We start from the raw sequence: 60,948 nt of genomic DNA, 5'->3' as shown, positions 1-60,948 counted from the left end.
CCATAAACATTTCCTCCTTTGTGTTAGATGATAAGTTAGCCCAACGGGCTTAGGCCCACTAGGGTTTGTAGGTTTATTAGGGTTTCCATTGTAATATAAATATCGCATTAGTATTGAATAATAATTACGGGTTTCATTCTCTAACATGGTATCAGAGCCAAAATCTTAAAACCCATTTGTTGAAGTCATCCTCCGGTTGTTTGCTATACGCTGACAACCCGGAGGGAATTTGCTAGCTGTTATCTTTCAATCTACAATTTTTGTTTTTATTAGTTTGTGTTTTATTTCTCACCATTACACCTTCTAGAAGGATCACACAAATATCGATTTATTCATCTCCCTTAATATCTCCCTTAATCTCCATGGCAGCCTACTCTAATGATTATGCATCAATTGTTTATTTTATTTTATTTTTGTTTAGAACAATTATATCTCCGTTGTTTATTTTGTTTTTTCGGCTTCATGAACTCAACTTATAATTTCCCTTGCTAATTCAGCCGGCACCAGTCTTGCTAATTCTAAGCCAATATTCAAAGTATTTCACATTCCCTTATGTGTTTATCTTTTCTTTTTCTGTTTTTCTCATTTAAAATAATCATGTCATATTAGCCCACCAAAAGTTTCTTTTGATTTTACCTAGTTACTTCCTTCACGTGATCTTTCTTTTCTTATATCTCTTTCTTTCAATTTATTTTTTTTCCCTTTTTAACTTTGCATCTTTTTTATTTTGATGTTATTTATCTTCTACTGAAAACCAAAAAAAAAAAAAAGGTTAGCAGACTCAGCACCTTCGGTGAGCACAAGTTACAATATTCATCTTCTAATTTCTTTGTATTTGTAACATTCGAAAATCAGATCCACACCCTATCTACCTAATATCTTTATTTTTAATGTTATCCTTAAAATCTTTTAATTCTAAAATTTATTTTATCATCAAATATGAATTTATTTGCAATAATCTATTTTCTTACTAATTCTTTTCTTTTTATATCCAATATTCTCCGCATCACTCAAATCTCCTATATCTCATCATATTGTTTTAATTAACTGATGCAATAGTCGGCGTGGGGCTGAGCCGCCTAGTCTGACTAGGTTCCAAACTAAGGAAAAAAAAAGGAATACAAAAAAAAAAAAAAAAAACTCTCTTGTTTTGCGGCGTTGAAGAAGATTGTATCGGCGGTAAAGTTCAAAGCCCAAGTTCTGCTCAATCCTTAGGCAAGCAAGCCACGACGTAAAAAAAAAACGTTACGAAAAAGGAAACGCAGTCAAGCAACGCAACCAATCGGCGATATCAATCAATTCGATATGACAAATTAGAGAGAAAATTGTGTTTTATTTATTTATTCTTATTATGTTTATTGTTTTCTTCCAGTCCTAGCTTTAGCGATTTCGCCGCTCGGACTGCGGGGGAGTGTTAGATGATAAGTTAGCCCAACGGGCTTAGGTCCACTAGGGTTTGTAGGTTTATTAGGGTTTTCATTGTAATATAAATATCGCATTAGTATTGAATAATAATTACGGGTTTCATTCTCTAACACTTTGTGATACATTAAATTTCATTATCGTCATCATCTGTTTATTATATTACGTATTATTTTTTCCCTCACGGATAACCAACTTTTATCAAACTTGAATTAAAAATCTTATCTAATAGTCAACGTATGACTTTTTGAAATAGATAATAGAAAAAAAATAATCAGAAAAAGATAAAAACAAATCATTTCCTAAAATCTCCCATCCATCAAGTTATATATTCAAGGCAATTTTCACACTCCCCAACAATATTTCAAGCAATAAAAAAAATGGCAAAAGAAGAAGCTTTCATTGGATCAATTGATCAAGGAACAACAAGCACAAGATTCATCATCTATGATCAAAATGCTAAATCCATTGGATCTCATCAAGTGGAGTTCACTCAGTTCTGCCCACAAGCAGGGTATCTAAATCAGCAATTTCAATTAAATTAATTGTTTAATTCACCATTTTCATTAGAAAAATTTATACCGATGAGGAAAATATCTCACCATTTTTCATATTTTTGTGATAATTCTTCAAAATTATTAATACCCATGACCAAAAATCTCATTTTTAGTGGTAAATCTTCATGAAGAATCATGAAAATGCGAAAAAGATCTGATCTTTTTCATTTTCCTTGAAGTAATTCCTCATAAAGATTCAAACCCATGTAAAAAAATATCATCTTTTTTTGACCTTTCATGTTTATTGTGGTAATCACAGATGGGTTGAACATGATCCAATTGAAATACTTGAAAGTGTGAAGATGTGCATATCAAAGGCAATTGATAAAGCTACTGCTGATGGGTATAATGTTGATAATGGCCTTAAAGCTATTGGGATTACTAATCAAAGAGAAACAACTGTTGTTTGGAGCAAGTCTACTGGGGTTGCTCTTTATAATGCCATTGTTTGGATGGATAGTAGAACCACTTCAATTTGCAGGTATCTTTATATTATTTAATTTATTTGTTTCCATCTTTTTTATTTTATAGATTCATGTTTATACTGACAAGCTGTGCCTTTGTTTGTTAAGTGATTGTTTTCTTGTTGATTGTGAGATATGGATTGATCGCCCCATCTATAGGATTTAAGGTTGCAATATGGGTTGTTAGATTAACTTAATCAAGTATTTTATTCATATGGATTAGAATACTTTTATTATTTAGAACCACTTTGTTTTTATTGTCAAAAACTTCCAAATGAGTGTTCAAATAATTATTTTCTTGTTGCCGATTGGATCTTGATCTAGATCAATATTCTATTCTGGTAAGATTGTGATGATCGCCGTTTTACTAGGAAATTGGATGAAGAATGGATGGGTCGATTTGCTCTAATAGTGTGTTTGGTCATTTTTATAATAGGTGTTACAATTTATTACAACTCTCTGCTTTTTTTTTTCTTTTAAATGTGATAAATATAAATATGATTATAGAAACTTTGAAATTTTAATCTAATTAAAAAAAAAAGTTGAATTAGTAGGTTGTAGATAACCAAATCAATTTAGATTAGGTAAATTTGTTTTATATGCATTCAGGACATGTATTCATTTAGGGGTTGTTTACTTATATTCCGTATTAAATCTTGTTTCTATTTGCCTCTTAACCTGAAGGGGTGTCTGATTCTATGTCTCCTAGAAACGGACCAATTTTCAGATTAAGTGACAAAGAAACAATAATTTTATTTACCGAATTAAGAGCTGTACAGAAACAAATCATTAAGTGGAAAGTAAACAGGCTCTCAGTCTATCTTTAAATTTCGTAATTTCCAGGAGACTAGAGAAAGAATTATCAGGGGGAAGAACTCATTTTTTACATTCATGTGGATTACCTATTAGCACATATTTTAGTGCACTCAAGCTCTTATGGCTACTCGAAAACGTTGAACCTGTGAAAGAAGCTGTTAAGAAAGGCGATGCCCTTTTTGGAACCATAGATTCGTGGTTAATTTGGAACTTAACAGGAGGTGTTAATAACGGTTTACACGTCACTGATGTCTCAAATGCATCAAGAACCATGCTTATGAACTTAAAAACACTTGCTTGGGATGAATCAACATTAGAAACATTAAAGATTCCTAAAAACATTCTCCCGAAAATTGTAAGTAATGCTGAAGTTATCGGGCATGTAGCTAAAGGTTGGGTGATTCCCGGGGTCCCGATTTCGGGTTGTTTAGGTGATCAACATGCAGCCATGTTGGGCCAATCTTGTAAAAAAGGCGAGGCGAAAAGTACTTACGGAACGGGTGCTTTCATACTTTTAAATACAGGTGAGGATGTGATTGAGTCAAAGCACGGTTTGTTGACTACTTTGTCTTTTAAGCTTGGAAAAAATGCACCTACAAATTACGCGCTCGAGGGGTCGATCGCAATTGCTGGTGCGGCGGTTCAATGGCTAAGGGATAGTTTAGGGATTATTAAATCGGCTAGTGAAATTGAAGAGTTGGCCTCAAAGGTTGACTCGAGTGGTGGTGTGTACTTTGTGCCTGCTTTTAATGGATTGTTTGCACCGTGGTGGCGTGATGATGCCCGTGGGGTGTTAATTGGGATTACTCGGTTTACAAATAAGTCGCACATTGCTCGAGCTGTTCTTGAAAGTATGTGTTTTCAGGTGAAAGATGTGTTGGACTCGATGCATAAAGATGCTGGTGACAAGGGGGAAAACAAAAACGAAAAGGGAAAGTTTTTGCTTAGGGTGGATGGAGGTGCCACAGTTAATAATACGCTGATGCAGATTCAGGTATGCTTTCGGTTAGAAGTTGAAAATGGTTGGGTCAGGTGTGTTGGGTACTGGGTTAAACGGGTTTGGGTAAAAATTACTTCGTAGTTTTTTGTTCGTCTAGATTCAGACGTTTAAATTCAGATTGAGTTGACCCGAAATATAAATTTTTAGCTCTGAAGAGTTGGTGTGTTTTTAGTTAGGAAGTGCTATGCATAACGAAAAATACATACTTTTGACCCATTTGACTTTGGCCTTTTCTGACCCATTTGACAGCGCAAATACTGACCCATTTAACTCGTTTGACCTGTTTAATTTTTAATTTTCTTTAATATACTCTTTAATAAAAGAATGTAAATTAGCATCAACCCATTTATAAGTAAATTGGTCTGACCCAAAATATAAATTTTTAGTTATGAAAGTTGGTGTCTTCTATTTATTTAGGAGGTCCCATGCATAAAAAATACATACTTTTGACCCATTTGACTTTGGGAGAATTCTGACCCATTTGACTTTGGGCCAATACTGACCCATTTATGTTGTTTGACCTGTTTTTTTCAATATGCTCATTAGAAATAGAATGTTGACAAGCATCAACATATATATAAGCAAATCGGTCTAAATTGAATTTGCAGGCTGACTTGTTGGGTAACCCGGTGGTGAGACCAGCAGACATAGAGACAACAGCACTCGGTGCAGCCTATGCAGCTGGTTTAGCTGTTGGAGTTTGGACTGAAGAAGAAATATTTTCAAATGGAGAAAGAATGAAGAAAGATACTACTTTCGATCCTGTTTTGAACGATGAGTTGAGGACAAAGAAGGTGGAATCTTGGTTTAAAGCAGTGGAAAGAACGTTTGATCTGGCTGATTTGTCTCTCTAAACAAACAGTCATTTGATCATTTCATTGTTTAATCTTCAATTCCGTTTCTTAGTTTTATCTTTCTTATTAAGAAACTTGTCGTTCAATTTGTCTTTGTTCGTGTTACATATATACCATAGTCTTGGTTTTTATTTGTTTAATAATGATCGCGTTTCTTACTTACTGTTTAATCTTTTAATCTAAACAAGTGAAATTAATTCACCAATCGTCAATTCTTTGGCATTATTAACGATTGTATTAATCTGGGATAGAAATGTTGGTCCGTGTCCGACCCTTATTGCAAATAGTCGAAGATGCTCCTACGCAAACAATCACAGACGAAATAATAACATGTATCATGCATACACAAAATCATATTGGGAGAGAAATGTATACCTACTGTCGAAAACTGCAACATCTCAATAGGCGCCATTATTGGACCAAGCTGTCGGTTTTTATACATTTTAATTTTAAAATATGCTAAATGTCATGAGGATTCACTATTCACCATGACATGGATGTAAATACTCCCAATTTTGGGGTATTTTGATAATTCCGTTTTTAAACCTTTTTTAAAACTTTTTTTCACTTCCTTTTTCTCATTCCTTTTCATTCCTTCAGCTTCTAAACGTTTAACCGGCCGTTAACTTTTTTTAAATGCTTAATTTAACGACCGTTAACCGTTTCTTAAAATGTTAAATATATGACCAAAACCACCTCAGCGAAGTCATTTTTACACCTTTTTTAACTTCCTTTTTCCCTAAGTTTTTCATTCATTTATTTTTTAAACCTTTAATTAACCAACCGTTAACCTTTTTTAACGTTCAACCAACCCACCGTTAACTGACAAAAACTACCCCGCAACGAAGCGCAGACTTTTTATCCTTGTTGGTTTTATTTTGAACCAAACAATACTCCATATCCTATAGGCAAGGTTGCACAATTCGCTACGCAAGGATTAATTTGTCAGAAATTTGAAAAGAGTAATCGGCTTGTACTTTATACAGTTAAATACATAGTATTAAATTTCAAAAATTATACGGAGTATGTGTAAATATAAAAGAAAATCATAATATAAACATAAACCTTAACAAATTTTCTAAAATCGTTCATTTTTTTTAAAAACTCTAAAGTTTTAATTTAAATTCATGTTAAAATGTTTATCAATTTGACTTTGACATACTTTGATTACCAAATTCGATTTTGAGCAATCAATCGACGTTGACTGATTAATTAAACGGATTCTGAAAAATCGGAGCGAACTACACTTAAAAATGAGTAATCGCAGATTAATCGAGGAATAAACGCGCTTTTTACAACAGTGTTTCTAAAATTATATAGTTGTTTATGATTCTTCACTATTTTAGTTTGAATTGTTTCAAATTAATTTCACAAAGATATGGAAGTAAAATTCATTTATACCCGAATGATACGAATTTTTTCCTAAATTGCTTGTTTCTTCAAGGGACAATTAAATTAAATTGTGAGGCCACTTGCAGTGGCATGTTACCCGAATTGTGAAAGGGGTATATTGTCCCGCCACCCACTAACAATGATAGTTAGCATTATGTTATTTGGCCCGTTTGTTACAATAGTAACGGAAGTCTCACGGAAAATGTGGGACCATATGTTTTATTTCTTGTACCTTATGTTTAATTAATTGTACATAGTATATTTTAGGGGTATAAATGCGGGTAATATTTTAATGTATGATTGTGATGATTTAATGAAAGAAATGTTAAAGTGTTTATTCTGATGTGGCGCTGATGTGGTAGTAAAAATAGTTGTGAAAGAATTAAACCAGGCAACTTCCTGAGACTGTATAAAAAAACAATAATTAAAAATACCTTTATGTACCTTGTTGTCTCAAATTGTACTCGCACGTGATTATTTTTCACGCTTCCTTTCCGTTTCTACTAAAATACAGTAACAACCAAGGCCAAAACCCTAGAAAAAGCACGGGAAACGTCAGAAGAAATGCCGGAGCTACCAGAAGTAGAAGCTGCTAGAAGAGCGATTCATGAAAATTGTATCGGAAAGAAAATTATACGATCGATTATCGCCGATGACACTAAAGTCATCGACGGCGTTTCACGTTCCGAATTTGAAGAATCAATCACCGGAAAAACAATCGTCGGAGCTCACCGGAAAGGAAAGAATATGTGGATCGAACTTGACTCACCTCCGTTTCCATCTTTTCAGTTCGGTAAGAAGTACATTTTCTTTCATTTCCCCAAATTTACAAACCCTAGAAATGTACTACTCCATAATTAATTGCTGTCTTTTGATTAACATCTATGTTTGTTTTTTTTTTTTTTTTTTGGGTAAGTTAATTTCGATCTGTCGCTGCATGTCTGCATTAGCCGTTTAAACTGAGGTTATCAGCCTTATGGGAGTTAGTTTCGATATGAACATAAGCCGGAAAAATTATCTAGCCAAATTTCTTCTTTAACTTATAATTTCATCATCAACACATTGATACTATTAGACAATACAATCGTATTGGTAATATGCAGTTTGTACTTATATGTTGATTGTGTTTCAGGAATGGCTGGTGCTATATATATAAAGGGTGTTGCTGTTACAAAATATAAAAGGTTATTTTCTTAAACCTCTTGTTAACAAGTAAGGTACTTTTGTTAGAAATTTGAATGCACTCTTCAGCGTTACTTGAATGATTGTTTGTATGAATTGGAGAAGTTTGGCTATTTTAACCTCTTCTTTGAAATGGTTGATATATGATAGTCCTTGGGTCTGAGCCGAAGTGTGTCGGATTTATGATGTAAAATGAGCGTACAAAACAATATTCTTTAACAGTTTGAATTTGCATTCAATGCATCTTAACAAATTCATTTTTTGCTATAGAAATTACCCAGTTTGATTTTTTCTGACAGGTCTGCAGTAAACGACACCGATGAGTGGCCTTCTAAATATTCCAAGTTATTTATAGAAGTAAGATTACGCCTCTGCATATATGCAAATACGTAGCATGCCTCTTGTGGTGCAAACTGATCACATACATATGTGTTATGCCTGTCCTTGTAATATATTAAATGTTATTAATGATAAATTTGTTTGATATAATATATCAGCTTGATGATGGGTTGGAGCTATCTTTTACTGACAAGAGGAGATTTGCCAAAGTACGCTTACTAACAGATGTATGTTAAAACTTGTTACACATGTACATCTTTTTATTATTAAAGGTGAAATATTTATTTATTTATTTACATGTACATGATATGATATGATGATATTATATGACAGCCGGCTTCTGTGCCACCCATTTCTGAGCTTGGCCCAGATGCTTTATTGGAACCAATGACTGAAGATGAATTGTTCAAATCGCTTAGCAAGAAGAAGACTCCCATTAAGAAACTTATACTAGATCAGGTTGGAACTAAGTTCGAGTCACTGATCATGTGGTTACCTACATGGTTGTAGTCTCATATTTTGATAACTTGCATTTTTATAGGATGGGCGGGCCAGATGGGTATTTAGAATAACATGTGGGGTCAGGCCCTCACGGACATTATTTTAATACTTACAGTAATAATGATATGATTTTGGAAACCGTATATAATAGTGATAATATGGATTTTGAAAAGAAAAAAACACGAATAAGTCGTCTGTGCATATCGGATATTTGGGTGACTTCGACCTGTTGGACCATTCTAACCGTGTTTTAATATGTACTTAAATATATTTTTTTTCAATTGCTCATTGAAGAAATGTATCTTGGCAGAGTTTTATCTCAGGTGTTGGCAATTGGATTGCAGATGAAGTGCTATATCAGGTCATTTTATAATTTCCCGTACTCTATAGTTTGAGCAAGATATGCATTTTTCTGTCTTTCATGCTATTTGAATGCCAGTCCAACACTTTTTAGATTAGTCTGTGTGTGTGTGTGTGTGTTTGTGTGTAACTGTGTGTTGTTATATTTGTATCAGTTAATTGCCTGAAGCCTAAATTTAAATTGTTTTGAACTGTGTTTCTTTTGTTCACACATGCTCTTAGATCTTGCATATGCATCTTTCACATTTAGGTGTTCCTTTAGGCCCTTTAACTGAGTTGAAACATATTATTGCATTATTTTGTTATCCTGGAACAAATTATGTATAGAAAGTAGACAAATGAATTTTGCAGGTCATCTGAACTTTAAACTTTCCTATTTATCTCATTGTGTTCATCTGTATCTTGCTTAACCTTTTAATATTGGTATATCTGTGAAACTTTCAGTATCTCCTTGAAACGATCTCATTTTGACTCCGATTGTTAGCTCTCATGACTATTGAATTATGATTTATTTTTCAGGCTCGAATTCATCCACTTCAAATATCTGCCAACATTTCGAAAGAAGGGTGTACGGCACTGCATAATTCTCTCAAAGAGGTGCCTCAACAACACATTTCATCTATTTTAATATGTGCTACTTACGGTTTAGACTCATTTACTTATGATGAGACGACTTGGGTTAGTAAAATGGATCGAAATATGCCCAAGTTTATTTTTTGATGCACACGATATAAAAAATTATTAATTTTTCCCACCAAAGAAGTCTCAGGATAAACCAATCCGTCCTGAATAAAACCATGAAAAACCTGAAACCGTTAACCAACTCGCCGTGTGTGCAACCTTTAGTGTTATCAATCTTGTTTACAGTCAATACGGGGGAATAATAATTTGTAGGTTATTCGGCATTCAGTTGAAGTTGATGCTAACTGTGATCGCTTTCCCGTTGATTGGTTATTTCATTCTAGATGGGGCAAAAAGCCTGGAAAAATAAATGGTAAGATGTTTTTTTTTTTGACAAAAGCTCGTCATACTTGCAGGTCCTTGAGCAAGCTGTTGAAGTTGGGGCTGATAGTAGCCAGTTTCCCAGTAACTGGATTTTCCATTCCAGAGAAAAGAAGCCCGGGAAGGCTTTTGTTGATGGTTTGGCTCTTGAATTGTTCTTTTTTTTTCATCACGTTATGGGAGATCTGTTTGTTGGTTTTTTTTTTTTTTTTTTTTTTTTTTTTTTTTTTTTTTTTTTTTTTGCGTTTCAAAGGCTCTTTAATTACTCAGTCAAATTATGTTTGTTTGAAGTCAAGTTTGTTTGTATTCTATTCTAGCTTCCTGAGCCTTTTAGATGTTTCTGGTTGCTTGTATCTAAAAGTGTATGACTTCGCAGGAAAGAAGATCGACTTTATTGAAGCTGGTGGCAGGGTATGTCTCCGATGTTATAATAAAGATGTGGCAAATTTGACCCATTTACTGATAAATGGGTCGATTTTGACTCTGTTTGATTTCAAATGGGTCATATTATTTCTTTTGGTAAAGGCAATTGATCTAATGGGTAAAAATGGCCTAAAGTGTATACCATATCCTCAAGCGTTTACTCACTGATAAATGGGTCGATTTTTTTAATGCATACAATATATTAAATCGTTTTTTATATATGTAAATTACTGTGTTTTCTAAACATAATTAAGTCACTACTTTTTATATATATATATTTTTTTTTGCTGGTCAACCACATCTTTCCACCTTTAGTTTGAAAGTTTCATTTTAATTTATTGAATTTTAGGTTGTCTCCCTTCTTATTTTCGTTGTTTTTTATGTCATTTAGACAACAGCATACGTACCAGAGTTGCAAAAGCTAATTGGAGATCAAGCAACCAAAACACCCGTCAAACCACAAAAGAGGTCTGCCAAGAAGAACAAAGATGAAGCTGATGAAGCAGAAAGTGAAGATGAAGAAATTGTCAAGACTGAAAAACCAAAAGGAGGGAAGAAAACTCCCAGTAAAGCTAAAAAACCTCCTGCAAAACGCAAGTCCAAAAGAAGCACTGACGATGATGATGATGATGACAATGATGACGATGATGATAATGATATTGATGATGAAGAAGATCGAGTGGTGAAAGCAAAAGGTGATAAAAAACCTTTCACAAAAAAGAAGGCGAAAGGAAGTACAAGAAAGTGAAAGTGATGGTGATGATGACTTCAAAGAGGGCAAAATAGTCTTTTGAACAGTTTCTAGTTTAGCAAAACCGAGATGTGCCAACTCTTAACACTGTTTTGTTAACCATTGTGTTCGGCCACTGGCCACTAAAGGACTCGTAACCTTCTTTTTGCTGTAACATTTTGTATTTGCAATCACATGAAATGGTTGGGTAGAAATGGACCCCTTTTAGCTTTTATTGAAGTTTAAACTGGTTTTATGCATCTTTCTATCTCAACAAGAAAAAAATGTGATTGTGATGGAGCCTCAAATTGCTCAAGCACGTGGGCCGTGTCTCTAAAGTCTCAATTATATATAGTTCTTAGAAAAATCTGTAGCATATACACTTTGTAGAATTTAGTTTTGGCTGTAATTTAAATAATTATTTTTCAGATTACTAAAGCATACAACTATATAGGTACACATTATTATGTCTTGTTGTTTTCCCGAATGAATGAACACGAAGTAAGCCTAATGAGTAGAAAACATAGTGCTCAGAATGTGAACTTCAACAAGATAATACGTATATGAATGCAAGACTATACATATACTAATCCGTGTCTGGGCATAGATGAAGAAAGTTTATAAATAATAAATTATAATTACATAATCAAAAGTAAGAAGGTATTCACAATTTTTAGTAACTATCAGGTGATCGATGGTTACAATAGTATAATGCTCAGAGAAAGTATCTAAGAGCATCAATAACCTTCTCAGGCCTGTAAGAAATTTAATGAGTTGTGTTAGGTGTGCAAGTTGCAATATTAGAGTTGATAGATAAATTAACAATAATGTTCTATCCATAAGTCCGGATTAAATATTCGTATATTATAAAACACGTTACCAGTCTTCTTGAGGCATATGACCAGCTCCTTCGATTAACTTTAGAGTTACAGCAGATGGGTTTCCTTTTTGGAACTCCTCTGCAATTGATTGAGGAAGATACTTGTCTGATATACCCCACGCAACTAGTATTGGTATATCCCATCTGCACCATAAACACCAACTTTTATATTATAATTAGTATAAGTACATAAAAACATTTAATGTATGTAGATCATCGGTTTTCAACATAAAAATAATCCTACAAGAATTGAATATTGTAATGAAGTTATACCTTCCGGATGCAAAGCCTTCAGCTATCTGTCCTGATGTCCCTTTAAAGTTGGCTCTTTTGGCAGCTTCAAGCAAAGCTAAAACAGGAAGTACAAAGTATGAGGAGAAAATTAGCAATCTAGTCAACATTATACACGGTTTAATTTTTATTGACAGTAAGTATAGTTTTAGTCATTGGTGTCGTGTCTGTATTAACCGACAATGGAAGAACAGGAAACGATTTACAAACCAAATCCAGGTCCACTGCTTTTCAGATATGGTAGTCGATAAACGTCAGCCTTTTCCACCTTCAGGGAATAGCTGCCATAAGAACAATGTTAGTAAGAATATAGCGCAATGGAATTTGAATAATTTGTAGGGTAACTTCAGATGTATCAACAAATGGACTACCCAGAAACGGGATAAATGATAAACGTATTTCCGTGTTGTGAAGTAGCACTTGTTAACTTTTTGTACACCTCTTTTTTTTTTTTTTTTTATATAATCAAATGTGATTTCACATTCTTTACTAGAGTTGGGAAATGCACAGGTTGGGATAACTTATCAAAAAGGATTGGGCCGGCCGACAGCACTTTAATGTCAATTTTCCTACTTGTTGTATCTGTTAGTTTAATAAAGTGATACAGAATGTTTCAAGCCTTTGAAAATGACTTTTGACCCCCTTTGACTAGTTCCATTTCAGCTAATTATTACATCTAGTCTTTACTGTAACATTCACTTACTGTAATATGCTTGAAGTTCAATTATCAATCTCCTCTATTACATAGCCACTATGAAAATTCAAGTTAAGCATTGTGTAAATAAAAGCAGTACTGGATACGTACGCGCTACCTGCTTCAATGAAGCGCTCAGCCATTATAGCATTCTGGCAGGTGAATTCACCAAGCAGTGGGATTCTGTATACAAAGAATAAATCATAAGCAGATGAAAGTACATGACAACATAAAGTCCTGATTTTCACCACACATTATAACTATAATTAAATAATTAAATTGCTAGTGGTTTTATTTGAACCTGAGCTGTTGAAACAGTCCTGGGATAGGAGATGAAGCTGTTAAAGGAGTGTTCATTATCACAAGTTTGGATATCCTGCTCGGATTTTTCAAGGCCCAAGTTAATCCATAGGAACCTACAAGAAACCCCTACAATAGAAGTAAAGAAGCTTAGATATGTAATTTTGATATATGCAACCTAATACTCATATCAGATCAAGAGATTAAGGCCTTATTTGATTAAAGAATAAAAAAAAATGTCATATTTTTTTAAATATGGACAAAGGATTCCTTGTCTATTCTTAAAAACATATAGCTTTTTTAGTACGGATACTCGATATGCCACAATAGTAACTCATTAACATCAAGTACATTGTACAGAACAAAAATTTATGAATTGGTTTTAAAAAAATGAAAGAGATTCAAGGAAGTACATTATTTCCCGATTAACTAAATCAAATAAGGTTGACATACAAAATGCAGTAGTTTGATTTTTCATTAAATTTAAATGGTATCTTCTCAAACTTAGGCAAACAGAAAACTTATAGTTGACGTTATATCATGAGGCAAAATTACGCCATTAAGGTCGTATTAACGACATGCCACCACATCAAAATGAAAACAAAAGTTAATATTAGGCATCTTTTTAAAGTTGCTATAGTATTGGTGCTAGTTTAATATTTTTCACGTATCTTTGTGGATTAAGGGGAGTCATACAATCAGCAGGAGCTAATAAGAAACACTCGGATTCATCAAAAACACCAAGAATAAACCATCGAGTCAATAGAGTTCAAACCTGGACCACTAAAGAGAAAGGAGATTTGATGTCTAGTTTATTGAGCAATTTATCCAGTTGTTCATGGTACTCTTTCTCTGTCAATAAAACTTCGTTAGATTGCTCAACGTATCGGTACTTCATATAGCTTGACTAGCAAAGGAGTATAGTAAGTGTTCATAAATTAATTTTCCTCCCAATATATCACACACCAGTGTAATCATAGCCATATCCTGGTTGTGGCTTGTCGCTGAAACCAAATCCTATCCAATCAGGTGCGAAACAGTGGAAACCAGAATCTGCCAGCTAAAGAAAAAAATTATGAAAGATCATTAGATATAAAAAAAAAATACTTATTTGATTTATGTAACTCGTCAATAATGGTGTTTAGAAACTGATATACTTATGACAAATGAAGAACTCAAACATTTACACGATAGGATCAAAAGCACAACCTGAGACATTACAACTCGATAACTGTAAGACTGTGTTGGAGCACCATGGAGAAAAACAACAGTTCCACGTGGGCCAAGACGAGCATCAGATGAACCTATAAGGTTTGAAACATATGTTAATGTTGATTTTGATTTTGTGTCTGTATATTAATTTTAACTTATTTTACGTACCTGTTTCTCTAACAAACCATGTAAATCCTCCGGATTTAATATAAGAGCCATAATCCCTCCCCTTATCTTCTATTCTCTATAAATTTAGAACCACCAATTTTTAACATAATTTGCAGCATCATTGCAGATATAATTCACTTATAAAATATCACGCTGTGAGCGGAAAGAACCAAATGCTAACTAAAAGAAAAGCTTGGAGTCAATAAAGTTAATACTTAATTATCCATTATACATCCTTTTTTTTTTTTTTTTTATGAACGGCGGTATTAAGGTCACTGACGGGGTCACGAGGGCCATCAACCACCCACCCAATCATATCCAGGAAGTCACGGGTCATGCTATTATACATCCTTACTCTTCTGTTAATTCAGATTCTACTTTAAAAATAACTTACAAATTTACTTTATAATTAACGTCAACGTAAACAGATCATTACCAGGAGGTTGACTGTTAGATAGAGAATGTATTATTAAGCAACTCAGCAAACCACAAAATAGTAATAAGTGAGCAATGATTCGCGAATAAAAAAAGATAGTAAACATAGGTAACTGATAACGAAAGTTCATCATCTATATATGCACATTAGTAAAATTAACATAATCTCAAAAATATATTGTATATACATTTACTCATTTACTCAACTAAATAAAACTAAAATAAAATCAACTAAAAAGATACTATAGTAAAATGGAGTTCGAAATTCAGTATAAAGTGTTATACGCATATTAATTATGGACTGAATACTATGCTTAAGCACAACTGACCACATCTAAAAAAAAGTACACGTATAAGTATATGTATATCAATTACGCAATGAAATGAAACACAAATTAGCTCAAAATGGTGACAATTAAGCTCCTATTTTCGAGTAACTGATATACGAACATAAACTATATGGATATCATCTCGATCCTGTTATTTAATTGCGAAAAATTGACTTAATCTATGAATGCATATTTATATAACACTTACTCAACGAATAAAAGCAAATTACCTCAAAGTATCACATAACATTAACAATTATGCTATGAATTTGAAATTATTGATATAAGCGCACAAATATAATACTATTAGTATTTCGAATTCGTGTAATCGATTTTAAGTATAGAAAAAATTGAGAATAATACTTACAGAAAGCATTTGACCGACGTTACCGTCTTCTGCCGGAGCTTCAGGTAGTTGAATAGCGTTTCGGCTTGAAGGATTATCAGTGACGAAACCGAACGGATTGAACGACGGCGTTTTATCTTCGTCGTTTGGTGAAGCTTTAGTAACGAATGTTCGTGTGAGTGATAGTTTATTTCGATTAATGTTGACGGTGGATGAAGAATATATGGCCGGAATATTGAGCGGAGGAGGCGAAGGTAGAGAGAAAGCCATAACCATACAAATGTTATTTCCTTCCGTTTGTATGCCACGTATTTATTTATTTATTTATTTCACATTTTCATAATAAAAAACTAAGTTTTCTTTTGGGTGATCATGTGGAGGTCATGTGCGTTAGGGATGGAAACCACCTCATACTCATAGCTTAAACATTTTTTTCTTTTGAAAAATAATGATAACGTATAACAAAGTCTTCTTATCGATCGTTGAAAAAAAAGAACAAAAATACAATGATCCAAACGCAAAACAAGGCTCGGAAGCAAAAAATGTTCACTAAAACTAAACAAAGAGTCTAAGCTAACTAAGTACGAGCCTTGAACTAGCGAAACACTAAAACGCACACAGAACACAATCAAAAGATCACAACCAATACAAAATCCAAATCTAACCAAAAACTACTGTTGGAAGCTTCGACGAGCCCAACACACCCACTATAGAGGACCTAGGTTTTACTCACTCACTACACCAACACTTTGACGTTGGTTAGCCTTTAATTTTATAAATCTTTAGTACACAATAATACTTAGGCGACAGTGTCGACCATATATCATCCAGGCGGTATAACCGACCATATATCACTTAGGCGGCAGAGCCGACCATATAATAAAAATAACACAAGTGCACTAAGAACTTAAACACGAACTAAGGCTTAACTGGAAAACTTAACAAAGAACATTTTTATTAATACAAAATACAATTACAATATTACTTACTTATAAGTTTTCTCTTCTCTAACTCACACTCTTCTTACTTCCTCACAACTCTCACACCTTACTTCACACAAAACATACACACAAATGAAATCACCACCCATATTTATACTACTCCATGGAAACTTCTACACACTAATTTTTCCATGAATAAATATCTAGATATTTTTACCACATAAAAATATCTAGATTTTTACATTTTAACATCTAGATTTTTCCTCATTAATATCTAGATATTTCTTTTACATTTTAATATCTATATATTTACATACATTACTAATTCCATATTATCTAAATTTGCATTGCATTTTAACAATCCCCTCAATGCAAATTTTCTTCCATTGGTGACTTGCAGACCATTCCAAGTGCTTCTCTGAATTTTTCAAACTTTGGTTTACTTAAACTCTTGGTGAATATATCTGCAACTTGTTCATCTGTCTTTGTTGGCACCATATTGATCTCCCCTTCAAGAACCTTTTCGCGAACATAGTGATAGTGCACTTCTATATGTTTTGTTCTCGCATGAAAGACTGGATTTTCTGCTAGACGTATAGCTGATAGGTTATCGCAGAAAAGCTTTACTTGATAATCTACTGATTGATGTAGATCTTCCATTAGTTGCTTTAACCACATAATTTCTTGTGTTGCTGATGCTGCCGATCGATATTCTGCTTCAGTGCTTGATAAGGATACAGTTGGTTGTCTCTTGCTGCACCATGATATTACTCCCGATCTAAGACTAAACATGTATCCAGTTGTTGACCGTCGTGTATCATAGTATCCAGCGTAATCGGCGTCACAATATTCAGTCACGTGACATTCTTTTGTTTTCTTGTATAAAATACGAAAGTTAATAGTGCCTTTAACATACCTTAAGATGCGTCGTACAACATCAAGGTGAGGCTTCTTCGGATTGCTCATGTATCGACTAACCACTCCAACTGCATAAGATATGTCTGGCCGGCTTAGTGTGAGATAAATAAGGCTTCCGACCATCTTTCGATACATGGTAACATCTTGAAGACTTTTTCCTTCATCTGCTCGTAGTTTTGTATTCGGATCCATCGGAGTTGAGATAGGTTTGCAATTAAGCATTCCGTACTTTTGTAAAAGATCTCGCGCATATTTCTGTTGTCCCAGAAATAATCCTTCTCTTTTCTGCTCTATTTTGAGTCCAAGAAAATGTTTGAGTTCTCCAAGCTCCTTCATATGAAATCTGATAGACAGATTTTCTCTTGTTCTTTGGATCTCCTCATAGTGATCTCCCGTGCTGATTAAGTCATCCACATATACTAGCACTATGGCTAGTTTTCCTTGATCTTGTTTCACAAATAAACTAGAATCTGAAGGGGCAACTGTAAAATCACTTTGTACCAAGAACTCACCAATTTTCTCGTACCAAGCTCTTGGAGCCTGCTTCAAGCCATATAGTGCCTTCTTTAATTTGCATACATGCTCAGGATGAATCTTGTTCTCAAAGCCTCTTGGTTGCTCCATATAAATGTCTTTGTTAAGTTCTCCATGTAAGAAAGCGTTCTTGACATCCATCTGCCACAACTTCCAAGATTTGCTAGCGGCTAAAGCTAGTTAGCTCGAATTGTTGTGATCTTCACCACTGGACTAAACGTTTCTTCATAATCCAGCCCATATTGTTGAGAAAAATCTCGAGCAACAAGTCGAGCTTTATACCTTTATATGGAGCCATCTGATCGAGTCTTCACCTTGTAAACCCACATACAAGATATTGGTTTCACATCTTTTGGCTTTGGAACTAAATTCCATGTCTGATTTTCTGTTAGTGCATTAATTTCTTCTTCCATCGCTTTTTGCCACTCTCTACTTTGTGCTGCTTCTTCATAAGTGGAAGGCTCAATAGGTATTGATTCATCCACATGAGCAGCATTGGCATACCTTGGATTAGGTTGTCTTGATCTTGTTGATCTTCTTAATTCTTGTGCATGCTCCTCGACTTTCTTTTGGCTTGGATGAACCTCCTCGGATATAGATTGATGTACACCAGTTTTCCATAGACCCTTTTCCTTAGAGTACGAGCCTTCTCCTTCTTTTATTGGATCCAATATCGGCTCTTTAGGTTCTTCTTTTTCTTCTGGACCTTCTTCTAATCCATGAGATTCTGGAAGCTCTATCTTTTGAGGTGACCACCATGAAGAAGATTCATCAAATACCACATTTCTTGAAGTATGACATTTTCCAGTATTTGGATCACAACATCTCCATCCTTTTCTTGATTCATCATAACCGACAAAAATGCATCGGATTGCCTTCTTATCAAATTTGCTTCGTAGGTGATCTGGTACGAAGACGTAGCATACACATCCAAAAACTTTGAGATGGTTGACAGTTGGCTTGATCTTCCATAATCTTTCATACGGTGAAATATGCCCCAACTTGGTTTGTGGAAGCCTATTAATCACATATGATTCCATCCTCATACATTCGGCCCAAAATCTTCCTGGTACATTCTTACCATGAAGCATACTTCGACAAGTTTCAGCAAGGTGACGATTCTTGCGTTCTGCCACTCCATTCTGTTGTGGAGTATTGGGGTAAGTTAATTGCCTTATGATCTTGTGCTTCTGAAGATAGATATTGAACTCAGTCGATAAATATTCTCTTCCATTATCTATGCGTAAGCACCGAATCTTATAATTGAGCTCACTTTCTATCTTCTTCTTGAACTCTTTAAACTTCAGAAAAGTCTCTGACTTTTCTTTCATGAAGTAAACCCACACATACCTTGAGAAGTCATCAATGAATGTCACCATATACTTCATACCTCCAAGTGATGTTTGTTTTACTGGGACGAAGACATCTGAGTGTATGAGCTCTAGTTGTGTCTTGGACTGATGCACTGACTCCTTGAATGGCAATTGGTGAGCTTTGCCAAATTGACATCCAACACATATTGTATCTGTTCGGATATCAATTTGAGGAAGCCCATTTACTATGAGTTTCACCATCATCTCCTTTAACTTATTGTATCCCACATGCCCAAGATGTTCATGCCACAGATCAGCCGTCTCATTCTTTCGAGTCTTATCCACATAAGCTGTTTCAGCAGATAATATATAGACCGATTCTATTCTTCTTCCATGCATAACTGGATTGCCAACCACCTTTACTCTCTTGAATACGGACACATCTTCTGGTCCAAAGAGCACATAATTTCCTTCTGCTGTCAATTGTAGTACTGATAGTAAATTTTTCTTTAGGCCAGGGACAAGATACACCTTCTCGAGTTGGAGCTTATGAGAGCCGCCTTCATTTGGAATTATTGTCTTTCCAATGTGAGAAATAGATAACCTTGAATTGTCGGCTGTCAACACGACTCTCTTTCCTTTATAATCATCCATTTCTTGCAGCTTCGTCTCATCATTGTTCATATGATTTGAGCACCCAGAATCAACGATCCAATCATCTTTGTAGTTTATTTTGACTTTAAGGTTGCTGCAAGAGCTTGATCATCCATGTCAACTTCAACGGAGAGTCCTGCTTCTGCATCCCAAGTTTCCTCATTAATGGATGCTTCAAATGTGACCTCTTTCTTCTCATCTCTTGCGGCGGCCACATTTTCTTCGAAAGTTCACCTTCTGGGGAATCTACAATCTCGAGCAAAATGACCCTTCTTGCCACAATTGAAGCATTCACCATTCTTTTTCTTATCATTTTCTCCGTATTGTTGGCGATGATCTCTTCTTCCTTGTTGAGCTCCCCCTGAAGCGTTGCCTTTTGATTTTGGGTGACCCTTCCGCCCATATGTCTTACTTTCTTTCATCGCCTCTTGTCTTCGAGATGTTGCTTTCTTCTTATTGGTGAAGAGTGCATCTTCTCCGTCTTTTATGGTTACTTCATTCATCTGCTTGGCTAATGCCTCTTGATTAGTCAATAAATTCTCCAGCTCTATTAATGATGGTTGAGTAGGCCATCCTCTCACAGCTGCTATAAATCCATTATACTCGGATCTTAAGCCATGGATGATAATTCTCTTCATTCTTGCATCACTCACTTTCTCTTCAGGAGCAAGTTGAGATATCTCACGACAAATAGATTTCATCTTGGTGAAATACTGAGAAATAGATAGACTTCCTTGTGAGATACTTGCGAGCTCATTTTCCAAGAGCTGGAGGCGTTCTTCATTCTTCTTTGAAAACAATTTTTCAAAAGTTTCCCAAGCTGCCTTTGGTGTTTTCTCGTCACGGATGTGCTCCAATAGATTCTCCTCGATTGTAGTCTTCAATATAAATAAAGCCTTCCCGGCCTTGATGTTCCATTTTCTCAAGGCTTCGGCATTTTCTTTCGGTGGAGGCGTTGTATCACTGCCATCAACTATTTCCCATAAATCATGTCCTTGTAGGTAGGATTCTATGCAAGTCCGCCAATAACCATAGTTGTGGTTATTGAGACTTTTGATTCCACTGCTCGAACTTGCAAGTTCTGCCATCATGACGTCCAACGTCCAATAAGCTTGGTCCCTCACCGATGAGCTTTCACAGTTCCTAACTGTGCTCCGACAGAATCTCCCTTAGAGCCTTGATGAAAACAAGTCGATGCAAACGTCCAACGTTTACCGATTTTCTCCACTAGAAATGGTCCCGAACGACCCGTTCTGATACCAATTGTTGGAAGCTTCGACGAGCCCAACACACCCACTATAGAGGACCTAGGTTTTACTCACTCACTACACCAACACTTTGACGTTGGTTAGCCTTTAATTTTATAAATCTTTAGTGCACAATAATTCTTAGGCGACAGTGTCGACCATATATCATCCAGGCGGTATAACTGACCATATATCACTTAGGCGGCAGAGCCGACCATATAATAAAAATAACACAAGTGCACTAAGAACTTAAACACGAACTAAGGCTTAACCGGGAAACTTAACAAAGAACACTTTTATTAATACAAAATACAATTACAATAATACTTACTTATAAGTTTTCTCTTCTCTAACTCACACTCTTCTTACTTCCTCACAACTCTCACACCTTACTTCACACACAATATACACACAAATGAAATCACCACCCATATTTATACTACTCCATGGAAACTTCTACACACTAGATTTTTCCATGGATAAATATCTAGATATTTTTACCACATAAAAATATCTAGATTTTTACATTTTAACATCTAGATTTTTTCTCATTAATATCTAAATATTTCTTTTACATTTTAATATCTAGATATTTACATACATTACTAATTCCATATTATCTAAATTTGCATTGCATTTTAACAACTACAAATATAGAAACAAACAAAACCGCTCAAAAAACTACCCGACAACCGCTTTACCTTTACCTTTCCGAATTTTTATGATCGGCTTAATAACCACACCATCAACTTTCAAACGATTAAATTTCTTGCCACCTCGATTTTTAATCGCATATGATGATACCTTAGTCGAAGCTACCAATCCTAACACCTGGCACGGGAGTAGGGTGCGTGCCTTCCTTCTCAAGACTTTCAAAGAAGCTAAGGTTCCGATCCACATCAAATAACCCGGGGTCGTTGTTGTCGGAATCTCCAAGTTCATCTTCATCCCGAAATGCGAATTCGTTACCATCATCATTCGGCGTGTCCACTTCCTCTTCATCCCTAAGCACATACGAATCCATAACCTTCTTCGCCTTGATTTTGCTTTTCGTAACACGGAGATCCAAAGGTCGAATGAAAGTGGTATGCTCTTCAAGCACGTACGAATCCTTAACCACACTGTTAGTGGCACCTTTAGCAATAATATTAACTCCTTTAAACTTTTGGTATTGCAAAGCACTTGGTTCGTTTGATAAGACTAAAGCACTTAATCTATTTATCTATATGTTTAACTAAGTACTTGGTTCGTTTAATAAGGAGTCGATTAAATTGGTTAATGTAGAAATGTAAAGCGGTTAATTTGGTTGTTTGTAATATGAAAATTCAATTATGTGTTTAATACATTGAAGATTTGTATTTAAATATAAGAGTAGGTACATCATTTTAGTCTTTTACACTCCAAATTTATGTAAATCATTAGTAAACTAGAAAAACTAGGCAATTATATGATAACAGTAACTTAACACCCTCATTTTTCAAATATTTACATCATAGACTTATATACTGAGTAATATATATTTAAAGATGAACAATAATAAAATATATGTAGCATTCATATATAATACTTCATTACAACGTGAATATCAAACGATAAAGAAACCATAGATTTACTATAATGAACATGAAATCGTAATGAACTTGAAGTCATAAACCAACCGTGGATTATATATGAAAGGAATGATATGTTAGGGGTTAATTTTAGAATAATGGTTATGACTAATGTCGGATTACAATTTACACCCATAATACTAGTGATTCACTTTTATTTCATAACAAAATCTATAATTCTAAATACAATAGAAACAAAATACATTATGGTTGGACATATGTCTTCATTTTAACATTTGATCTACTTCAATTATTTTATTTTTATTATTATTATTATTATTAATTATTATTATTATTATTATTATTATTATTATTATCATCATCATCATCATCATCATCATCATCATCATCATTATTATTATTATTATTACTACTACTAGCTTAACACCCGCGAATTCGCGGGACTTGCGTAGTGGGCAACTTAATATCGAATTGTTCCACTAATATGATATTATATAGTATTTGTTAGTTTGTTTAGAAACCAAAACAATATTAGAAATAATGTTGAATTAATGATAATGAAACAACCAAGTTACAACCGAAAAACAAATAACACGAAGTAGAAAACCATAATAAAGCAAAAAAGCATGTGTTTGTATTTAATTTTTTGGTCGAGTTTCTCACAAATTACTCCATGATTGTAATCTCTTATCGTGTTGGAATTGTATAGAAAGCAAAGTTGTTTACTTTATTATCAGTATACTTTGAATCTCCTTCATGGTAAGAGTACATATGTGTGCAACAAACAAATAAAAAAAAAAAATAGCATTAGAACATTCCATGAAATAAGAATTGTCTCTGGGCATTCAAATAGAGACATAAAATAAATGCTAAGAATACACATCACATATTTAATTATGGGCAATCTACCTCCATAATTTAAAAATTGGCACGCCGTGATGAAAAAACGTGATTTAAACTTCTCAACCAAGGTTGGGAATTCCCCACGAGATTCATGTAAGATGCTGGTCATATGCTCTTTGGATAGATGCAATTCAACTGAGTATTTTTTTCATCTCATGCTTCCTAATAGAATTTATTGGTCGGATATGTTTTCTGCATAGATGGCAATTCAACCTGGATACTTTAAAGGACCAAAGTTGAGTTACCGTGCGTAAGTGGTTAGATCCATGCTATTCTACATTTCATATTATGAGATTATCAAGGGATCACTGAGTCCATTATGATTCAACGTGTTACTACACCACAACAAAACTACAAAAATCAACAAAATTGAATTGATTGTATTTGATATCCAAGGCATTAGGTCATTATATGCTTAAAAGAGTAGAATAACTATTAGATGTTTACACTGTAAACATAATAACAATCTAAGTTGTAGAAACCGCAATTCATTACGATAATGTCACCATGAGTGGAGCCCCGCAATACTCACGCGAAGAGGAAGATATGAGTTGCGGCAACCTATATCCAATTTCATTTCCCTCCAACATACCCACCACATGTTCAATAGTTCACATGTATCTTAAATCATGCCAAAACCGAGCTAAGGAATAACTTCAACTTTTCGACACTTGATTCCAAAATATTGAAGCAACCTAATCTATTGTCAAATCTTATTCTTATAACTTTCTACCAAGTATCATAAAGACTTAGCTTCACCAGTCACTACTAATAGCTAAAATCAAATCACTAATTACAAAACGCATAATGATTTTTTTTACGAAAAAATAGAACCCTACAATAAGTTAGACTATGTACCATATGACTACATTTGTACTAATAAAAAGACAGTCAAAGAAATTAATTCCCAGACATAAGATTTTTATTTAATGTTCATCCACCTAATACCTTAAAAAAATGACAGGCATACGATTTCTACATTACTCTTTTTATTGACCTTTCACCGGCTCTAGACGATTAAAATGGTAATATGTTTACACGATTTTCGATTTTCGGATAATTACCCTTTTACGCGTTGTGTAGTCATAATAATCTCATCCTAATCATTCCAAAGCTCGTCTTTCTCCACATGTTTCTCATCATGCATGTTCTTTTAAATATTTGTTAATAGTATCGCCAATTCTTTCGCGTTAAACTTAGTAGGCAGTTAATCTGCACAAAAAAGCAACACTTAAGCTTAAGGTTTGCCATGAAAATGTGTCTTTGAGACCAAATAATGTATTGCAAGGAAGATGACTCACTCGGTTCGGCTTGCTGCTAATTGGGTAGATCAGAATTCTTGGATAGTCATCGGCCTGCAGAACATTTCATTAATATTCTAAAAATAACAAAAAAAAATGATTTGTTAGTCGACCTAATATATTCATGTAAAATCATCTCGATGAGATTAAAACCAGAATTATTGTCAACTTTAAGGTGACTTGGGTCAATCTAACTTGAGTAATTAAAAAAAAGAATCTTGCTTTGACCCATTACACACCCACCCATTTTGCCACCTCTAAGTTTAATAAAATACTTACCTCCAATTTCGGGTGCTCGTTTCAGAAACATCTATCTTCGCAAAAACCAAATTATCCATCCCTTTGAATTGTGTTGCCAACTTCTCTACTTGTTTGCTTGTGGTTTCACAGTTCAAGAACCATGGTGGTTATCTTGAATATCAACATAAAAAGTCAAACAATAACATAGAAAGTCAAACCAAATATATTATGTTGAATGATAAGAAAAGGAGACTGGGAACTGAAGACAAACACTACGTTTTTTGTATTGATCACTGTAGCCAAACTTTAATCAATCAACATAAGCAGCCTCAATTTTTACACAAATTATGCGAACTTTATAAATTCATTTCGTATTATAGTTTTAAAAAGTTTGAAAAACCACCGCAGCATAACTCGGGTTAAAAATACACGTTAAAAAACATGCGAACCTCAAGAATAATGTTCTTGAAGTTGCTTAGAACCAAGTAATCAAATGACCTTTGTATTTCATCATCTTCAACATCGGAGCAACGTGAGGCTCTTCCAGTAGCATGGTCGCAAGAGTTAATGAGAGGGCTCTTTATAAGTCGAGAGATTTGTCTTCGAATACTGAATCGTGTAGTAATTGCGTCACGTCATTTATGTTTTTTAACTTTTCAGAAAACTGGAAACGAGTAGATTGTTGGAGATTATTCGATAGGTAAGGTGCTGTAAGGGATGACTATGTGGCTAGGAAACTATTATCTAGTGGTCAACGTTTCGTGTTCGTGAGGTTCAAAGGTATTAACGATGTCGATAGTTTTTTTGAATTAATAAACTTCATTCGGATAAACGGTCGGTGGATTTGAGCCTACAAAGCGATGAAAATTAAAAAGGTTTTCGTTGATCGTTCTGATACCAACGCAGCTGCTGTCAACACGAATATTGGAATGACGGAAGATATCTCGTGTCCAATTAAGAGTTCGGTTTCATCAAGAGGTAACATGTAGGATGGAAGGAATTTTGTGGAGGTTGTAAGAGGAGGTAAAATGCATTCATCTCATTCACTGTCATGAGGACCATTCTCCGGAAAGTCACCGCGAGGTCCCACGGGTTTTCTAATACTTTCGAGTTAAAAGTTGACGGTAAATTTTTCGTGTTTAACTTTCCTAAATCGGTTAGTAATCACAATCTCCTATTTGGATTTAACAAAGATTGATTTACATGGACTCTAAGTCAGGTCATGTTAGTGACTAACTGTTAACCCGGTCGACGAGTGGGTCTTTCGATAGCGATGGTGATGCAGCAAATTGCGTCTCTGATTGTAGTTTTAACCCAAATGCTCCGGTTTCCGATTATCAGCCCTCCGGACCTATGGACGGCGTGTTTTAGGCCACTCTTTTGTCGGAAATAGAATTTCGACTAGTGAGGATATCGAGAGGCCGACAGTTGAGGCAAATCAATTAATTCCGTGTTTAACTTCCCTAAAAACACTTCTAACTTGATTCTAGGAATATGAATCACCTCACCCAACTACAACCTCCTCAAAATGACTTCTACCTTCGATAATTTGACCACACATTAACAATACCAACTAACAATTAAAACACCAACCAACTCATCAAAATGAAGCTTCTAAAAGCAAACATAATGAACGATAAATATAAAGGGGAAAAGTATATGAAAATGCATTGAACTTTCACCAAATTCTTATTGTATGCATTCAACTTTCAAATCTCCTATTGTATGCATTTAACTTTCTAAATTGTCCTATTGTATGTATTTAACCTGTTATAATAGATAATCTTCTATTATATATTTACATTATTAGTCCCTCATGTTTGTAAATTCTAATTTCATTGGTCCCTTCATCATCATCATCATCCATTCATCTTCATCTTTATCATTAATTCATCTTTTTGAACCATAAACGATCAGATTAGTTGAATCATTTAATTCCTTCATCAGAAAACCATGTCAAGCTCAAATGAATATATAGAGTATTTGGAAGCAAGTTCATGCGCAAACAATAGATTATAGATTTCGTTTATCACCTTTTGTGAAGACTCGGTGTAAAAACACAACAGAAATATCAAAATCGAAGATGAACAGCGACGTCGGCATAGGATGAACACGAAGTTCGATTTAAGAATCCATGACGTTTCTGATGATAACATCAATATGAAAGTTGCTTGTAATCATCCTTAGAGTGCTCGACAATCATTTTTAACACCCGAAACTCACAGATTTGTGTCAATTGATTCGTTGACCGAATGAAAACGAACTTTGACCCTGAGATCTGAAAATCTGTGATGTTTTTCTATTCGATTTGAGGTACTTATAGCTCAAACAAACATCAAGGAGCTCAGATCTACCATCAATTTGATCTGTAACAGAAAGTTCGAAGATTCAAGGTTTTAGTTTAAAAAAATGACGAACAGTTGCAAGAACATATCTCATATCTATGATTTCGATTGTTTGATTTCGTTGAGTTGACGTTTAAAACAGATGCGGAAGATAATTCTGAAATAAATTTAGTACGAGATTTGTAGTAAAACTCACAAGAGGTTTAATGACGAACAGTTGCAAGAACATATCTTATATCTATGATTTCGATTGTTTGATTTCGTTGAGTTGACGTTTAAAACAGATGCGGAAGATAATTCTGAAATAAATTTAGTACGAGATTTGTAGTAAAACTCACAAACTGATGAGTTCAATTGGATTAAAATGATATTCTGCAATATGAAGTTCACGAACAAATTATGATTTTAATAAGTAACCATGCATAGAAGAAAGATATTTCATGATTAAACTGTTTAAGCTGAAACTTTGGTACAAAGGAAAAAATCACACTTTGTTGCTCATCTTAAAGTGAATACTTCTCAAGAGCCGAGTGTTCGTATCAACTGCACAATAAATTAACATTGAACATCAAGGAAGCCTCATTTTAAAAAAAAATAATATTATAACGAGAATGGTAGGAGTTATCTTGATGAAGATGATGGATGATGATGAAGGGACCAATGAAATTAGGATTTACAAACATGAGGGACCAATAATGTAAATTTCTAAAAATGAAATTTAGGTGACATGAAAGGTTACCTATTATAGCAGGTTAAATACATACAATAGGACAATTTAGAAAGTTAAATGCATACAATAGGAGATTTAAAAGTTAGATGCATACAATAGAAATTTAGTGAAAGTTCAATGCATTTTCATATACTTTTCCCAATATAAAGTTGAAAAGTAATTAAATAACTCTTGAACCGCACTAAATTGAATCCTTACTTTCAAATAACCTTCATCTTTATTTCCTTACATCTTATGTTTTTGTTTGTTCTTTTACCTCCCATTTTTGTTCACACATCGTAATTCCCCTCTCCTGTCCTACCAATGGGCTCCTCCATTATAAACACGCCGTTTATTTTTGTCTCTGTCTCACTATTATTTATTTATTTATTTTTTCTTATATTTTCATGTAATATGAAGTTGTAAGGCAAATTACCAAATGCACTAACATTTATATATGTGTGTTGCTAAGTTTACTTAATGTTTCATTTTGCACATTTTTATATTTAAGTGTTAAAACGTGTGGTTAATATTATTTCAAATATGAGAATATAATATTTAAAAAAAATTAATGACACCCTTTAATGTTGTTATTAAAAAATAACTATAAAATGTTTTATTTAAAAAGTAGAAAAATAATTTATCCCTTTTGTTAGAAAACAAGTAAAAGACTTAGCTTATTTGGGATCAGCTCTACATCATTTCCCTTCTGACATACAGCACAATGACAGCCCAGAATACAGCTCATAGTTTCCTTATTTATTCATTAGGCTCCTTGCCTTAGATAGAATACAACCGTTGGTGTCTGTGTATATATACATACACATTGTAATTGTAAAAAACCAATTCAAGTATTATCATTATCAATAACACGATCAGTTTTCATACAAATCTCTTGTTCTTTATTTCAATATGGCATCAGAGCAGTGATTGATCGAATCAAACACTTTATTCTCATCATTTGCCTGTTTTTTTTTTCTGTTTGAGGGGCCATCATGGGTGACAGCAGCCAAACTCAACACAATCAAATTGCTGAATTAACCAGCCAATTGGCTAAGTTATTTCAAACAAACCTGGAATCTCAATCACAAAGGCTTTCTGATTCATTGAAGATCAATGTTAGCCTCAACAATTCAAACTTTGCTCTTTGGTCTAGGATGATCAAGGTTGCAATAGGAGGTAAATCAGATGCCCTCCTCAATCATCTCACTGAAGATCCAACAGACAGCAAGAACCAGAAATGGATCCAAGAAGACCTTGTGGTTTTCTCATGGCTTATTCAAAATATTGAGCCACAGATTGCAAGCAACTTAACTCAATTTCCAACAGCAAAAGCTCTCTGGAATGCCCTTGTTACAACCTATAGTTCAGGAAAAGATAAGCTGCAGACCTTCAACCTCCATGTAAAAGCAAACAACATCAAACAAGAAGGTAAGTCAGTAGAGGAACTATGGCTTAAATTACAGGGTATTTGGGGGGAAATTGAGATGAGGGATCCAAATCCCATGGAACATCCCAATGATATTATCAAATACAATAACATTCGGTCTGAACAAAAACTATTTCAGTTTTTAAATGCATTAGATTTGAAACATGATAATATTAAAAGAGAACTATTGAGAATCGAACCATTACCATCTGTTGAAGCAGCATATGCTGCCATTCGTAAAGAGAATGCCCACCAAACCATCTTTGGTACTCGAACCGATATTCCTACCCACTCCGGCATCGCTTCAGGCCTTGTTGCTCCGGCATCAAGATCAAAAGAGTCTGATGGCCATGGCCTTATATATAAAAATACCGCCGGTCAGACTATTCGTCATCATCCCGGGATCGAGACAATCTGAAATGCGACGAATGTGGCATGAAAAGGCATACGAAGGAGCAATGCTTCAAGGTCATAGGATACCCTGAGTGGTGGAACAACGGCCATAAAAAAGGCAAAGCTGCAATTGTAACACCGGTGGCGGCTACCGGAGGTAACCAACAGGCCAACAACTCCGGCACCACCACCAAAGCAGGTTTCGGATTACTCACCGAGACAAATGCAGGTAAGATGGGTTTGGGGATGACGACGGGTAAATTAGGGTTGGGGATTTTATCCCCAAATTCTTTTTCAATTTTACAGAATACACCCTCCCTAGACCCTACCCCTCCACATAACACCTTTAAATATCAATGTTTACAAAAAAAACCCCTCCAGTCAAAATGTTTTTTCTGGACAGTCCTTAATTCATAATAATAATAATAATAATAATAATAATAATAATAATAATAATAATAATAATAATAATAATAATAATAATATAATAATAATAATAATAATAATAATAATAATAATAATAATAATAATAATAATAATAATAATAGTAATAATAATAATAATAATCATAATACTGATAATCAATATACTATTAGTAATATTAATAATAACAATAATTTGACAATAAAAAATAAATCCGTTTTTAAAAATAATAATAACAACGTTTCTTATACTAATGTCGTTTCAAATACAACAAAAAATGGTGCATGGATTATTGATTCCGGTGCTACGGACACCATGACGTTTGATAAAAATGATATTTTTCATAAATCGAAACCAAACAAAAGTAAGATTAAAACTGAAAATGGAGGGGTTATCCAAGTTAAAGGGGGAGGAACGGTGGAAATATCCCCAACATTAAAACTTAAAAATTGTTTATACGTTCCCGCCCTATCTCACAAATTATTATCTGTCACTCACGTAACTAAAGAACTTAATTGTATTGTGTTATTACACCCAACATTTTGTATCTTACAGGACATCAGAACGGGGGAGATAATTGGTCGTGGTACTGAATGTGATGGGTTATACTATGTTGACGAGGTTACTCAAAACAGTAACGTTCTACTAGCTCACGGGACCCCTGACAGACAAGCTTGGTTATGGCATAGACGTCCTGGTCATCCTTCTTCTAGTTATTTAAGTATTTTATTTCCGAATTTGTTTTCTTCAAATAAAACACTTCAGTGTGAAACATGTATTCTGGCCAAAAGCCACCAAAACTCTTATAAAACGAGTAATACAAAAACTGAACGTCCTTTTGCTTTAGTTCATTATGATGTATGGGGACCTGCGAGGGTAAATGGGGGCCATAACTTTCGATATTTTCTGTTATTTATCGATGATTGTACTCGTATGACGTGGACATTTTTTAAAAAAAAAAATTTGACGTCTTTGACAAATTCACCATGTTTTTTAACATGATTCAAACTCAATTTAAAAGTACAATACAAATTCTTCGATCCGACAATGGTGGTGAATTTGTCAACTCCCAAATGAGTCTTTTTTGTGAAAAACATGGCATTATTCATCAAACTACGTGTCCACATACTCCTCAACAAAATGGGGTGGCAGAAAGGAAAAATCGAATCCTCTTAGAAATTACTCGTGCTTTAATGATTGAATCAAATGTTCCAAAAAGTTTTTGGCCAGAAGCCCTTGCCACCGCAACTTATCTTGTTAATCGACTCCCCACTAGAGCCCTAGATCTTAAAAATCCTCTCGAAGCCTTAACAAAATTTTATAAACCACCTTCAAATCTCACTCTTAAACCACGAATCTTCGGATGCTCTGTGTTTGTTCATATACCTAAAAATGAACGAACTAAACTTGATGCATGTGCTGAGAAATGTGTCTTTGTCGGGTATGGTGTCAATCAAAAGGGATATAGGTGCTACAGTCCTAAGAAAAAGCACATGTTCACTACCATGAACTGTGATTTTTTGGAAACCGAGTACTTCTATGATACCCAACACACAAGTCAGGGGGAGACGACATCCGATGACAATGTGAGTTGGCTAGACATACCATCATCAGAAGAAGTAACTCATAGTACTCCATCTGTCAGTACCACAGCCGAAGATCTCCCCGACCGTACTGAGGTTTGTACTGAATTTACTGAAACTAATGCTACTAACCCTGAGAATGAAAGAAATATGTCAGTACAGGAAAATAGTATAGGTCAAACCGAACACCAAGATGGGCCTGAACCAGGTCAAGATGAACCTGAACCACAAAATGACAGTGAACCACAAAATGAACCTGAACAACAAACAGAACCAGAACAACCGACTGAATCTCAGTACATTCTTCCTCCAAGGACAACTCGAGGAGTTCCACCAAGGAGGTACTCACCTGAAAGGGAACCCCGGAGATCAAGATATCCAATGGCAAACATCGTCAAAAGAAACTTATCAACAAAGGCCAAACAATTCACTTCCGCATTATACTCTGAAAAAATTCCCAACTCAGTAGAAGAAGCTCTAAAATCTCCTAACTGGAGGAAAGCAATGGACATTGAAATGGAAGCTCTCAAAGCAAACAATATGTGGGAAAAATGTATTCTTCCAGAATCAAAGAAACCAGTTGGTTGTCGATGGGTCTTTACAATAAAACACAAAGCTGATGGAACAATTGAAAGATACAAAGCTCGACTTGTGGCCAAAGGCTATACTCAAACCTATGGTATTGATTACTCAGAAACTTTTTCACCGGTAGCAAAAATCGATACCATTAGGGTCCTGTTCTCAGTAGCTGCAAACAGAGACTGGCCACATCATCAATTTGATGTAAAAAACGCCTTTCTACATGGAGAACTCAAGGAAGAAGTCTACATGGAAGGACCTCCCGATTTCACATCAAACTTTAAAGAAAGGGAAGTCTGCCTCCTTAAAAAATCTCTTTATGGGTTAAAACAATCTCCACGGGCTTGGTTTGGGCGCTTTACTATAGCAATGAAAAAATACGGCTTTAAATAGAGCAACTCTGATCACACTTTATTTTTAAAACGGAGAAACAATCTTATTACATGTCTCATTATATATGTAGATGATATGATCATCACCGGGAATGATCAAGAAGAAATTTCAAACTTAAAAACTAATCTTTTCAAAGAATTTGAAATGAAAGATCTAGGAGGACTTAAATATTTTTTGGGAATTGAAGTTTTAAGATCACATCAAGGAATCTTTATATGTCAAAAGAAATATATTCTCGATCTTCTTGCTGAAACAGGAATGATCGACTGCAAGCCAGCAGATACTCCTATGATTCCGAACCAAAGATTATACATAGAAGACAAGGCAAAGTCAGCTGATCGAAGTCAATATCAAAGAATCGTGGGGAAACTCATCTACCTTGCTCATACTCGCCCTGACATAGCCTATGCTGTAGGTGTTGTCAGTCAATTCATGCATCAACCACAACAACACCATATGGATGCAGTATGGAGAATTATCAGATATCTTAAAGGCACAGTTGGAGATGGGGTATTATTCAAGAAGAACGATCACTTAAAAACACGAATTTTTACAGACGCTGGTTACGGAGGAGAGAAAGGAGATACAAAGTCAACATCAGGATACTTTGCTCTCGTTGGTGGAAACCTAGTCACTTGGAGAAGTACGAAACAAAAGGTTGTCGCACTTTCAAGCGCCGAAGCCGAATTTAGAGGAATTGCCAGAGGAGTAACCGAAGCCTTGTGGATAAAGAAACTTCTGACCGAAATTGGTTTTCCTCCTCAAAACTCCATCGAAATCATATGTGATAACGAAGCAACAACTGCAATCTCAGAAAACCCTGTTCAACATGATCGTACCAAACACATTGAAATTGACAGACACTTCATCAAAGAAAAACTTGAGGCCAAAATAATATCCCTTCCATTCATCAGATCTGAAGACCAGCTAGCGGACATCCTAACAAAGTCTGTCAATGGAAGGCTCTTCAAAGATGTTCTCTTCAAGTTAAATATCGGAGATCCCACTATTTAACTTGCGGAGGAGTGTTAGAAAACAAGTAAAAGACTTAGCTTATTTGGGATCAGCTCTACATCATTTCCCTTCTGACATACAGCACAATGACAGCCCAGAATACAGCTCATAGTTTCCTTATTTATTGATTAGGCTCCTTGCCTTAGATAGAATACAACCGTTGGTGTCTGTGTATATATACATACACATTGTAATTGTAAAAAACCAATTCAAGTATTATCATTATCAATAACACGATCAGTTTTCATACAAATCTCTTGTTCTTTATTTTAATACCTTTTACAAATAATTGTAAAAATCACGTTCTTTTTACTACACAAAATTCAATGTTTCATTTTCAAAATTTAGTCGTCTATAACGTACAATCATCGAGTAACTTTATTCCTTTCAATCATGTTCTTCTTCAATAAAATCAAAAAAACCTTTCAAATAATATAACCCTGTTCCTCAACACCGATTATATTTTATGTCCAGTGCCTTTATTGCTTGATAATTCATTGTAAATGTAAATTTTAAGTTTAAAGATGGATCGAGAAAGAAAACACAAGACAAATATACTAACTGAATCTTGGTTAGCAAAAACTATGTTTAAGAAAATATTATGTGCATAAATAATAGTACAAAAATGTTAGGAATGTGGTTATTAGTAAGTTGATGAGGTAGTTTTCAACTAGTTACAACTATTTAATGTCCTAAAGCTTAAGTATAGCACTCATGGTTATGTTTAGAAAATTTATTAAAACGTCATATTTACTTAGCTTCGAGGAGGGAACACAGATATGTAGTTACGGAAAAAATAAATATTTAGATTTAATCTAATAAAAAATGAAGGGCATATATATGGCGTAGTTATTAAAATAAGAAAGGGAAAAACTCAATTAGTTGGAAGAAACTTTTTAATTGGTTGATAGTTACTCTTTAGAGACAACTCTAAGACCAATTGTAGTGGTAAGAGGTTTTTTGGTGTATTGGTGGGTAGGGTGGATAGTTGACGCTGACGTGACAAATGTGTGTTGCAGAGTGTTAAGTGGATTGTTGAGGGTTGGAGTGATGTTATTTTATTTTATTTTTTCTATTTTTTTAGTATAAATTATATTATTTTTTATTTTGTTTAATAAGTTAAATTAAAATTAAGCGATTAAAACAATAAATAAATATATAAAACACGCATAATTAAAATCAAAATGATTGCAATTATTAAAAAATTCTAAAAACTGGAAAAATATATAATTAAAAAAAAGTATTGAAAATTGAACAAATACATTAATTAAAACCTAGTTATTAGCGCGACATAAATTTTAAGGAAGATTTTAGATGTGTACGGTTAGATCTTCACGTAGTTAATCATGCACATATATGTCACCTATTTTTCTATCTCTGGTTGCACGTGAAATGCCCCGTCCTAATCCATCCGGACGTAGTCCATATCGATTATAAACAATTCACAACAGTTGATTACATTGCGAGGTTCTTGACCTCTGTATGATACATTTTTACAAACATTGCATTCGTTTTTGAAAAGACAATCTTTCATTACATCGGAAGTTGACAGGCATGCATACCATTTCATAATATATCCAACTAAAATTGACTTAATAATAATCTTGATGAACTCGACGACTCGAATGCAACGTCTTTTGAAATATGCCATGAATGACTCCAAGTAATATCTATAAAATGAGCAAATGCACAGCGGAAGATTTCTTTCGTACCTGAGAATAAACATGCTTTCAAGTGTCAACCAAAAGGTTGGTGAGTTCATTAGTTTAACATAAATAATCATTTCCATCATTTTAATAGACCACAAGATTTTCATTTCTCATAAACATACGTCCCATGCATAGAGACAAAAATAATCATTCATATGGATTGAACACCTGGTAACCGACATTCACAAAATGTATATAAGAATATCCCCATCATTCCGGGATCCTCCTTCGGACATGATATAAATTTCGAAGTACTAAAGCATTCGGTACTTTGGATGGGGCTTGTTGGGCCCGATAGATCTATCTTTAGAGTTCGCGTCAATTAGGGTGTCTGTTCCCTAATTCTTAGATTACCAGACTAAAAGGGGGCATATTCAGTTTCGATCATTCAACCATATAATGTAGTTTTGATTACTTGTGTCTATTTCGTAAGAACATTTATAAAAATTGCGCATGTATTCTCAGCCCAAAAATATAAAGGGTAAAAAGGCAAATGAAACTCACAATACTGTATTTTGTAGTAAAAATACATATGACGACATTGAACAAGTGCATGGTTGGCCTCGGATTCACGAACCTATATCATTTGTATATTTATTAATATTCATGGTTGTAGTTGAACACACACACACACACACACACACACACATATATATATATATATATATAAATTTATTAGTCATATCCTTTTTATATTAATAATATATATATATGTTTAATATATTCATTTTGTACATAAGGATATTAAATTTTGTTATGTTATATGTATTAAATATATTCATATTTATAAATATTATTTATTTGTAAAAGTAGTATTTTAAGATAATATTTTAAGTGATAATAATAATAATAATGATAGTACTAATATTAATAATTATGATACTAGTATTACTGATTCTATAAATGATAATATAATTGATAGTTTTTATAATAAATCTCATAATAATGGTAATAATAGTAGTTTTTAGTAAACTGAATAATTTAACAGTAATTGTAATGAAAATAATGACTTTGATATTAATACCTAAAACTTAATAATAATAATAATAATTATAATAATAATAATCTTATTATTAGTGGTAATCTTTACTAAGAATGTTTTTGTTAATAATAATACTAATTCAAAAATAATACTAATACTATTATTAATTATAATAGTTTGTATTATTTACATATTAACAATAATAATAATAATTCTACTCATATCAATGTTAATAATAATAATAACACTAACAATACCTAATGATATTACATAATAAGTATGATAATAATGTTACCCATCATATTTATATTAACCTAATAATATCAATAATTTATAATAATAACAATAATAATAATAATAATAATAATAATAATAATAATAATAATAATAATAATAATAATTAGAGTTATTAGGCTACCTTTAAGCTTTTTCATAAAAAGAAATAAGAAACGTCTTAGACAGGGCTTGAACCCAAGACCTCTCACTTAACGAACATATACCCAACCATTTAACCATCTACTATTTTCTGAATAAAGCACTTTCGATTTACTTATAACCCGTCTGGCCCAACAGTAGAACAGGATCGCGACCCAACAGTCACAATCTACATGCTTAGCCTATTTACTAAAGTCTGATTCAATGGCAGTTGGTTATTTAAAAAAAAATATCTTTTGCAGCAAGCTAGGATTGAACTCGCGACCTCCAGTATATCCGACCCTTCTACCAACCATCTGAGCTGTGCGTTTATTTGTTACAACATTCAAACACTGTATATCTATATAACTCGTAATCAAAATTTCTTTTCCTAATCACAACCACCAACAGATTACCCATATCATCCTCATCATCTTCTCTTCTCATCGTCATCATCATCTTGCGATATTTTCATCATCTTTTACGACTCATATAACATCATATCATTATCATTATCATTATCATATAATTATCTTCATCATCATTTCACCAACTCTTCATCATCTATTTATTATACACGATCATTACCAATAATTTTCTTAACCCATTTTCTATCATCAAAGAGTTATAAACTTAAATCTAATTTGAATTTCTAGTCATCTAAATCCAAATCGGTCGAAGTCTTGAGAAATAAAAAAAAATATAGTTTTTGTTTTCAATCATGGAGTTGTTGTAGGGAAAGTGGGTCGACACCTTGGCTCGTTAATTACAAAAAAAAAATATAACATCTCCCCACTAGATTAGACGAAGACAAAGTGTCGGTTGCTTTAGTGTTATGTCATTTTAAAAGGGTTACAGTAAAAGACGATTAGAATATATATATATATATATATATATATATATATATGTCTAATGTGTTGGAAATTAATAATAGTTAATCGAATCCATAGTCCCACCAAAAGTGCTATATTGATAATGATTTGTCGTAATGAAGTCCTAGCAATCATACTTAATACTTTAAATATTATCAACATGCTACAATATGTGACTAGGTTCGGTATACATCACTATCTATTAGTCCTGCAATATACCTCAATTTGACGTCTCTCGGTGGTAGAGGTTGCATGTAGTTTCGTTTGGCTTTGACAGAAAAACAGGCTCGAAACAGCAGCACAGATAAAGCTAGTGAAAACAGTGGTGGTTGTGGTGGATCATAAAAGAATACGGATGATGGTTGGGGTGGCGTACGGGGCTGACCAACAGAAGAGAACATAAGCATTCATAGAAATTAAGTGGTGGTCTTATTATGTTCTTGGGTTAAACCAAAAATAGAGAACAAACAGGAAGGTGGTAATTGTTTTGGTGACCTCATTCGAAATAAAAAGAAGAAGCAGTAACAGTAAGCTGTAGTTTTTCTTGGGTGGTTTTGGCTCGTGATCCACAATGGTGGTTGGGAGGTGGCCGTGAGGTGATGGTAATAGGGGTGTTGCAAGGTGGTGATAATATAGATAATATATTCACGTGTATGTATGTATACCTATAGTGGTGGTGAATGTTTCATGGTGTTCGATTAAATTTATTGATGGTGGTCGTAGGTGGTTTAAGAAAGGGTGCAGGAGTTTTTGAGTGTTCAACTCTCCATCTTTCCATATAAATATAAATATACACATAATAAGAAGTTACATAATTATAATATTAATAATAATAATAATATTAATAATAAAATATTATATTATAACTCATGTGGTGAATGAATTCAACAAAGGAGACTCAACACAGCTCAGCAGTCCGTTTAATTTGGTTTCTTTCTACCGACAGTTTTCACGGACTGTGTTATAACGTGGTTCATTGCTAAATAATTAAAATATAAAATTATTCCTAAAAATCCTAAATTTTTATATTAAATATATTTACAGTCCAACTTTTATTTCAATCCTTCATGGACATGTACAATATCTATATTAAAACTAACAAAACATCAACCGAGTGTTACTGGCTTTTATTAATTAAGCTCGAAATCATTCATTTTCCATTTACTCTCTCTCTAAATATAATCAGTTTTAAATAACAAGTTTTATCACATAAATATATATTATATATTTTTAAACAAATAAATTTAATATCATTTTATATATTTACAAGTTTTATGTATATATATATATATATATATATACATATTTAAATATATATGTATCTTTTTACAAATAATTGTTCGGGAATCATCGAGAACGGTCGAAAGTCAAATGCATATATGAAACATTTCAAAATTTTTGAGACTCAACATTACAGACTTTGCTTATCGTGTCGAATTCATATAAGATTAAGTTTAAATTTGGTCGGAAATTCCCGGGTCATCACAGTACCTACCCGTTAAAGAAATTTCGTCTCGAAATTTGAGTGAGGTCGTCATGGATAACAATAAATATGTTTTTCTGACGAATATGAGCTGGTAAATAGAGTTTTATCATTATTGAATAATACAGATGAAATAATTCGATTATTCGAAGAGCACGAACGAAGCTATCAGGAAAGAGTGAAATGAATAAATGAAGTTTCGTTTTAACTTTTGACGTTGCCTTGGTTGAATTCCGGAATTCAAGGGATTTTAAGAAAATTTTCGAAATTTAAAAGATTTGATTCTTCGGCGAATAAGGAAATTAGGATCCTCTTTGATTAAATGCAATAATTTGTTTCAATTGATCGGTCGGATATTTTACTATAAATCCACCCCTTCGTTTCCTTACAACTCACACCTTCTATTCTTCCTCCCTCAACTCATACTTTAAAGCATTCATTAATATGCACCATCCAGTACTGATTCTTGATATACTCCTAACCTTTATATCTGTCATTCTTCTTTTTCATTTACCACCGGAGGAAGTTATTTTCTGCTACCATTACCTTGGGGTTATAGTGTTGTAATTTTCCCGTGCCTTTACGTGGCAATACGTATTGATATGCACGGTTTGTAATTATGTGTTGTTGTCGATTTTTATATTTTCTTTTATATTCAAGAGTTCCATACTTTTGTCTCCTCTTCCCGACTACAAGTCAAGCGAATAATGGTCCGGAATTCGTAGGTATAGATTTTGAAATGAACATAGTTAATGTTCTAAGAAGGAAATCGTACTGGTATGAACTTGATTTGTCAAATTACCAAAATATCCGAAAAAGATAGAATTATCAAGAAAAATATTTTCTTGATATGTTTATATATCAGATAAGATGTAAGAGTCGTGTCACATGGCACATGATGACGTTATAATCTATGAACCATCATGTCCCATTTAGAAACTCAGCATGACTTACTGCAATATAATCACGTTGATCAAGTGTCATTATATTATACTAACTCATGCATTAGTTCTCAACATTACTTCAATAACTTTCATATTTTAAGCTCGAAAATTTACAGAATATAGAAACTAACAGTTTCTATATGATGTAACACTGATAGCACGAAGAGATTAATGATTTCAGATAAGAATAGTTATGAAAATATCTTCAGAAATATGGAGGATATTTATAATGAAAGATAAGATAATATCTCGGAATATTTAAGATCAGAGGATGATAGAAACTATTGTCTGCAAGGGGTTAGAGTAAGGAGCAACATATTCACTAAAGACCTTAGTAGACATTGAATCATTTGGATTCTTTGAAGTCAAACTTATTCTTTGTGATTTGTCCACGGCTTTCTTCATAGTTTCGCATAATCTGCTTTTCGGTACTAAATTTTCTATTGAATGTTTCCCATATAATGATACACAGGAAGCACGAAGAGGTATATAATTTCGAACGAGAATATTTATGAAAATATCCTCAGAAATATCGAAGATATTGATGATGATATTTTGGAATTTCCAAGTTCGATGGTTGATGGAGAAAGATTGTCCGTAAGATTTTAACATGACTTCAGAGCAAGATATTCTCTAAAGATTTCAACGGATTCAGAATTACCTGGATTCTTTGAATATAGGGTTTGGTCCTTGTATTTGTCCTTGGTCTCCTTCGTGGTTAGCTCAATCCGTTTTCCAGTTCCAACTTTTCTGAACTTTTCCAACATACTATTCTTTATCATCAAACTTTCAATGATTTAGGTCATTTACGGTTGTCTATGGTTTATGCTGCTTCATTCAACTTTTTCAACATTCATAGTATTGATTTGCAGACTGGGTGTTTTTCAGAATTTCAGAATGAAAGATCATAGTTCTAAGAGATAAATGTTATATGGATACATATAACTGTTGATGTGGAAACGTTGCGAGATTTGAAATACTGATTGCTGATTTCTGATAATTGGTATGGTAATTCTTGTTATAAGATGCGGATGAATATATGATAGGGTTTCAATGAATAAATATAATGATTTATCAGAAAGATTTAAGCCAAGAAGCAACGAGGTTGCTGATACGTCTGCTGGTAATATGGTGGAATATAAAAGGTTTCCCGGTAACAATAAAAGAGCACGCATATATATCAAGGTTATGGTAGGGCTAGTCCGACTGAAAAATCGAAGTTGACTTGTTGGAGCTGTGACAAAATTGGCAAATTTGGAAAGGGATTGCAAAGTTATTTTCGGTAATAACAACGCCAAAGGAGCTAGCACTGATATGTATTGAATGTTTAATCAGATTCGGAGTATTTTTCAGGTGCATAACTATATGCATAAATCTTTTCTTCCGTAGATGAAGTGCGGTTGGTTCATCCTCTCGATTGAGGTGTTTTCAGGAATTACGACAGATTTGAACGCATATTGTAATCGTCGAGATACAATGAGGTTTAAGATGAGATCAAGTGGCAACTTGAAGAATTGTTTAGTTTCATATGTTATAATCAATATTTTAATTCATTTTAATTGTCCAATGTTATTAGTCCACAGTCGATAGTCCACAGTTGACAGTCCAATAATTCATATATAGTTTAATATATAATATTCGAATTAATTAATACGTGTCGTGACCCGTATACGTCTCAGACTCGATCACAACTCAAAGTATATATATTATTTGAGAATCAACCTCAACCCTGTATAGAGAACTCGATCATTACTGCATATAGAGTGTCTATGGTGATTTCAAATAATATATATAGATGCGTCGATATGATATGTCAAAACTTTGTATACATGTCCCGATATTTAAAGTGCGTAAAAATAAATAACAGAATTTAAATGACAATAAATTAAATTGCGATAATTAAATTGCGATAAATAAATTGTGATAAATAAAATGTAATCAGTTAGCTAGGAACAATTAGCGTGGAACAGTTAGCGTGAATTCTTAACAAAATTTCTCATAGTTAATTTATTTGTTTCTAACAAATTTTATTTTGTCAAATGTCTTCTTCATTATGCCACTTGTTGGATTCTGATAAATCAAAAACCCAATATGAAATTGGATGAATATGGTTATTCTGTGGTGAACGAATACGGATACCGGTGGATGTAAGTAGGATAGTGAGACTATTGAATCAGATTCGAAGAATATACAGTGTAACTTATTAATGTAAAATTTAAATATTCCTCGGGTATTACCTACCCGTTAAAATATTTTCACCATTATCAGTTTGTACAAAAGAATTTTTAATTAGAATCTTTATGAAAATATATATACATATATATTTTCTTTAGATGTAATCATGGATTTAATGAGTCAATATGATATTAAACTCATTTGATTTACCGTTTAGAACAAGAATATATAATCTCTACAACATCAGAGATTACATAATCGCCATGTCGAACGAAGATAAAAATAGATAGAACGATACGTAGTACGATGATTATATTCGAGGTACAGAATGTGATATTGAGGCATGGATTGTTGATGATACTAGCGCTATTACTGATGGTACTGTTTGTGCCGATGATATTGCTGAAGCTGGTAAATTTTACACCATATTCTCCTAATTTATTACTCGAGCGCGAAGTTCGTTGACTTCTTCGATTACTCCGGGATGATTGGTCGTTGGAACAAGCGGATGAATAAGGTTTAGAATTTTTAATAGAATATAATCGTGGCGAGATATTCAGGAAATAAGGGTGAAAATGGTGTTTCGGACTGGTTCGCTGATAAGTGCTTCAGGTTCATCGCCAAGAGATAAATTCGGTTGTGAAAAGGATCGCCTTCTTCGCGTCTCTATTGATTAAGTCGACTACGAACCCATCAGATGAATTGGGGATGGATGATTGGTTGATTCATTCTGGTGATGCTGCTTCCAGAGCTTAAGTGAACATCCATGTCGGAATAGCTGTCGGGTTCCGAAGAAATTGAACTAGTGACGAGTTCCATTTCGTACGATTGAATAAAGAATTTTTCGATATGAAATGATTCTCTGACTATCGAGTGGTATTCTAATTACATAGAATATCTATATATATATATATAGAGCAAAAGATTTCGTAGATTACCGAGGAGTTTACGGAATATGTCAGGCAAAGTTTACAGTAACAGATACGCTAAGATATGAATTATCAGATACACTAAGATATGAATTTTGTCTATACACTATTTATACAGTCAATGCAGTAAAACGTGTCTAGACTAAGAATGATAAGCAGGTAATTCCCTAAGGATGATAAGCAGGAAATTTTCAACACAAAATGATAAGCAAAACTTTTGACATGCAGACACGGTGAAGTCCAGACTCACTAATGCATCTAAACAACTTCTAGGTAGACACACTAATACAAGACCTGGTTCGCTACGACCACCGCTCTGATACCAACTGAAATGCCCCGTCCTAATCCATCCGGACGTAGTCCATATCGATTATAAACGATTCACAACAGTTGATTACATCGCGAGGTACTTGACCTCTATATGATACATTTTTACAAACATTGCATTCGTTTTTGAAAAGACAATCTTTCATTACATCGGAAGTTGACAGGCATGCATACCATTTCATAATATATCCAACTAAAATTGACTTAATAATAATCTTGATGAACTCGACGACTCGAATGCAACGTCTTTTGAAATATGCCATGAATGACTCCAAGTAATATCTATAAAATGAGCAAATGCACAGCGGAAGATTTCTTTCGTACCTGAGAATAAACATGCTTTCAAGTGTCAACCAAAAGGTTGGTGAGTTCATTAGTTTAACATAAATAATCATTTCCATCATTTTAATAGACCACAAGATTTTCATTTCTCATAAACATACGTCTCATGCATAGAGACAAAAATAATCATTCATATGGATTGAACACCTGGTAACCGACATTCACAAAATGTATATAAGAATATCCCCATCATTCCGGGATCCTCCTTCGGACATGATATAAATTTCGAAGTACTAAAGCATCCGGTACTTTGGATGGGGCTTGTTGGGCCCGATAGATCTATCTTTAGAGTTCGCGTCAATTAGGGTGTCTGTTCCCTAATTCTTAGATTACCAGACTAAAAGGGGGCATATTCAGTTTCGATCATTCAACCATATAATGTAGTTTTGATTACTTGTATCTATTTCGTAAGAACATTTATAAAAATTGCGCATGTATTCTCAGCCCAAAAATATAAAGGGTAAAAAGGCAAATGAAACTCACAATACTGTATTTTGTAGTAAAAATACATATGATGACATTGAACAAGTGCATGGTTGGCCTCGGATTCACGAACCTATATCATTTTTATATTTATTAATATTCATTGTTGTAATTGAACATATATATATACATACATATATATATATATATATATATATATATATATAAATTTATTAGTCATATCCTTTTTATATTAATAATATATATATGTTTAATATATTCATTTTGTACATAAGGATATTAAATTTTGTTATGTTATATGTATTAAATATATTCATATTTATAAATATTATTTATTTGTAAAAGTAGTATTTTAAGATAATATTTTAAGTGATAATAATAATAATAATAATGATAGTACTAATATTAATAATTATGATAGTAGTATTAATGATTCTATAAATGATAATATAATTGATAGTTTTTATAATAAATCTCATAATAATGGTAATAATAGTAGTTTTTAGTAAACTGAATAATTTAACAGTAATTGTAATGAAAATAATGACTTTGATATTAATACCTAAAACTTAATAATAATAATTATAACAATCTTATTATTAGTGGTAATCTTTACTAAGAATGTTTTTGTTAATAATAATAATAATTCAAAAATAATACTAATACTATTATTAATTATAATAGTTTGTATTATTTACATATTAACAATAATAATAATAATTCTACTCATATCAATGTTAATAATAATAATAACACTAACAGTACCTAATGATATTACATAATAAGCATGATAATAATGTTACCAATCATATTTATATTAACCTAATAATATCAATAATTTATAATAATAACAATAATAATAATAATAATAATAATAATAATAATAATAATAATAATAATAATAATAATAATAATAATAATAATAATAATAATAATAATAATAATAATAATAATAATAATAATAATAATAATTAGAGTTATTAGGCTACCTTTAAGCTTTTTCATAAAAAGAAATAAGAAACGTCTTAGACAGGGCTTGAACCCAAGACCTCTCACTTAACGAACATATACCCAACCATTTAACCATCTACTATTTTCTGAATAAAGCACTTCCGATTTACTTATACCCCGTCTGGCCCAACAGTAGAACCGGATTGCGGCCCAACAGTCACAATCTACATGCTTAGCCCATTTACTAAAGTCTCATTCAATGGCAGTTGGTTATTTAAAAAAAAATATCTTTTGCAGCAAGCTAGGATTGAACTCGCGACCTCCAGTATATCCAACCCTTCTACCAACCATCTGAGCTGTGCGTTTATTTGTTACAACGTTCAAACACTGTATATCTATATAACTCGTAATCCAAATTTCTTTTCCTAATCACAACCACCAACAGATTACCCATATCATCCTCATCATCTTCTCTTCTCATCGTCATTATCATCTTGTGATATTTTCATCATCTTTTACGACTCATATAACATCATATCATTATCATTATCGTATAATTATCTTCATCATCATTTCACCAACTCGTCATCATCTATTTATTATACACGATCATTACCAATAATTTTCTTAACCCATTTTCTATCATCAAAGAGTTATAAACTTAAATCTAATTTGAATTTCTAGTCATCTAAATCCAAATCGGTCGAAGTCATTAGAAATAAAAAAAATATAGTTTTTGTTTTCAATCATGGAGTTGTTGTAGGGAAAGTGGGTCGACACCTTGGCCCGTTAATTACAAAAAAAAAATATAACATCGCCCCACTAGATTAGACGAAGACAAAGTGTCGGTTGCTTTAGTGTTATGTCATTTTAAAAGGGTTATAGTAAAAGACGATTAGAATATATATATGTCTAATGTGTTGGAAATTAATAATAGTTAATCGAATCCATAGTCCCACCAAAAGTGCTATATTGATAATGATTTGTCGTAATGAAGTCCTTGCAATCATACTTAATACTTTAAATATTATCAACATGCTACAATATGTGACTAGATTCGGTATACATCACTATCTATTAGTCCTGCAATATACCTCAATTTGACGTCTCTCGGTGGTAGAGGTTGCATGTAGTTTCGTTTGGCTTTGACAGAAAAACAGGCTCGAAACAGCAGCACAGATAAAGCTAGTGAAAACAGTGGTGGTTGTGGTGGATCATAAAAGAATACGGATGATGGTTGGGGTGGCGTACAGGGCTAACCAACAGAAGAGAACATAAGCATTCATAGAAATTAAGTGGTGGTCTTATTATGTTCTTGGGTTAAACCGAAAATAGAGAACAAACAGGAAGGTGGTAATTGTTTTGGTGACCTCATTCGAAATAAAAAGAAGAAGCAGTAACAGTAAGCTGTAGTTTTTCTTGGGTGGTTTTGGGTCGTGATCCACAATGGTGGTTGGGAGGTGGCCGTGAGGTGATGGTAATAGGGGTGTTGCAAGGTGGTGATAATATAGATAATATATTCACGTGTATGTATGTATACCTATAGTGGTGGTGAATGTTTCATGGTGTTCGATTAAATTTATTGATGGTGGTCGTAGGTGGTTTAAGAAAGGGTGCAGGAGTTTTTGAGTGTTCAACTCTCCATCTCTCCATATAAATATAAATATACACATAATAAGAAGTTACATAATTATAATATTAATAATAATAATAATAATATTAATAATAAAATATTATATTATAACTCATGTGGTGAATGAATTCAACAAAGGAGACTCAACACAGCTCAGTAGTCCGTTTAATTTGGTTTCTTTCTACCGAAAGTTTTCACGGACTGTGTTATAACGTGGTTCATTGCTAAACAATTAAAATATAAAATTGTTCCTAAAAATTCTAAATTTTTATATTAAATATATTTAATTATTCCACTCATTAACTGTTTGAAATCTGGTCAAAAAGGTTCAATAATTATTTATTTTCTGTTCCAATTTATATGTACGGAGTGCTAATATTTAATCTTAAAAAGGTAAAAATATTTTTGACAAACCTAAAATCTTAGTAATCAATTTACAGTCCAACTTTTATTTCAATCCTTCATGAACATGTACAATATCTATATTAAAACTAACAAAACATCAACCGAGTGTTATTGGCTTTTATTAATTAAGCTCGAAATCATTCATTTTCCATTTACTCTCTCTCTAAATATAATCAGTTTTAAATAACAAGTTTTATCACATAAATATATATTATATATTTTTAAAAAAATAAATTTAATATCATTTTATATATTTACAAGTAGTATTCATATATATATATATATATATATATATATATATATATATATATATATATATATATATATATATATATATATATATATATATATATATATATATATATACATATTTAAATATATATGTATCTTTTTACAAATAATTGTTCGTGAATCATCGAGAACGGTCGAAAGTCAAATGCATATATGAAACATTTCGAAATTTTTGAGACTCAACATTACAGACTTTGCTTATCGTGTCGAATTCATATAAGATTAAGTTTAAATTTGGTCGGAAATTCCCTGGTCATCACAGTACCTACCCGTTAAAGAAATTTCGTCCCGAAATTTGAGTGAGGTCATCATGGATAACAATAAATATGTTTTTCTGACGAATATGAGCTGATAAATAGAGTTTTATCATTATTGAATAATACAGATGAAATAATTCGATTATTCGAAGAGCACGAACGAAGCTTTCACGAAAGAGTGAAATGAATAAATGAAGTTTCGTTTTAACTTTTGACGTTGCCTTGGTTGAATTCCGGAATTCAAGGGATTTTAAGAAAATTTTCGAAATTTAAAAGATTTGATTCTTCGGCGAATAAGGAAATTAGGATCCTCTTTGATTAAATGCAATAATTTGTTTCGATTGATCTGTCGGATATTTTACTATAAATCCACCCCCTTCGTTTCCTTACAACTCACACCTTCTATTCTTCCTCCCTCAACTCATACTTTAAAGCATTCATTAATATGCTCCATCCAGTACTGATTCTTGATATACTCCTAACCTTCATATCTGTCATTCTTCTTTTTCATTTACCACCGGAGGAAGTTATTTTCTGCTACCATTACCTTGGGGTTATAGTGTTGTAATTTTCCCGTGCCTTTTCGTGGCAATACGTATTGATATGCACGGTTTGTAATTATGTGTTGTTGTCGATTTTTATATTTTCTTTTATATTCAAGAGTTCCATACTTTTGTCTCCTCTTCCCGACTACAAGTCAAGCGAATAATGGTCCGAAATTCGTAGGTATAGATTTTGAAATGAACATAGTTAATGTTCTAAGAAGGAAATCGTACTGGTATGAATTTGCTTTGTTAAATTACCAGAATATCCGAAAAAGATAGAATTATCAAGAAAAATATTTTCTTGATATGTTTATAAATCAGATAAGATGTAAGAGTCGTGTCACATGGCACATGATGACGTTATAATCTGTGAACCATCATGTCCCATTTAGAAACTCAACATGACTTACTTCAATATAATCACGTTGATCAAGTGTCATTATATTATACTAACTCATGCATCAGTTCTCAACATTACTTCAATAACTTTCATATTTTAAGCTCGAAAATTTACAGAATATAGAAACTAACAGTTTCTATATGATGTAACACTGATAGCACGAAGAGATTAATGATTTCAGATAAGAATAGTTATGAAAATATCTTCAGAAATATGGAGGATATTTATACTGAAAGATACGATAATATCTCGGAATATTTAAGATCAGAGGATGATAGAAACTATTGTCTGCAAGGGGTTAGAGTAAGGAGCAAGATATTCACTAAAGACCTTAGTAGACATTGAATCATTTGAATTCTTTGAAGTCAAACTTATTCTTTGTGATTTGTCCACGGCTTTCTTTATAGTTTCGTATAATCTGCTTTTCGGTACTAAATTTTCTATTGAATGTTTCCCATATAATGATACACAGGAAGCACGAAGAGGTATATAATTTCAAACGAGAATATTTATGAAAATATCCTCAGAAATATCGAAGATATTGATGATGATATTTTGGAATTTCCAAGTTCGATGGTTGATGGAGAAAGATTGTCCGTAAGATTTTAACATGACTTCAGAGCAAGATATTCTCTAAAGATTTCAACGGATTCAGAATTACCTGGATTCTTTGAATATAGGGTTTGGTCCTTGTATTTGTCCTTGGTCTCCTTCGTGGTTAGCTCAATCCGTTTTCCAGTTCCAACTTTTCTGAGCTTTTCCAACATACTATTCTTTATCATCAAACTTCCGATGATTAAGGTCGTTTACGGTTGTCTATGGTTTATGCTGCTTCATTCAACTTTTTCAACATTCATAGTATTGATTTGCAGACTGGGTGTTTTTCAGAATTTCAGAATGGAAGATCATAGTTCTAAGAGATAAATGTTATATGGATACATATAACTGTTGATGTGGAAACGTTGCGAGATTTGAAATATTGATTGCTGATTTCTGATAATTGGTATGGTGATTCTTGTTATAAGATGCGGATGAATATATGATAGGGTTTCAATGAATAAATATAATGATTTATCAGAAAGATTTAAGCCAAGAAGCAACGAAGTTGCTGGTACGTCTGCTGGTAATACGGTGGAATATAAAAGGTTTCTCGGTAACAATAAAAGAGCACGCATATATATCAAGGTTATGGTAGGGCTAGTCCGACTGAAAAATCGAAGTTGACTTGTTGGAGCTGTGACAAAATTGGCTAATTTGGAAAGGGATTGCAAAGTTATTTTCGGTAATAACAACGCCAAAGGAGCTAGCACTGATATGTATTGAATGTTTAATCAGATTCAGAGTATTTTTCAGGTGCATAACTATATGCACAAATCTTTTCTTCCGTAGATGAAGTGCGGTTGGTTCATCCTCTCGATTGAGGTGTTTTCAGGAATTATGACAGATTTGAACGCAGATTGTAATCGTCGAGATACAATGAGGTTTAAGATGAGATCAAGTGGCAACTTGAAGAATTGTTTAGTTTCATATGTTATAATCAGTATTTTAATTCATTTTAATTGTCCAATGTTATTAGTCCACAGTCGATAGTCCACAGTTGACAGTCCAATAATTCATATATAGTTTAATATATAATATTCGAATTAATTAATACGTGTCGTGACCCGTATACATCTCAGACTCGATCACAACTCAAAGTATATATATTATTTGAGAATCAACCTCAACCCTGTATAGAGAACTCGATCATTACTGCATATAGAGTGTCTATGGTGATTTCAAATAATATATATAGATGCGTCGATATGATATGTCAAAACTTTGTATACATGTCCCGATATTTAAAGTGCGTAAAAATAAATAACAGAATTTAAATGACAATAAATTAAATTGCGATAATTAAATTGCGATAAATAAATTGTGATAAATAAAATGTAATCAGTTAGCTAGGAACAATTAGCGTGGAACAGTTAGCGTGAATTCTTAACAAAATTTCTCATAGTTAATTTATTTGTTTCTAACAAATTTTATTTTGTCAAATGTCTTCTTCATTATGCCACTTGTTGGATTCTGATAAATCAAAAACCCAATATGAAATTGGATGAATATGGTTATTCTGTGGTGAACGAATACGGATACCGGTGGATGTAAGTAGGATAGTGAGACTATTGAATCAGATTCGAAGAATATACAGTGTAACTTATTAATGTAAAATTTAAATATTCCTCGGGTATTACCTACCCGTTAAAATATTTTCACCATTATCAGTTTGTACAAAAGAATTTTTAATTAGAATCTTTATGAAAATATATATACATATATATTTTCTTTAGATGTAATCATGGATTTAATGAGTCAATATGATATTAAACTCATTTGATTTACCGTTTAGAACAAGAATATATAATCTCTACAACATCAGAGATTACATAATCGCCATGTCGAACGAAGATAAAAATAGATAGAACGATACGTAGTACGATGATTATATTCGAGGTACAGAATGTGATATTGAGGCATGGATTGTTGATGATACTAGCGCTATTACTGATGGTACTGTTTGTGCCGATGATATTGCTGAAGCTGGTAAATTTTACACCATATTCTCCTAATTTATTACTCGAGCGCGAAGTTCGTTGACTTCTTCGATTACTCTGGGATGATTGGTCGTTGGAACAAGCGGATGAATAAGGTTTAGAATTTTTTATAGAATATAATCGTGGCGAGATATTCAGGAAATAAGGGTGAAAATGGTGTTTCGGACTGGTTCGCTGATAAGTGCTTCAGGTTCATCGCCAAGAGATAAATTCGGTTGTGAAAAGGATCGCCTTCTTCACGTCTCTATTGATTAAGTCGACTACGAACCCATCAGATGAATTGGGGATGGATGATTGGTTGATTCATTCTGGTGACGCTGCTTCCGGAGCTTAAGTGAACATTCATGTCGGAATAGCTGTCGGGTTCCGAAGAAATTCAACTAGTGACGAGTTCCATTTCGTACAATTGAATAAAGGATTTTTCGATATGAAATGATTTTCCGACTATCGAGTTTTATTCTAATTACATAGAATATCTATATATAGAGCAAAAGATTTCGTAGATTACGGAGGAGTTTACGGAATATGTCAGGCAAAGTTTACAGTAACAGATACGCTAAGATATGAATTATCAGATACGCTAAGCTATGAATTTTGTCTATACACTATTTATACAGTCAATGCAGTAAAACGTGTCTAGACTAAGAATGATAAGCAGGTAATTCCCTAAGGATGATAAGCAGGAAATTTTCAACACAAAATGATAAGCAAAACTTTTGACATGCAGACACGGTGAAGTCCAGACTCACTAATGCATCTAAACAACTTCTAGGTAGACACACTAATACAAGACCTGGTTCGCTACGACCACCGCTCTGATACCAACTGAAATGCCCCGTCCTAATCCATCCGGACGTAGTCCATATCGATTATAAACGATTCACAATAGTTGATTACATCGCGAGGTACTTGACCTCTATATGATACATTTTTACAAACATTGCATTCGTTTTTGAAAAGACAATCTTTCATTACATCGGAAGTTGACAGGCATGCATACCATTTCATAATATATCCAACTAAAATTTACTTAATAATAATCTTGATGAACTCGAAGACTTGAATGCAACGTCTTTTGAAATATGCCATGAATGACTCCAAGTAATATCTATAAAATGAGCAAATGCACAGCGGAAGATTTCTTTCGTACCTGAGAATAAACAAGCTTTCAAGTGTCAACCAAAAAGTTGGTGAGTTCATTAGTTTAACATAAATAATCATTTCCATCATTTTAATAGACCACAAGATTTTCATTTCTCATAAACATACGTCCCATGCATAGAGACAAAAATAATCATTCATATGGATTGAACACCTGGTAACCGACATTCACAAAATGTATATAAGAATATTCCCATCATTCCGGGATCCTCCTTCGGACATGATATAAATTTCGAAGTACTAAAGTATTCGGTACTTTAGATGGGGCTTGTTCGGCCCGATAGATCTATCTTTAGAGTTCGCGTCAATTAGGGTGTCTGTTCCCTAATTCTTAGATTACCAGACTAAAAGGGGGCATATTCAGTTTCGATCATTCAACCATATAATGTAGTTTTGATTACTTGTGTCTATTTCGTAAGAACATTTATAAAAATTGCGCATGTATTCTCAGGCCAAAAATATAAAGGGTAAAAAGGCAAATGAAACTCACAATACTGTATTTTGTAGTAAAAATACATATGACGACATTGAACAAGTGCATGGTTGGCCTCGGATTCACGAACCTATATCATTTGTATATTTATTAATATTCATGGTTGTAATTGAACACACACACACACACACACAAACATACACACATATATATATATATATATATATATATATATATATATATATATATATATATATATATAAATTTATTAGTCATATCCTTTTTATATTAATAATATATATATGTTTAATATATTCATTTTGTACATAAGGACATTAAATTTTGTTATGTTATATGTATTAAATATATTCATATTTATAAATATTATTTATTTGTAAAAGTAGTATTTTAAGATAATATTTTAAGTGATAATAATAATAATAATGATAGTACTAATATTAATAATTATGATAGTAGTATTAATGATTCTATAAATGATAATATAATTGATAGTTTTTATAATAAATCTCATAATAATGGTAATAATAGTAGTTTTTAGTAAACTGAATAATTTAACAGTAATTGTAATGAAAATAATGACTTTGATATTAATACCTAAAACTTAATAATAATAATAATAATAATTATAACAATCTTATTATTAGTGGTAATCTTTACTAAGAATGTTTTTGTTAATAATAATACTAATTCAAAAATAATACTAATACTATTATTAATTATAATAGTTTGTATTATTTACATATTAACAATAATAATAATAATTCTACTCATATCAATGTTAATAATAATAATAACACTAACAGTACCTAATGATATTACATAATAAGTATGATAATAATGTTACCCATCATATTTATATTAACCTAATAATATCAATAATTTATAATAATAATAATAATAATAATAATAATTAGAGTTATTAGGCTACCTTTAAGCTTTTTCATAAAAAGAAATAAGAAACGTCTTAGACAGGGCTTGAACCCAAGACCTCTCACTTAACGAACATATACCCAACCATTTAACCATCTACTATTTTCTGAATAAAGCACTTCCGATTTACTTATAACCCGTCTGGCCCAACAGTAGAACAGGATCGCGGTCCAACAGTCACAATCTACATGCTTAGCCCATTTACTAAAGTTTGATTCAATGGCAGTTGGTTATTTAAAAAAAAATATCTTTTGCAGCAAGCTAGGATTGAACTCGCGACCTCCAGTATATCCGACCCTTCTACCAACCATCTGAGCTATGCGTTTATTTGTTACAACGTTCAAACACTGTATATCTATATAACTCGTAATCCAAATTTCTTTTCCTAATCACAACCACCAACAGATTACCCATATCATCCTCATCATCTTCTCTTCTCATCGTCATCATCATCTTGCGATATTTTCATCATCTTTTACGACTCATATAACATCATATCATTATCATTATCGTATAATTATCTTCATCATCATTTCACCAACTCGTCATCATCTATTTATTATACACGATCATTACCAATAATTTTCTTAACCCATTTTCTATCATCAAAAAGTTATAAACTTAAATCTAATTTGAATTTATAGTCATCTAAATCCAAATCGGTCGAAGTCTTGAGAAATAAAAAAAAATATAGTTTATGTTTTCAATCATGGAGTTGTTGTAGGGAAAGTGGGTCAACACCTTGGCCCGTTAATTACAAAAAAAAAAATATAACATCGCCCCCACTAGATTAGACAAAGACAAAGTGTCGGTTGCTTTAGTGTTATGTCATTTTAAAAGGGTTACAGTAAAAGATGATTAGAATATATATATGTCTAATGTGTTGGAAATTAATAATAGTTAATCAAATCCATAGTCCCACCAAAAGTGCTATATTGATAATGATTTGTCGTAATGAAGTCCTTGCAATCATACTTAATACTTTAAATATTATCAACATACTACAATATGTGACTAGGTTCGGTATACATCACTATCTATTAGTCCTGCAATATACCTCAATTTGACGTCTCTCGGTGGTAGAGGTTGCATATAGTTTCGTTTGGCTTTGACAGAAAAACAGGCTCGAAACAGCAGCACGGATAAAGCTAGTGAAAACAGTGGTGGTTGTGGTGGATCATAAAAGAATACGGATGATGGTTGGGGTGGCGTACGGGGCTGACCAATAGAAGAGAACATAAACATTCATAGAAATTAAGTGGTGGTCTTATTATGTTCTTGGGTTAAACCGAAAATAGAGAACAAACAGGAAGGTGGTAATTGTTTTGGTGACCTCATTCGAAATAAAAAGAAGAAGCAGTAACAGTAAGCTGTAGTTTTTCTTGGGTGGTTTTGGGTCGTGATCCACAATGGTGGTTGGGAGGTGGCCGTGAGGTGATGGTAATAGGGGTGTTGCAAGGTGGTGATAATATAGATAATATATTCACGTGTATTTATGTATACCTATAGTGGTGGTGAATGTTTCATGGTGTTCGATTATATTTATTGATGGTGGTCGTAGGTGGTTTAAGAAAGGGTGCAGGAGTTTTTGAGTGTTCAACTCTCCATCTCTCCATATAAATATAAATATACACATAATAAGAAGTTACATAATTATAATATTAATAATAATAATAATGTTAATAATAAAATATTATATTATAACTCATGTGGTGAATGAATTCAACAAAGGAGACTCAACACAGCTCAGCAGTCCGTTTAATTTGGTTTCTTTCTACTGACAGTTTTCACGGACTGTGTTATAACGTGGTTCATTGCTAAACAATTAAAATATAAAATTGTTCCTAAAAATCCTAAATTTTTATATTAAATATATTTACAGTCCAACTTTTATTTCAATCCTTCATGGACATGTACAATATCTATATTAAAACTAACAAAACATCAATCGAGTGTTACTGGCTTTTATTAATTAAGCTCGAAATCATTCATTTTCCATTTACTCTCTCTCTAAATATAATCAGTTTTAAATAACAAGTTTTATCACATAAATATATATTATATATTTTTAAACAAATAAATTTAATATCATTTTATATATTTACAAGTAGTATTCATATATATATATATATATATATATATATATATATATATATATATATATATATATATATATATACATATTTAAATATATATGTATCTTTTTACAAATAATTGTTCGTGAATCATCGAGAACGGTCGAAAGTCAAATGCATATATGAAACATTTCGAAATTTTTGAGACTCAACATTACAGACTTTGCTTATCGTGTTGAATTCATATAAGATTAAGTTTAAATTTGGTCGGAAATTCCTGGGTCATCACAGTACCTACCCGTTAAAGAAATTTCGTCCCGAAATTTGAGTGAGGTCGTCATGGATAACAATAAATATGTTTTTCTGGCGAATATGAGCTGATAAATAGAGTTTTATCATTATTGAATAATACAGATGAAATAATTCGATTATTCGAAGAGCACGAACGAAGCTATCACGAAAGAGTGAAATGAATAAATGAAGTTTCGTTTTAACTTTTGACGTTGCCTTAGTTGAATTCCGGAATTCAAGGGATTTTAAGAAAATTTTCGAAATTTAAAAGATTTGATTCTTCGGCGAATAAGGAAATTAGGATCCTCTTTGATTAAATGCAATAATTTGTTTCGATTGATCTGTCGGATATTTTACTACAAATCCACCCCTTCGTTTCCTTACAACTCACACCTTCTATTCTTCCTCCCTCAACTCATACTTTAAAGCATTCATTAATATGCTCCATCCAGTACTGATTCTTAATATACTCCTAACCTTCATATCTGTCATTCTTCTTTTTCATTTACCACCGGAGGAAGTTATTTTCTGTTACCATTACCTTGGGGTTATAGTGTTGTAATTTTCCCGTGCCTTTACGTGGCAATACGTATTGATATGCACGGTTTCTAATTATGTGTTGTTGTCGATTTTTATATTGTGCAATATAACATAAGTATATAAGATCATGCTCATTTTGTTGACATTGCAAGATTGTTCAGTCACCCTTAGGTTATGCAATATATACCTTAAAAAACACCGAATGTGCACTCGACATCCTTTCAGTGCACTTTCTTGAACCGTTTAAACTTTGCATGTGGCTCTTTCGCTAGGACCTTCTTCGAATTCTCAGTACAGCTCATTAGCATATATTTGCATCAAATTAAGTAAGAGTTTGTAGTCCGACGAATCATCACTAATAGCTAAAAACAAATTCATGTTAAAAAAAATGAGAATTATGTTAAAATGTACACAGAAAAGAATGAATTTAATGTGAAAAATATTTTGAGTGTGGTTGATATTTATAGTTAAAAAATATGATCAGAATTATTATTATTAAATTATCAAAAATTTTATTTTTTTCAACGATGTAAAATGTATTCAATGATATATTTAATTTTTTATAACATTCAATTTATGCGGGAGACAACCAAAAATGCCACATGGCCAACACATTACATTTCATCTCTGTGTCAATCTGCATCACGCCGTTGCTCGAAGCCACCAACACTCCAGGCTAAGATGTGTTGGCTGATGTGTTGATAAAAATCTCCCGAACAACACGCGTTACAAATGATCCAAGGGTTTTATTATTATTTAATTTAATTTAATTTTATGCTTGGAGAAATTAGAATTAGAGATCTTCACTAAAAGAAACAATAATTGTTTGATTATATGCTTCATTACCGTTAGTTGTAAGACCACTTCCTATGGTTCTATTGTCCGTTAATTACCCGTAGTTATGCGTAATGGATCATAGGCACTGGTTAGTTACCTGCGTTAGTTACCCCCATTCACCATGAATTTGGCGATGGTTTCTTACGAATTGTGGGTAACAGCCGCTTTAAATTGTTTGAACTTAATTATTGTTTGTACATTTTATATTAAGCGGAGTATTATTTTAGCCATTATAGAGAGTGTTTAGTTATAGGTTAGTTATGGTATTTTGGTGTTGATGTGACGGTTATGTGGAATGTTAAGAAGATAAATAGTTTAGCAACGATAGGGAGTTGCCTAGTCACAAAATTCATATCAAAACCAAACGCTAGATAATGAAGTTCTAAATTCGTTGTTTCATACTCCCTCTATCCCATATTAATAGTCCAGTATTTGATTTTCGGATGTCCTAAATAAATAGTCTACTTCCATAAATAAAACCGAATAAGAAGCTTAAGTTTTATTATGCCCTTAATGTACGTGGATATGATTAAAGTAGAAAGAAAAAATAAGGATAAAACTGAAAAGTAAACAAAAAGTACATTACTTTTATGACATTTCCTTAAACTATGTATTTTTTGTCCGTGGACTATTAATATGGAACGGAGGGAGTAGTTCGTACGTGATTAGTTGGTTACTAAATGAACCCCTACAGTAGTATGTCAATTTATTGGCGACTTGACTGTCACTTAGAGCCTAAATTGAACTTCATCAGGTTTAAAATCCATGAAAATTTGATTCTACCATTTTCATGGAGTCTCACATTTTTTTGTTTTGTATTTTTAACCTACTTATTGGCAGGATGTCTATTTGAAAACAATCTCTCTATCCATATAACATTGAGAGAAATGACTTTCTCTACTATTAGGGTGTTTCACTCTGGTGAAAAAATATTTTCTCTTTATTCTAGGATAGGGAAGGATTGTCTGCATCTTACCTTCCTCATATCCTACTTTTGTAAAATTGAATTTTGTTGTTATTGTTGTGTAGTAATAATAATAATAATAATAATAATAATAATAATAATAATAATAATAATAATAATAATAATAATAATAATAATAATAATAATGTCTCTAATCATAACCTTTAAGAGATATAAAGAACAGATGGTTTATGGTTAAGTGATGGTATAAAATGATTAGTAAAGTATTTATTACTTAAAAAGGTAGTAAAGTAGTTATTATCAAATTTACAAGCAAATAATACATGTTCTAAAATTTTAAACATGGAAATATACTGATAATAAACGTACTAATAACAATATAATAATAATAATAATAATTATAAAATAATAATAATAATAATTTTTATTTTTATTTTTTGAACAACAGTACGGGATCACAGGACGGGATCACTACCTAAGCGTTTATCTCCCGCAGTTACATAGTTCGTCCCCAACTGCAGCTCGGGAGGAAATCCGGCCCAATCTAATGTGACGACCCAAAAATTTTCGACCAAATTTAAACTTAATCTTTGAATGTTTCCGACATGATAAGCAAAGTCTGTAATGTTGAAGTCTCAAAAATTTTGAACTGTTTCATATATGCAATTGACCTTTGACTATTTTTGACGATTCACGAACAACTTTGTATAAATAAAAATGTAAATATATATATGTATATATATATAAATATAAATATAAATATATAAATATTTTTAAATAAATAAAATAAATGCACTTTAACTAATTAAGAATTAAAAATTGTAAAATAAACAAAATAATTAAGTATTATCAAAATGAATGAATATATATATATATATATATATATATATATATATATATGATTCTTATTAATAATTATGATTATATGGTAATATACATAAAATATATAAACAGTAAATGTTTAACATACATTATCATATAATATATTAATAATTAAATGTAATAACAAGTAAAAAAAATGTATTTGTTATAATATTATTATTATTACTTTTGTTATTACTAATATCGATATCAGTATTATTAATCTTATTATGGAAACATGTAATTTGTTATATCCTCCTTATTATTAGATATTACTATTATTAAAATATATAAAAATTTAATGTTCATTATTCTATAACATATATATTATATAGTTATATTACATGATCTAAATATATGAAATACTAATATATTAAATTTAAGTATAAATATAGTTGATACAATAATATTGTTATTACTTTTAATAATAATATCAATACTAGTGTTATTAATTTAAAAATATATATATATATATATATATATATATATATATATATATATATATATATATATATAATATATATATGAAATTTGATATATATTATTATTACTAATATTATTATTAATATCAATATAATTAGTATTATTATTATTATAATTATCATTAATAATAATATTATAATTATTATTATAAATTTCATCAAAATTATTATTGTGACTTATTATTAATATTACTCTTATTATTATTATTAGTATTTTTTATTATAATTAATATAATTATAATTATTAATTATTAATTCATTATTTTTTATTTATTATTTATTATTTATTAATATCCATTATATGAAAACTTTATATAGAGATTTGGTAAATCCAAATATGTGCAATTCATTTTCTTTCTGTAGATGATTGTTTAAAATCGTACCAATCAATTACAATATGAACAAAATCTGTTACCAATCGTTCTCATATTTTTTTTTATTTTTATCGTATCTGCTTCAATTATTTTCTGTCAGTTCCTTCAATTTGTATAAATCGAACACATCA

At 32.4% G+C, this 60,948-nt stretch overlaps 3 protein-coding genes and 1 long non-coding RNA gene across 4 annotated transcripts; 2 read left to right on the top strand and 2 right to left on the bottom strand.

The window, feature by feature from the left end:
• The first annotated feature begins 1,730 nt into the window (after positions 1–1,730).
• On the top strand, positions 1,731–5,275 carry LOC139904553 (glycerol kinase). The gene is made up of 4 exons (XM_071886472.1): positions 1,731–1,936; positions 2,239–2,460; positions 3,287–4,253; positions 4,868–5,275. Exons 1-4 carry the CDS (start codon positions 1,803–1,805, stop codon positions 5,111–5,113), a joined length of 1,569 nt encoding a protein of 522 aa, XP_071742573.1. The 5' UTR covers positions 1,731–1,802; the 3' UTR covers positions 5,114–5,275.
• A 1,739-nt stretch (positions 5,276–7,014) lies between these two features.
• Positions 7,015–11,261, top strand: LOC139839971 (formamidopyrimidine-DNA glycosylase). Its single transcript, XM_071830187.1, has 10 exons — positions 7,015–7,298; positions 7,638–7,689; positions 7,987–8,044; positions 8,185–8,253; positions 8,360–8,485; positions 8,838–8,888; positions 9,407–9,484; positions 9,925–10,027; positions 10,266–10,300; positions 10,704–11,261. Exons 1-10 carry the CDS (start codon positions 7,070–7,072, stop codon positions 11,058–11,060), a joined length of 1,158 nt encoding a protein of 385 aa, XP_071686288.1. The 5' UTR covers positions 7,015–7,069; the 3' UTR covers positions 11,061–11,261.
• A 319-nt stretch (positions 11,262–11,580) lies between these two features.
• On the bottom strand, positions 11,581–15,985 carry LOC139839974 (uncharacterized). Its single transcript, XM_071830190.1, has 11 exons — positions 15,719–15,985; positions 14,588–14,663; positions 14,417–14,511; positions 14,174–14,267; positions 13,983–14,059; positions 13,209–13,336; positions 13,019–13,090; positions 12,424–12,494; positions 12,196–12,271; positions 11,923–12,066; positions 11,581–11,797 (listed from the first exon to the last, which is right to left on the bottom strand). The coding sequence occupies exons 1-11, from the start codon at positions 15,971–15,973 to the stop codon at positions 11,758–11,760; spliced, it is 1,128 nt and encodes a 375-aa protein (XP_071686291.1). The 5' UTR covers positions 15,974–15,985; the 3' UTR covers positions 11,581–11,757.
• An 8,679-nt stretch (positions 15,986–24,664) lies between these two features.
• On the bottom strand, positions 24,665–25,814 carry LOC139903929 (uncharacterized). Its single transcript, XR_011778596.1, has 3 exons — positions 25,359–25,814; positions 25,080–25,133; positions 24,665–24,990 (listed from the first exon to the last, which is right to left on the bottom strand). It is a non-coding gene; the product is annotated as an uncharacterized lncRNA (long non-coding RNA).
• Positions 25,815–60,948: the final 35,134 nt, after the last annotated feature.

This window comes from Rutidosis leptorrhynchoides, chromosome 4 (assembly GCF_046630445.1).
Source record: "Rutidosis leptorrhynchoides isolate AG116_Rl617_1_P2 chromosome 4, CSIRO_AGI_Rlap_v1, whole genome shotgun sequence".
NCBI lineage: Eukaryota > Viridiplantae > Streptophyta > Magnoliopsida > Asterales > Asteraceae > Rutidosis > Rutidosis leptorrhynchoides.
The sequence above is the reverse complement of the archived record's forward strand: the minus strand, read 5'-3'. Positions and strand labels throughout refer to the sequence as shown.

What these genes read in the sequence shown, in the direction of transcription:
- LOC139904553 (XM_071886472.1), top strand. Translation starts at nt 1,803, where the DNA reads ATGGCAAAAGAAGAAGCTTTCATTGGATCAATTGATCAAGGAACAACA. An exon ending in AGAACCACTTCAATTTGCAG is followed by an intron (nt 2,461 to 3,286) that starts GTATCTTTATAT and finishes CGTAATTTCCAG; the next exon opens with GAGACTAGAGAAAGAATTAT. An exon ending in ATACGCTGATGCAGATTCAG is followed by an intron (nt 4,254 to 4,867) that starts GTATGCTTTCGG and finishes TTGAATTTGCAG; the next exon opens with GCTGACTTGTTGGGTAACCC.
- LOC139839971 (XM_071830187.1), top strand. Translation starts at nt 7,070, where the DNA reads ATGCCGGAGCTACCAGAAGTAGAAGCTGCTAGAAGAGCGATTCATGAA. An exon ending in AGAAACTTATACTAGATCAG is followed by an intron (nt 8,486 to 8,837) that starts GTTGGAACTAAG and finishes GTATCTTGGCAG; the next exon opens with AGTTTTATCTCAGGTGTTGG. An exon ending in TTATTGAAGCTGGTGGCAGG is followed by an intron (nt 10,301 to 10,703) that starts GTATGTCTCCGA and finishes TATGTCATTTAG; the next exon opens with ACAACAGCATACGTACCAGA.
- LOC139839974 (XM_071830190.1), bottom strand. Translation starts at nt 15,973, where the DNA reads ATGGTTATGGCTTTCTCTCTACCTTCGCCTCCTCCGCTCAATATTCCG. An exon ending in ATATGGCTATGATTACACTG is followed by an intron (nt 14,060 to 14,173) that starts GTGTGTGATATA and finishes TTTTATTGACAG; the next exon opens with AGAAAGAGTACCATGAACAA. An exon ending in CATATGCCTCAAGAAGACTG is followed by an intron (nt 11,798 to 11,922) that starts GTAACGTGTTTT and finishes AATTTCTTACAG; the next exon opens with GCCTGAGAAGGTTATTGATG.